Source organism: Gymnodraco acuticeps, unplaced genomic scaffold, assembly GCF_902827175.1.
Source record: "Gymnodraco acuticeps unplaced genomic scaffold, fGymAcu1.1, whole genome shotgun sequence".
NCBI classification, from domain to species: domain Eukaryota; kingdom Metazoa; phylum Chordata; class Actinopteri; order Perciformes; family Bathydraconidae; genus Gymnodraco; species Gymnodraco acuticeps.
This window is the reverse complement of record NW_022991443.1, coordinates 2285047-2340508: the sequence shown is the minus strand read 5'-3', so window position 1 is coordinate 2340508 and position 55462 is coordinate 2285047. Positions and strand designations below refer to the sequence as shown.

Genomic DNA, 55462 nt, shown 5'->3' with positions numbered 1-55462 from the left:
CGGAACCGCCTCCGGCCAACGGGTCGTTCTGTCCACCATGGTGAGGAGGTAGGAAAACCCCTGAGAGGAAGGCAACGGACCAACCAGGTCAATGTTGACGTGATCAAACCTCCACTCAGGCACCAGGAAACGCTCCAACGGGGCCTTCGTGTGGCGGTGCACCTTAGCGCGTTGACAAGCCACGCACTCCCTGGCCCAAGTCCTCACGTCCCTTTTCAGTCCTTGCCAAACGAACTTCGCCGCTACCAAACGCACCGAAGGTTTAACGCCGAGGTGTGACAGGCCGTGCACAGCCTCGAACACAGGACGCCTCCAGCTGGCAGGGACGACAGGCCGCGCCAGGCCCGTAGAGACGTCACACAGGAGAGTAATGCCCGCGTCGCCGAACACCACGTCCTCCAAGCGCAGCCCCGCGCTCTCCGCCTTCAGGGCCTGGACGCCGGGATCTGTGACCTGGTCTGCCGCCATGCGAGTATAGTCCAGGCCCAACTGGACGGCACCGATGACGACCCTGGAGAGGCAATCAGCAACCAGGTTCGACTTGCCAGCAACGTGCTTAATGTCCGTAGTGAACTCCGATATGTAGGACAGCTGCCGCTGCTGACGTGCCGACCAAGGCTCCGCCACTTTTGACAAGGTGAGCGGCTTGTGGTCGACAAACGCCGTAAATTCACGGCCTTCCAGCATGAAACGGAAGTGCCGCACGGTCAAATAAAGTCCGAGGAGCTCCCGGTCAAAGGCGCTGTATTTGCGTTCTCTAGGCGTCAGCTGGCGGCTGAAAAAGGCGAGCGGCTGCCAAGCGCCCTCCACCCACTGCTCGTGCACTGCGCCGACCGCGTAGTCTGACGCGTCCGTGGTGATGGAGATGGGAGCCGTAGATGATGGGTGTGCCAGCAAAGCCGCCTGAGCCAACGCGGTCTTGACCTCAGCAAAAGCGCCGTCCGCCTCTGCTGTCCAGTCGATCTCCTGGACGGGGGGTCTTGCCTTTCAACGCTTCATACAGCGGCCGCATGATGTGTGCGGCCCGGGCGATGAAACGGTGGTAGAAAGTCACCATCCCCAGAAACTCACGGAGCGACCGGGCTGTGAGCGGGCGAGGAAACGCCGCAACAGCCTCCACCTTCGCTGGCAGAGGTGTCGCACCGCCCTTGGTGACGCGGTGCCCCAGGAAATCGATGTCCGACACCCCGAACTGGCACTTTGCAGGATTGATGATTAATCCGTGTTCGTTGAGCCGTGTGAAAAGGGCTCGGAGGTGGGACAGGTGCTCCTGCACTGAAGCGCTGGCGACGAGTATGTCGTCGAGGTAAACAAACACAAACGGCAGGTCCCGCAGCAGCACCGAATCCATCTGGCGCTGGAACGTCTGAGCGGCATTCTTGAGTCCAAAAGGCATCCGCAGGAACTCAAAAGTCCAAAAGGCATTATCACTGCTGTCTTGGGAATGTCCAGGGGGTGCATGGGCACCTGGTGGTATCCACGCACCAGGTCCACCTTGGAAAACACCCCCGTACCGGCCAGATGCGCCGAAAAGTCCTGAATGTGCGGCACCGGATAGCGGTCAGGCGTAGTGGCGTCGTTGAGTCGGCGGTAATCCCCGCACGGGCGGAACCCGCCGTTCGATTTGGGAACGACGTGCAGGGGGGAAGCCCAAGGACTGTCGGAGCGGGGAACAATGCCCAGGCGCTCCATGGTTGCGAACTCCGCCCTCGCTACAGCCAGCTTAGAAGGGTTCAACTGCCGGGCCCTGGCGTAGACAGGAGGCCCCCCGGTAGTGACGTGGTGTTCCACGCCATGCTTAGTGGTAAGCGCAGAGAAGGTGGGTAGCGACAGGTCTGGAAACTCGGCCAACAGTCTGAGAAACGTGTCTGCACCTGACAGCGAGCCTGACAGCCCGTCGTACGCTGCGCTGCCAAGTGTGCACACGAGGGAAGAAAACCAAAGTTTTTAAGTCATCAACCAAACGCCTATTCTTAACGTCCACTAAGAGTTCATGAGCACACAAAAAATCCGCTCCGAGGAGGGGAAAAGAAATGTCCGCTGTCACAAAATCCCAGCTGAAACGCTGTCCTCCGATGCACAAACACATAGGCCTCACGCCGCACGTGCGAATGGGACTGCCGTTAGCCGTCGTCAATCGCGGTCTGTGCCCCCCACGGGCGACGTCTTCACTCGACGCTGGAACTACGCTCCGTTGAGCGCCCCTGTCACACAGAAACAAGCTCCCCGAAACGCTGTCGCTGACGAAGAGGAGCCTGCACGTTTCGCCGACGCTCAGAGCCACTACTGAGCGCCGGCCCCTCCGTTTCCCGGGGGTTTGTAGCTGCACGGAGCGATGCATCTCTTCGCCCTTGTCCCGAAACGTGCGTGGTAAACGCACTCTCCGGCGTCTCCACGCCGGCTAGCCACAGCCGTGTCCGGCCTCCACCACGCTTTCTTGACTGCCGGTGGGCCGCTGAGCGTCGCGGCTAACGTCTCTGCCCCGGGCTGTTGCGTAGCCAGGAAAAAACGATCCGCTTCCTCAGCCAAAGCACGGGGCTCCGTGACAGGCGTGTTGGCCAGCGCCGTCTGTACCCGGGGAGGCAAGTGACGCAGGAAAATCTCCGTGAATAAAATCCGGGGATCTTCCCCCCCCTAGCAGATTTAGCATTTTCTCCATTAGCTGGGATGGCTTGCTGTCTCCTAGGCCTTGAATGTCAAGTATCTGGCGGGCCCTCTCCTTAGCAGATAAGCTAAATGTCTTAAGGAGAAGGGCCTTAATCGCCTCATATTTGCCATGATGTGGGGGGGCTGCGATGAATCCCACCAACCTGGACGACGTGGAGCTCCCCAGCGCTGCTACCACATGGTATGTATTTTAGGTCCCCGTCACGGACCTGTCGGCAGGCGAAATGTGCCTCCACGTGTGCGAACCATGCCTCCGCGGCGTGCTCCCAGAATTCCGGCAGCTTTATGAAAACATCGCGCTCAACCATGTTCGTTAATTTTCCGGAAACTTTCTCGGAAAAGTCAGGGTCACCAGTGTAGTGCCGTGAAAAGAGAGTCGGAGGCGGTGTATTAAGAATGGAGTTCCAATCTTTATTATCCATTACTTTCAGAGAGGTTAACACATGCACTGCTCTGCCTGATGAGCTAGCAGGAATGGCAGCTAAAGCTACAGGTGTTCCCCACTAAAGGGTCCGTGTGGCAACACAATAAGCAAGGTGAATTATGTCCAATAACGTGTCACCACAATACTTTATAGAGATCTGCAGATACATGTTTAGTCTTCTGAAGCACCAACTATCAAATATCTCGCCTGATTGTTGGCATTTGACAATCACCTTCCCTGAATTTTACTCAGGTGTAACTAAAGCCTGATTTAAGGGTTGTTTATATTTCACATCATTAATCAGAATCTGCAAAGTAACTAAAATAAATGTAGTGGAGTAAAAATACCAGGTTAAGCTCTGAATTGTAGTGGAGTAGAATTGCTGTTTTGTTTAGTAATGGATATTGAATATGGAATAAAGGTTTTGACAAGACTTGGTGTAACAATAATCAAAAAGGACATTAAAAGGCTCCAGATGTTAATTATCTAAACAAATCAGCACACCTGAAATGTATATTTAAATACTTTATTAAGGGCAGTGAATTAATTTGTTCTGTATGTTTTTCAAATCAGTGTTATAAGTGTCAGACAGTGTTACATTACTATTATTATTAGGGCCGGGACTTTAACGCGTTAATTAAGATTAATTAATTACACAAAAATTAACGCATTTTAATCGCACTTATTTTTGCACCGCGGAACGTTTCTCACTGGATGAGTTTCAGGCGTACCGATTATACTGGAGCACCAACTAATGTTCATGACTTCAGACAACAACAAACCACAGTGAACAACAGTGGGAAATGTTGTTTTAAAAAACGGACGGATGGAACCGTCGATAAGAGCACGGTTGTGTGCAAATTATGCAAAAAGGAATTCGCATATCACTGCAGCACATCAAGCCTCAAGTATCACCTCAATGCAAAACATATAGCAGCTAGCGTGGAAGCTAGCGTGGACGTTAGCCTCTTTTATCGCGTTCACACCAAAAAGAGCCGGTACTAAAATTAGTTCATGAGAACCTTTTTACCCCCACGAAAGTCCCTGCTAGAGAGCAGGGACTTTCGTACGGCTCTCTTGTGAGAAAAGAGCTATATTTCTGATTGGCTGGGCGGATTGCAAACCACGCCCCGTAAAACTCCCAAAAAGTTTTGTGAAGCCGCCATTTTATTATCCTCGCATTAGCATTATTAGCATTAGCCCAGCGCAGAAACGCAGAGAGACTAACTTATGGCAACACAAAATAAAACATGGGAGCGGTGGAGATGAGGAGGTGTCGGCGTTCTGGCGATTTACTCGGAAGGCTGCTGGGACTCCCAGCAGCTTCTACTGAAGCCAGTCCCCAACTCCGGGGACTTCCGGCCGAGGACTTTGGGCGGCAGTATACGCCGTGAAGTGGTTTGCGGCCTGCCAGTAAACCCAAAGCAGAAGAAGAAGAAGTGACGTCAGCGGCTTCATTTGCCTAATCCACCCCCAGGTTCAAAGAGTTCTCATGAACTAAGTTCTCATGAACCTTTGTGGGAAAAGTACTGCGGTGTGAATGCGCCTAATGGTATACTAAAATCCATGTGCTTCTCACTGTTCTTAGGTCAAATATTTATATGTGATTAAAAATGCGATTAATTTTGATTAATTAATTACAAAGCCTCTAATTAGATTAATTTTTTTAATCGAGTCCCGGCCCTAATTATTATCCTTAAAATATATGTAAAACAAAACCACTATGATCTTTTTATTTGAGTGGTTTACTAATGACAGTTAATTCTGTTTTTTCTATTGATGGTTTCATTTTTGTGAAAAATAATAAAATAATAAAATGCAATAACGTGCTTTAACCACTATGTGTCCCTTTCTATCAGCTGTACACCGTTATAGTGTAAATACAGCCTATCTACCAATTGGATCAAATATAAAAGTCAGCCGAATTAGTGTTGATACTGCAAGGAGACGTATTGTGTGAAAAGAAATGTAAGATGTTGTTTAATTGCTGATATATTTATGATCCACGTCACGTTTTCAGTTTTGGCGGCAGTTCTTCCTGTTTGACTAGAAGTCTTCTCATCAGGGCTCTATAAATAGAGAACTACGGCAGATATGTAATATTTAATGCAGCCGAACCGAGTATTACAATGCCGTTATGTGATGACTTTCAAAGAGAAAAGCAAGCACACTCGGAATAAACTATTATTTTTTTTTTATAAATGTTTTCGGATTTCACATCGCATAAACACCATTTCCCAATGTGCATTGCGGCTAAACCATCGAATCACCGAGCTGAGGATCTTGCCTACGTCTGTTTCCGGTATTGTTAATGACGGATGTATTTTGTTATACACACATTCCTTCACATTTAAATTTAAATTTACATTAAAGTATTTCGTGAGGCCTTCTAAAATGTTTTTAAATATAACTACGGTTCTAGTTGAACAGTTTGTAAATTAACATGAACCGAAGCTGTTGCCTGGCAATGCAATCGCACAACGTCACATTTATTGAATTTAAATAAAAAGCAATGTTAATTTTGTTCACAATATGTTTAGTTCATTTACCTTCTTTTTTTCAAAAATAACCAATAAGAGTACCGTTAAAGGAGCGGCATCGATAAAAGTAGTAGTACCGTACATTTTTACACAATATTTGATACTCTGATCTTTTCATTTATTTTCAGTTTGCTTCAAGCGGTTGTGGCTGTACGAGAAAGACGTGGGGGACCAAGAAATGCTGGCCAGATTAGCAAAAACCGGAAGATAATGGCTATTAACAAGAAGAAAAAAGAAAAAACTACTTTACATTTTTTTTTACTATTTCTTTGTTGCTATTTACATTTTGAATTATATTTGTTATTTTTAAATCAAATGCATCTATTTTAGATTATATATGTATTTAGATTTAGGGTTTTTTCGTAATATTATTGTATTGTTAATGTATAATTTATTAAATAAAAATACTTTTATGAACACTATACAATGTCTTTATTTTGATAGTCACCAGAATACATTGTATATTTAATCCTAACATAAACTGGTGATAGATAGATCCATACGGTGTCAGAAAATAAAACCCTCTCTCTTTTCATCCGTGCGCAAATCTCTAAAAACGGGGGTACAACGGAGCTGATCCAGATTTGCCATGCGATATGACGTGGTCCCACGAAACGTCGCTGTATCAGAAACAATTCCCGACGTGTTTTGGACGTAATGGTCTTTGTTTACATTAGCAAGCATCGCTAACACAAGCATCGCTACAGCTAAACTGTACTGAAGAGAGCATGTGTAAGAAGCAGGATATAAAAAGGAACTCACCTTGTGGTAAACCGGCAAGAGAGAAAGCCTTTGAGCTCCATACTGTTTCAGAAATAATCCTTGATCTAATAATCCTTGTTTCTCATCACCACAGCATTTTAGACAGGAATAAGCTCCACCCCTCTTATTTTTTTCAGTACAAAAAAAGAAAGAAGCTTTATACCCAGAATCAGCACTTTTGTAACAGGATATGAGGCATGGCTAGAATGGGTGATCTGTTTGGTTTTTTGACCATAACACTTCATAGACATGTTTTTTAAAAAAAAATTTATATAAATATAAAGGTTTTGAATTGAATTGATATCTGAGACCTATGCTATTGCCTAAAAATAGCATTATAGGTGACATTTAAGCAGTGGCAGTTCTAGACTAATTTGAATGGGGGGGGGGGGGGATCATTTAATGCTGGAAGGAGATTTAAAAATGTTTAGTTTAGTATAAAGTAAAAAATAAATAAATAAAATACATTTATTGGTGTTTGATTTAGTAACAGAGTTTGTCTCTTTTTTTTGTATTACTTTGGCCCAAGATACAGAACATACAAATACATTTGGGGTAACAATACATTATTTAAGCAGCCACACTCTGTTTTTATCTTATTTCTTTAAATTAGTTTTAGTCACGACATTTGTTTCAGTAACTTACTTTCAACTTTTATTATTAAATAAATTAAATAACATTCATGAAATGTAATGTTATTTTAACTTTGGCCCAGGTTACAGCAGTTACTTAGTACTTTACATGAATTGCATTATCATAGATTTATTCTTTTGGAGGGGGGCCACAGGGGGGACCAAGCTCCGTGTTACAGGGGCACTGGCCCCTGTTGGCCCCACCTAGAACCGCCCATGACCTCAAGTGTTGTATTTTGTGTCTATTTTTACTTTGTCAGATTAATAGTTTTAATAGTTTTTCACCATGTTTTCATTTTTCTCACAACATGTGGGGAATTCCAGCAGCAGCACAGCCTGATAGTGTCTACATTACTAATTTAACCTTTCTAGGTTTGAGAATTATTGTTGTTTTTTTGTTTTGTTTTTTTTGTTTTTTATTATTTATTTATTTGTTGTACTTTGTTATAATTATTAATTTGAGTGAGAAAAAAAAAGGAAAAAAAGAAAATATATATATATTATTGTTGTATGTTTTTGTTTCTGACATGTTCAATTCATTTACTAAAAAAATAAAAAAATACTGCCCCTGATGGTCTCCCATCAGCTTTTTTCAGAAATCTAAAATATCCTCAACTAAAGTAGAACATCAAGAAAGACTGAAGGAAAGTGGATACACCCATAAGTTAAACAAACTGAACGTCAAACAGATCATGTTTAACGGTACGAGTACCAGGGAGTGTTTTTACTCAAAGTGCAAGAACATTGATACTGAGACAAATTCAAATAAGTTACTATTTGATGGATTAAAAAAAAAAAAGATCATGACATTTTAAATGAACAACTGTGGCTTAACTTGCACAAACTGCTATACACAGGTACAAAACAATGGTCCTCTGGTTATTTTTGGCAAATAAAGATCTACCAGGTTACATACTGTCCTTTCTTTACAGTTCAGTAAAAGCAGTTTGTATAGTATAAATAATGTTTTAATTTAAAACAAATAATGAAACAAATGTTCAGACTTGTTTAAAATCATGAATAGCTTGGTTTGGTCCATGTTCAAAAAATAATGTTTAAAACTACAAACATGGCCCCCGCAGACAGTTTTGGTCATTGCTCTGAATCTGCTCCAGTGCCTCGTGTTCCATCGCATCATCTTCCTCTTCTCTGTCCTCCTGCCCTTCCATGGTGGAGATAGTCATTGCAGCCTGACACCCCTCGTCAGTCCCCCCCTCCTCCTCTTCCTCCTCTTCCTCCTCCCCATGTGTTTCCACCTGCTCCTCCTCCGTGCTGTCATCCTTCTCCCCATCGTCTCCCCCGTTTGTGCTTCCTCCCCCGTCATCCTCCCCGTCGTTCTCCTCCGACATCTCCATCCCTATGCCCTCCTCCCCCTCTCCCGTCCCTCCCTCACTTCCTGCCACGTAACCCGCCACGGGACACTTGTGGTCTCTGTAGTAGCTGTGCCGGGTGAAGCCCTTGCTGCAGGTGGAGCATCTGAAGCGGTAGTTGTCAGTGTGGGACTGCTGGTGCTCCAGCATGTGGGCCCTGCGGCTGAACGCCTTCTGACAGAACAGACACTTGTAGGGTTTGATGCCTGGAGGAAGATAGGATTATGGGTATCAATGTGACAATGTATTTTGACTTGAGTTAACCTACTGTATGTAACTGCAAATGTGGGGTCCACATTCATATAGGAGTAATTTGAAACCTTTATTTACACTAGAGAAAAAAAGCTGGGAGAATTCTGCATAATACACATCCTTGAGAACAAACTGTTTATTGAGTCAAGGCTGTTAAAATTTAAAGATTAATTTAATTAAAGACTTCTTCAGTTATGCATAAAGCAAAAAGCTAAATATTACCAAAAAATATACAAAGATATTTTGTTTTAAATTCAGAACATGAGCAACAAAGAAGGAAATGTAACTTTAAGCCTTGGTTTGCACAGACTACTTTAACGCAGATGTGCATCTATGTAGTTGGCGTTAAACTGTGGAAATATTTATGAACATATTTAGGTTTAAGAAAATGTATACAGAAATAATTAGACAGTATGAAGATGTCAGGTAACATGTTCCGCTGATGGTAGATCAGCGGAACAGCAGCGCTGCAGTGATGTGCTTAAGTTTGTGTATAGTAAATGGATTTTTTTTTTTAAACTAATGCATGCCTGGAAGTCCTGTTTGTGTCCAAGTGTGGAACACAAACTGAGTAATGCAGACAATTATTTTCAAGCTTCTCTTGTAGGAAACTTGCTTCCATGTCTAAAGATAATATTATATCACTCAATTTAATTTCTTGGCTTTTCAAATATGGACTAAGGATTTGCAGTCAACCTGGTTACTAAAATTGAAACAAATAACATCGGAAAGGAAATGTTGTGTCCGCCGCTGGCTATCCAAACATCACTAGTATTATTCACTCACCAGAATGGGACAGGATGTGGGCTTTGAGTTTGTCCGGTCTGTTGAATTCTTTGGTGCAGCCCACATGTGTTCTGATTTTAAAAACAAAGCATTACATTTAATAACTTCAATAAGATTATTAGAAAGGAAATAATCTAATGACATAAAATGCCTGAGCAAGGATTAATAAGGCTTGAATGATAAAGGAATGAACTAAGGAGAGGAAAAAGGAGTTACCTGAAGGGACACCTGTATTTCTTGAAGGGTTCGTGGATGAGCATGTGCCGCTTCACCTTGTCCTTCCTGTTGAATGTCGCCTCACAGAGGGAGCATTTGTACGGCTTCTCCCCTGAAATATGGAATCAACATTTAAGCCTTTACTTTCATCAATGACTTGTACAGTTATCACTTTAATGAGGTGGCGTACAACTGGGGGGAAACGCATAGACTCTGTATAAAGGGTGAATGTAAGGGTTTGCTCTGGTCAAATTGAAATGCTTACATTTTAGCCAAAGCTACAAGAGATGTGAGTAAAAAAAAAATTCTCGCGCAACACTTCTTGATAGACTTTGAGTATGATCATATCAGAATTGGAATATTTAAATATGTTTGTTCTGATGAATAGCCTAGTTGTATAGTTTCAAATATAACTGTAACTGTACATCCTCTCTTTACAGCTTAGATGGCTTGTTGTGTTTTTGGAAATCATGTGATTATGAGCAGATGTGTTTCAAGTGCGTTTTATATGCTGCAAATAGCTTTTTATATTTGTTTATATTTAATTTAGACAACCAGATATAGTGCAGTTAGTCTGATTTAGTTGATCTAGAGCTTACGTGCTCATCATTTGGGAAAACGGTAGTTAGAATGTATGTCCTTTGGTTGACTTTAGTCTTAAATATCAGCGAACTAGACCTGACTTTGCTACAACTCGTCACAGTTCCAGACCTGAGTGAATGCGTGTGTGCAGTTTGAGGTAGTGCTCTGTCTTGAAGGCTTTCTTGCAGATCTGACACTTGAACCTCCCCCCGACGCCGTGAGTGGAGAGGTGGCGTCTGAAGTACCTTTCACACGGGAAAACCTGGAGGCCAATGAGAAAACAGATCAGACCACAGCACGTATATCTTAAAAAGCTAAATACTACATCTTTACAGAGTGTGTATTGTACCTTTTGACAGTGAGGGCAGGGAAAGTTGTGTGTGGCCGTGAGTAGATGTTGTTCCAGTGCATCCTGGGTAGAGTATCTGCTCTGACACTTCCCACACCTGAGGGGAAATGAAAACGTAATTTTTACTTCTGGATTTTGTCTTATTTTCTTGAGGAGCTTAACTAACGAGAGAAACTTTTCACCCCGAGTTGAGAGACGAGGCTGACCTGTAGATGGTGGGCTCTTTGCGGGTGCTCTGCTGGGGGCAGAAGCAGTGGGAGTACTGGTGGACCCCCAGCTCGAACAGGGAGGGGAACACCTTGCTGCAGAGGTGGCAGCGGTAGGTCAGCTGCTCCTGGTGCGTCCTGATGTGCTCCAGGAACTGATCCAGCTTCTGGAAGGTCTGGGAGCAGGACTTCATAACACACTTATAAACCTGCAGGGAAGGGTAGGTGGTCATTCATGTTGTAAAAATACAAACGTAGGATATTTTCTAAATATTCTATCCCATTTTGTCCGAATGAAGGATACTTTACTCATATCCTCTTCCTAATGCATACCCTCAACTTCATATTACAAACATGACTGAATAAAAAATATGCAAAGACAGACATTATGCTTGATAAATGCATGACAGTAGTGGTGCAGTGATGACTAGTTTTGTATGTGGACCAGGAAGTTGACCAAAAGCGTCATTTTTCCATAACATTTTAGAATATTGCAGGAAATAAAATCTGTGGCAAACACATGTTTAGGATCCTTACAAGTTTTGTCCAGGAAAATCTCCACATGTCAACACCACTTTTAACATTTTTCAAAGTAAATAGCTAAAGTTATGCTATAAAGAAACCATTTGACGGTAGCATGACTTCACGTCACTACTGCTAAGCTTAAGGCGGCTAATTATTGTCGCGTTGACATTTAGCAGTCCTATTTAGTCACTTGTTTCAAGACGTAAAAGACACAAATATGGTATTTTATGTGGTAGTACAACATTTGAGAATCTCTTTCAGGTCCCATGTCATGGCCATTTCTACTGATCATAATTCCATTGTTGAGGTCTACTAGAATAGATTTACATTGTTCAATGTTCCAAACTCACATTGGTTTCTCACTGCTAATGCCCATGACACTGTAAGATCAATCGAGATTGTGTATGAGGCATCAATGTCAGATCACATTCCTTTTATAATGTCACTAGATTGTGATAGTCTCCCTGAGATGTCTCAGGAGGTTAAAAATGCCTGTAACACTAAAGTGGATTGGTCCAAGCTCACAAATGAGGATAAGCTATTGTACTATGGGAGAACTGATGTCCTATTGAGTGATGTATATCTACCCAAAGTGGCAACTCTGTGTGTTGATGTGGATTGTAATGAAAACTCTCACCGTGAAGACCTCTGTAACATGTATGATTGTATTGTGGGAGCTGTATGGGAGGCCAGTAGACCGTGCTGTACCTACTCTAGGAAGAGACACAACGTCAAGCCAGGGTGGAATAAACATGTGGCTGATCAATATGCTGAAGCCAAGAATGCTTTTGGGGCCTGGGTCCAGGCAGGTAGGCCCAGAGAGGGGCCTGTCCTGGATCTCAAAAAGCGTACAAATGCTAGATATAAATATGCAGTTCGTTATGTCAACAAACACACAGAAACATTGAGAGCGGACTCTATGGCTGAAAAGCTGCTTCATAATGATGTGACTGGCTTCTGGAAGGAGGTGAGAGCTCTGAACAGGGCCAGTACGTCATTACCGTGTACCATAGAGGGAGTATCTGGAGCCGATAACATAGCTGAGTTGTGGAGGCAACATTACTCTACTATACTTAATTGTGTTAAAAGTGACCCCTACAAAGTTGGTAATGTTGTGAAGAGTGACACAGTGGGAATCACAGCTAAAGAGGTTTATCGAGCAATTGCACAGCTAGCTGATAATAAAGCATGCGGCTCTGACCGAATCACTGCAGAGCACCTTAAACTGGCAAGCCCGAAGGTTGCAGTTCTTCTTGCCATTTGTTTTACCGGCCTCATGACTCATGGTATGTTGCCAGACTCCATGTTGTCTGTTACCTTGGTGCCTGTCATTAAGGACAAAGCGGGCAAGGTAGGGAGCTTGGATAACTATAGACCAATTGCTCTAGCCAGTGTGTTATCCAAAGTCCTGGAAAGAATTTTGTTAGATAGACTATGTTCCTATTTATGTACCTCAGATAACCAGTTTGGCTTCAAGGCTAAGCATGGTACTGAGCTATGCATCTATGCTTTGAAGGAAATGGTAGAAACATATAGAAGACAGAATTCCACTGTTCTGATTGGTTTCATTGATGCCTCTAAGGCTTTTGACCGAGTTAACCACCATAAACTGTTTTTAAAATTGAGACAAAGGGGTGTGCCTAACAGTATAATTAGGATCCTGGCTTATTGGTATGCCAACCAGAGCATGCGGATCAAATGGGGGAATGCAGTCTCTGCGCCATTTGGTGTTGGTAATGGAGTCCGCCAGGGGGGGCTCCTCTCACCATGCCTTTTTAATATCTATATGAATGATCTATCAGATGATTTAAGTGTCTGTAAAACAGGGTGTGTGATTGGTAATGTGATTGTAAACCATCTTATGTATGCCGATGATCTGGCTATTGTTTCTCCTAGCAGTGCTGGTTTTCAACAGTTGCTAAATGTTTGTTCTGATTACGGAGTCAAATTTGACGTTAAATACAATGCTAAGAAGAGCGCTGTAATGATCTGCAGAGCAAAAGGGGATAAGAACCTTTGTTTTCCAACATTCTACCTGTCAGGACAGGTGCTGTCTGTTTGCTGTAACACTAAGTATCTGGGACACATCATCACAGATCAAATGGCTGATGATGATGACATGTATAGACAGCGGCGTGTCTTATATATGCAAGCCAACATGTTGGCTAGAAAATTCTCTTGGTGTTCAGATAAGGTTAAGGTGAACCTCTTTAGAGCTTATTGCACTCCTCTCTATACTGCCCCCTTGTGGGTCAAGTATAAGAAGGCGAGCCTCCGGAAGCTCCAGGTTGCATATAATGACTGTTTGCGTATACTGCTTAGAAAACCAAGGCGGTGCAGTGCAAGTGAAATGTTCTGTAACGCACGAGTCAACACGTTCCATGCTCTTTTGAGAAATCCGATGTACAAATTCATCTGTCGATTGAATGTTTCTCATAACTCTGTCATTATGCTGCTGTCAAATCCGTGTTTCAGTGCTGTACGATACCAGTCACCTCTGTGGAAACATTGGTATAACTGCCTTTTTTAATTTATATTTGAGTGTTGTATGTTTTTTGTAATAATGGACCAAGAGTCTCTTTAAATAAAGATGATGATACAGCATCTCTGTATAGTATGTGTATTCGCTCTCTGTCCTAAACGGCTTGTTGGAGCTCCTGCCCCCCCCTGTGAGCCCACTGAGCTCTGATTGGTCAGCTCACCCACTCTGTTCTGATGAGTCCACCACCGTTACAGCGGACATCAGTGATTATGTGTTACAATGGCGTTTGTTAGCAACCAGAAAATGACACCAGTAATGACAAACAGATGAGAATGCTGCGTGGGGTCTGGGTGCCGTGTTGGCGGGACGTTGTGGGGCTCGCTGCTGGAGCGGACAGTGTGAGCTGGCTTGCTGCGGGGGATCTGCGAGACAGCGAAACCCAGCCTGAACCCAGCCCGAGCACACACACACACACCTGCAGCCTGGCTGTGAGTCTGCGTGTGTGTTCAGAACGAGCCCAGACCGAGCCCTGCTGCGTCTCGCCGTCTCAGGCTGAGTTCAGGCTGATAAATCTGCGGAGCTGCAGCTGAGAAAAGATTTAGTGTGTGTATGTGAGGAGACGTTACGTCACTATACCCAATACGTCACTGTACTTACTACATTATAAGAAGAAAACAATGGAAAGAGAGAAATCTCCAACGAGGCGTTCTGGGGCAGCATAGACAGGTATTTTCTGTGTTAGAGTTTTACTCGCTACAGGGTGTACTTTGAGGGTTTGTGACTTTGCAGACCGTTTACATGCAGAAAAAGCTACATAACACACAAGGGGACGGGTAATAACCGGAAAAGCATGACATGGGACCTTTAAGCTTGTCTTAACCACATACCTTATTTCAGGCATCTAAAGAAATCATTAAAAACACAATGACTTCGAGGCGTGCTATATAAGTGCTAAATGCTAACTCATTCCTGCACAACTCTATGGACCTCATTGTTCATATTTCTTGTCAAAACCAATTGTGTGGTAATGTATTGATGCAAGACACTGTGCACTCTACTGTCAGATAATCCCATGAGATAAAAAGGGAGCAATCGCAGACTCACCTGCTCCCCTTTGTGCTGGGTCATGTGTGACTTCAGCTGGAAGTAGGTCTGGAACTTTTTGGCGCAGAACTGGCACTGGTAGGAGCTGTCTATCACCAGGACGGTCTGGGCTTGGCACTGTGGGTCCAGGTTGGTGGTCTGCATCTGGACCTGAAGGTGGCCGTTCTGCGCGGCGTGCCCTCGGCTGACCTCCGGATCCTCCTGAGCCTCAGCAGCACTCTCCTCCATCTCCCCTGATGGTTCTGTAATCAAGAGTGTGTTTATAGTGAGAGCTGGAGCTGCTGATCTGATGCTGGACCAGTAACTGTTTTATGATAAAGAGTGCAGCAGGGATGATGTATTTCTGTAGTCCAGTTTGGAAGTTAGCATTACGCTGGTTACCTTGACAGAAAGCTAATGGAATTTCTACACAAATGTTTGGTTTATTGCAACAAATATTTTCTGAAAAGGTACTTATTTTTGATACTTTCATCATATTTCAGCAAGTGAATCGCTTTTATGACTTTTGAAGCATAAATACAATCGTCAGAAGCTAAAAGCTAACATTAAAGAATGCTAACGGCTAGCAAATGGCTCTAAATGTCCCGACAACTATGGAGTCAAACCTCTCTCAATATTTATTCTTTCACACACACATACGGGTATTGGGCCGAGGGCGACACCGTACTTCCGGTATCCGCCGTTTTACGCGAGGTGCAAGCAGCCGTACACCGTCTAGGTGTTGCTAAGCTTCCTGTACTGAATATCATAGTCTATTGCCTTAATCAATATCTAGTCAACTCTAAAATACCACATATATGCAATGGCATGATAATATTATTGTGACAAGTGGGGTATTCACCTGGTGTTTCCAGAAATTAGACGTAGATGCAGCCAAAATCGACGAAGGCCACTGTCGTTTTTCCATACATCTGCAGGCAGTCTGTAACAACCCACACAGCTCTAGTTTACGCTGGTAACGACCTAGAGCACACCCCTCAAGTCCAGAGATGTAATCCGAAGACATGCAGCGATTTCTTCGGTCGTTAATTCAGAAAAAAAACCTAGTGCGCTCTGCCTGGCTACGTTAGCTAGCTGTTTATATTAGCACCTCCAGGATATTAGCACCTCCAGGAAAATGGCGTATTTATATATATATATATATGGTGCGTGTTGCATTGTGGGTAGCTCGTGACGTCACTGTGTGTGAAAGAATAAATCCACACAGAAGTATTCACCAATTTTCATGGTGAATATAATGCAAATGACACATATTTTTCAATGCACACAAAAATAGTTGCTGTACCAGTATTAATGTTATGTTTCTGTTATGCATTTAAGTGATGTTTTATTGAAATTCATATGACATTGCGCGAATAAAAAATGTGATTTTCTTTAACAACTCTGTAGCTAATAGGATGTATAGTCACTTTTCAGCCAATCACATTACTGCGCCCCATGGTACCTAACAACCAGGTAACTGGGTCTAATTTCCATACCATCATTGAATATTGGCAATTACCTGTTTGAACTTCCTCCTCTTCTGTTTGTGTTGGACAGTGCTGCTGCTGTGGCTCCTCCTCCTCTTCTTCACCTTGCTGCTGCTGCTCCCCGCCCACTTCCTCCTCATTGGCTGACACTGGTACCACCTTCAGTGCGATTGGTAATCTGGACACTGTGCTGGCCACACCCCCAGGCCACACCTTTAACATAGAGACAGATGTTGATTTGCTGGCACTATGCTGCATTTAGTACTCATGGGAAATGCTTTCTGATACTTTTTTATCAGTGTAGGATATCAAATTGTTTTGGTTTCAGTGGGCGACGGTGTTTAAGCTAACGTTATAAGCAATCTGAATACACCTCAAGTCTGGCGGTGACTGTCGTTAACAGCTAGAAGTGAGAGGCCTGCTTTTTGCCCATCTGAAATGCAAGACTCAATTAAAAAATGGCTATGAATCCTGCATCTGTCACTATTGGAAACTGCATATGTGATGTGGCAAGAACAAAAAGGCAATTAGCATATCTTTGAGCTAGCGTTACCTCAAATCTAAGGCAAACCGTAGATTTTTATAAGAATTAGTTTTCTTAACTTTATCCATCATTTTATAATTTCATCCAAATTGTGGCACTTTTGTAAAAGAAAACTAAAATGCGTGTTATCAAAAACGTTTTCCCACCTTGTGTGTCTGCATGTGTTTCTTCACGTTGGACTTCTGGGCAAAAGCTCGACCACAGACGATGCACTGAAACGGTTTCTCTCCTGTGTGACTGTGGACAGAAAAGGGTCATTACTGTGAGGCAATTGAGTGGCTTTCTTCTGGGTACAATGTTTATTTTTAGATGGATAGAGTCGACCATTACAAATTCTAACTCACCTTCTGATGTGCTGCTGAAGGTCAAAGTTTTTCGAAAAGATTTTGTCACAGAAATTGCACTTCAGCTTTGGAAGTTTTCCCTTCAGCTGCTCTGCTGAGGAGGGAAATCAAGTGGGTGAGTATTTATCCTATCATCATTTTTACAATTAAAACTGTGTGCTAAAAGTTTAACTAATCAATACTTGTTTTTTATGAAATGAATAGAATGTAGAGAGCTTGTGACACATCTCAAATATAATCTATGAAAGACTAAAAAAAAGCTGGTCTTGCAATGAGTGTTGATGTATTCCCTCTCCTACCTGTGGCTCCATCAGGGATCTTCTTGCTGCTCCTCGTCCTTTTGGGGATGATGACCTTTTCGAAGTGGCCCAGCTCTGTGAGGGTGGTGCTGATGCTGCAGGTCTTTGTTTTGGTGCACTGCTTCCCGGGGCTGTAGACCGGGGGGGTGTTGAAGGACTGGCTCTCCACACACTGACTGGGCACCTGAGGGAGAAACACACAGGCTCAGTGCTTTATGATTTCAGTCTTCCTCATACTCTGGACTTTGCACTTTCCTCTGTCTGATAATCCTACGCATTTCCGTACAATACTACCACTTTTAAAACTGAAGAAGAAGAAGATTAACCTTTATTGATCCCCCTAGGAGGACATTTAGTTGCTGATGAACTGCGCAGTTCATCCAGTTTCACAGTACTTTTTCTTATTGTATTTCCTTTAATGTATAATTCTATTTTTTTACACTTTTTGACATTTAATAATAGTTATTTTTCATTATATCTTTTAATCTTAAATAAAAATAATATCTGCTTCTTTTGAATCATTCCACTGAATGGGTTTATATACACCATCATTTGGAGTTTTCTTAAAGGGGCAGTTCACCTCAACTAAATAGAAAAGCAACATGTTTCCTTTTTCTACTTTATTAAAGCAGACATTTCTACGGTCGCTCCACGTACGCTCCAACCACCTAAAACTCCCATCAAAACAATATGGATAAAAAGCACTAAAACTATTAGCTATACAGGAGAAAACACATCATTTCTTACCCACAAATATGTAGTTTTGATTTAGGTTTTCCTTTAGTCACCACAAACAGAAATAGCTTACATGTTCTTCTTGTGCAACACCTAAAAGTCTGGAAATATGTGGTGCATAACATATGTAATACTAAGCTGTTGAGCTGTACTCACTTGTACAGGATGGAAAGGCTGCAGACCCAAGGTGTGGATCTCTGCCCCCCCACCCCCCACCATATGGGGCAGCGTGCTGTACACCTGCACCACCGAGTTGCTGTGGCTCGCCGGGACCTGTGAGGAGAGCGGCTGCTGGGGGGGCTGTCCGGACGGCAGGGGGTGTGCCGGGGTCTGTGTGTGGGGGTGTGAGGATTGTTGCTGTTGCTGTTGTTGTTGTTGTTGTTGCTGTTGCTGTTGTTGCTGTTGTTGTTGCTGCTGGGCGTGATGATGATGATGGTGATGATGGTGCTGCAGGTACGATACACCAGCTGCGTGCATGCTCAGGTTACTCTGCAACAGCAAAGAAAGCAGATTTGATTACAGAACAGCAACATTGATGAAGCATATAATGTATACGAGAATGATTCCTAAAGCACGTTTTTGTCCGAATATCACGTCACACTTTACAAATACTTCTAACTAGAAATGATCATTTCAAGTTTATTGTTGAAGAATTTGTGAAAAAAGGAAGCTCAGGTCTCACACAGGCGCACTGCTCATACATGCATGCACTGTTAATGGCAAACTGTTTTTACATTTCTGTGAATTAAAACATTAAATAACACTTTTGGATGTATGTCACAGTTGTGCCATTGTTGCTCGCAGTCACCATATACTTTTAGTTATCAAGAATATCTTTATTCGTCATTGTGTCATGCTTAAAAAACAACGTTTTCTTTAAGAATTGCGTGTTAACAAATAACACGCAAGTCATAAATACATATATACCCCCATTTTTCCCTTAAATAAAAAGCCTACTTGATCTGCTGTGCTACTGTATGTGAGCTGTATCACCTGTATTGGCGCCTGCATGGAGGCCATAGGCTGGTCGATGGAGGTGAAGGCGGAGATTGCCGACATGAGAACGTCGTCACTGACCAGAACGTTGCCCTGCACCAGGGTGTGTGTGAGGGGGGAGGGAGGCACTGTGATGTAGGTGGACACCTGAAGCAGAAGTTGTGGGAAATACACAAAAGATCAGAATTAACAAGTGAGAAAGCATGCACGATTGTAAAAATAATTCTAACCTACTTTGTTAAATACTTTTATAAAAGGAAAATACATATTTGTCTTTGTGTCATAAGACAAAGTAAATGTTACTGCACAGTTTTATCTTTACACATCTCTATAAATTCTCCTTTTCTTATAGTCCTGCTCTCACTGTCAGGATCTTGTGTTTCCTGCTTTATTTTGTAAGATCCCTTTTCTTGGCTTGATGTCTGGTTTCACTTCCCGTCTTTGTGTTTTCCCGCCTTTTTAGATAGTGTGCCCCACCCTGATTATATCCACCTGTGTTAAACAGCCCTGCTGCCCTTAGGTCTCTACCTAGTTCCAGCTTTGTCTTGGTTATGTCATTAGTCCTGTGTGTGTATATATGCCTGTCTTTCACAGTGTTGCAGTTTGTCGTCAATGTTCCTGTCGATGGTTTCCTGCTGAGGTTCTGTCGTCCATATTTCTGTATCTGGATTATTCCTTGTGTTGCTCTTGACACCCCCGGTTTGTTCCTTGTTTTATTTTGCTTTTTTTATTTTTCTATTACCTTGCCTAGTCCCTGTGTTTTTTTGTATACTAGTTTTTGTTATCAGCTTCTGTTCATTTAAAACTTAAAAAAGTAGATATTGATCAAATACTTTATCTCATTAAAAACCCTATAATTATCCTCACCTGTCTGTTGGCAGGAGTCTGTGGCCCCGAGCTGATGGAAGGGACCGGTGTGTAGGCGTTGGTGGAGGCCAGGGACACTGTGGACAGCGAGGGGACGCTGGACTGACACTGCTCCCTCTTGTGTAACATGAAGGCCGGCAGGGAATTAAACTGTTTCTTGCACTTCCCACACAGGAACACGTCCTCGTCGTCTGTAGGGGGGACACATGCAGGTTTGAGGTGCTGAATATGCAGTCATAAAATGGTAATTTATAATAAAAGATAGTACATTTCAATCTATAGTCCCTACTTATCTTATCTTGTGTATTTATTGCAAAGTAGGTAAACACATAAAAGGAATTTGCTTTAGTGTATAACTGTGCATACATAGACACTGTAAGGACAATTAAGTATATTCATAACTATTTAAAAATAAAGAGAAATCTTTACAAGAAATATAAACATACAGAAAATGAATGACAATTAAAATATAACTAATTACTCTGAAATATATAGTCAGAGGTGTAAAATGTGCAAATAATAGAGGAATGTGCAGGGTTCACAATTACAAATGAACAACATTTGATCTCATATAGGGCATAGAGTGAATGTAATGCATGTCACTGGCCAAATAAAGAAATTACCCGAACATAGAGTTTGTTCGGTTATCGCTCAGCTGTCATTCACTGTGATTTCTGTACATACCCATGGTCTGGATCGTGGACGTCCCAGAGACGTTCTGGTTGTTTGGGTCAGGAACTTCACCCTGGCCATCCAGCAGAGACTGGACCGCCAACACTGTCTGGTTATCCATGCCTGAGAAGGAAATGTGTAATACAATTCAAAAATTCAAAAGCTTTTATTGTCATTGTACAGAATACAACGAGATTTATAGTCACTGCTCCAGCGAGTGCTTTAAAAACAGACATATTAAAACACAGATTAAAAGGTCTGACAGTTACGACCAGCAAGTAGCGCACACAGCTTCGGATCGTCATGTAGATGACCAGGATTAATAAATAAATAATAAGTCACGGCAGTGGCTCAGTCAGTAGGGGCTTGTACTGTGAGCCGTAGGTTCAAGTCCCCGACCAGACCTAAATATGGAGTGTGGACTTCTACTCCCTAGGTCCCAGTTCACCTCCTGCCCTGCCGTGGTGCCCTTGAGCAAGGCACCGGAATAAACCCCACTCCCATCGCTCCCCGGGCGCTGTACAATAGCTGCCCACTGCTCCTTGTACTAGACTCCTGGTACTAGGATGGGTTAAAAGCAGAGAACAAATGTCACTGTGTGCTGTGTGCTCTGCATGTGTGACCATTAAAGAGGGTTTCATCCCTCCAATTATATTCTATTATGCCCAGCTATGTAGTTATTCCACTGTAAAGGGGTCAGGGTAATAAGCTAAGAGGAAGGAACAGCGTCTGGCACTGGTGATGGATTGTGTCTTGTTATAATTAATTTCACCAAGGATGTGATCATAGTCAGGTACACCTTCAGATGTAATATAGAAAAACGATGCATGCTCTAAATCGAGTTCAGCATTATATTGTGTATTCTCCAGCATCTCTTTTAACCTATATTGATCTGATAACACATTTTGGAAATGTTACACGCATCTAATGATTGACACCTCAATAAACTAATATACACAAAGCATCTGATCAACGCAAATTAGCTTCAACAGATACTCTATTTGCCCTTATACCATCAACACAGTGTGTTGTCATCAAAAGAGCCTGCTGCTAAAAATGTAAATGGAGTCTAGATAGCAAGAGAGGGATACATAATGGCTGCATTGCATGCCTGCAATGTGATAAAAAAGACTTCCAGATCCAAGCTGTCCATAAGATATGGACAATTCACAATATATTTGTTTGTTTACAGTCTATCACTCTTCATTACATGGGATGTTATGATTGTTATTACGAAGATAGACACATTTACATGGTTTTATAGGGAGTGTTCTGCACACCGAAAGGGTCCTGGTTTATTGAAAGTGTTGACAAAGTACATTCACGTTTAATTGTATTTGCAATTACGTAGTTATAAACAAATGTTCCTACCTTCAAGCACTTCAAATATTGCCTGCGCCATCTTGTAGCTCCTCTGCTGCGCGATAGGCGCTCGATTAGCAGGGGCTGCCTGTTTGAGGCGCTAACTGAATCATGGGGAATTACAACACTAAACAGTTAAAGTAAAACATATTCCTAGGAAGTCTTCATAATAGACTGGTGGGTGTTAAAAATATGAACTAAACGGATATACAGCCTTCTTTTTCCTGTAATCATTAGAAAATATGGTTGAGGTTCAACATCTCTCCAAATAACAGTTTTCCGAATGACACAACAGGAAAACATAGTGATAGACACAATTACGTTTGTTTATCGCCATGTTTTGAATGGGTAACCATTTTCTTGAAATGAAGTGATACAAATGTGAAGTTATTCAATGTAAGATGACAAAACGAACGTGATGCTAGAACGATCATTTTGAATCCTGGATACTGAATGCAACATCACATCACATCGATGAATCCGCGCTGAAATAACAGACAACTGTTTACACCAATCAGATGCAGCCGTTCCCTTACTCCGGAAAGGGCTGCTTGTCGACCAATCGCAAGCGTCGGATTGAGGCACATGTCACTTTCGCGGCAAAAAAGATTTCGCGCGAAAACCGTCCGATCCCTGTTTAGATGTAGATCAGCTGGGACAATAACAACAATAACAGCCGATATCTGGGTCGGAACGGCGCTTTTATAAATGGACCGCGCCCGGTGTGAACACCCCACGGAACCGCGAATGGTCTTTTAAACGATGAGGGTTTATTTCACCGGTTTATTTCCTTACATTTCTAGTTAAGTCAGACTGCTTCCTGCGTGCCCCAACAAAACGAGGGGGTTGGAGAATTGCAGCTAATAACCCAGCTAGCATGCTAATCTGCCCTATATTTTCATATTCAACCATACCGCTTTACACTCCGCTTAACTGCCTTTCGCGTCATTACATGTGCTTGCAAAATGCTTCTGGGTTACAGTGTCGGTTTGATATTTTTATTTCGATAGCCCACTGTTGTAATGCTGCTATAAAGTTTTACTATTAATTTGACTAAGCCCTTACTTATGTGTAAGGAGAAATACTAATGTTTTAAATACTTAAATAGCTATTTTCTCGGCTTGACCGTGTAGTTTGTTAACTTGTTTGTTGTTAAGCTAGCTTATTAGCAGAGGTTGTGTTAGGTGCAGTGTGGCCAGGCCTCACGGCTGTACTGTACTGACAGGACAGATGACAACAAAAGATTAGCTTGCTCCCATGCTAGCTCGCTAACCCCCTGCGTTTATTTCTGCCACGGCTAATTTTCGACTCTTTATTTTTTAATATGTGAGCTATATCAGTTGTTATGCATTTAGCTCAGTTTTATTTGCCAAATGTCCTGTTTGGCATAACATCCTGTGTTGCTGTGTCACCACCAGCCTTAAAGTGGTGGTGAGCAGTAGCTTATTATCTAGGTAATATTGCTAGTTATAATGCATTTGTAATTGCTTGTTTATAAGATGGACAACACAGAGAGGGGAACTTTTTTTAAGCAATTTTAAAGCTCCCCATAACCAAGCAAACTTTTAAGGGGTTTTATTATTGTTTACTATCAAACCCAAGAGTGTGCTGAAACTCAAGTTGCAGCATTTTAGTGTGCAACCCTTGACGTCCATTAAAGGGGTTTTAAGTGACACACTGCAATGTCAGAGACTCTGATCACGGGCCACACATCAGAGGATCTGTTGGCTGACTTTGAGACTCTGCTGAACTCTGGGAGCATTGACCTGGCTGAGGACCACCAGATAGTGATCATCACCAGCCCCAGCAATGAGGGACTCCACCCGATCGCAGCCCCCACCAGCACGGGGGAGATCCTGCTGTTTGCCACGCCACAGGGCCCCGTTGATGTCCAGGACAAGAGGCGACCGGCCCTGGGGAGACCTCCGGTGAGGAATACGGGGATATGTTGGAAGAATATAAGGGCATCTACCTGTTGTTTTAAGACGATTTGATTTTAATTCAACAGGGAGTTTCATTTTCAGTAATTTTCCTCATAACACATTGTTGTTCTCGACCATGTGTTTTCTGCAGGTAAAGAGGAAATTGGACCTGGATAGTGACCATCAGTATTTCAGCACCACTCGCCCGTCCATAGGCCATGCACCGCCCTCCACACCTGCCCCTCCGAGAGGTACACACACACACAACACACACACACACACACACACACACACACACACACACACACACACACACACACACACACACACACACACCACACACACACACACACACACACACACACACACACACACACACACACACACACACACACACACACACACACACACACACACACACTCACTGACAGCTTACCACTGCTTTTTTCCCCTCTTTGTTACCCAAAATTCACAGCAGAAGCAGCTACACGTGAGCAGCACGTCCATTCAAACCATACAAACTTTGACCTTTGTTTTAGAAGTCATTGTCCAAAAAACAGCTGTTCTTTTTATCAGCAGAGACAACAGCCATTCTGTGACAACAGCAGGCAAACTCATATCAGAAATGATTCAAATGATTGGAAAAAAAACAAATGGGAAGAAATATTTTATTTATTGATTTATGTTGCTGTCTCCCTCCTATTGACCTTAAATAATCAATGTGGTTAATAAGTTCAAAAAACAGGAAAGAAAGCTTTAGTTGCATAGACTTTGCCACAGCACACAAACAAAAACATGGAGTGTGAAAGACAGACAGGGTTTGGTAGTTTGTGTGACTAACACTTTTAGTGTACTTTCACAAATAAAAAAACTGCAAATTCATGTAATAAGATTAATACATAATGTAACTTGTTGACAGGGAGTGCAAACATTAACACATTAACTAGCCAGTTGAAAAGTAAGGTTTACTTAAATCAATTTATAATTATACTCCAATAATCCCAGTTGCATCCATCACATGAAACCAGAACAATCCAAAAGAAGAATGATAGTTTGTACTCTTGAGTTGTAATTTCCCACTTGTAATTGCCATGTTATGTTGTTGGGAAGACAAGATAAGCCTATAATCCATTAGTTCGGAGAGATGCTGCTCTTCTGTACTGCTTCAGTCTGCTGAAGGGCATTAAGGAGGTGTTTTACAGTAAAAACAAACTACCCAGTTTGTCTAAAAGCAGAATGTCAGAACCCATATGTTTCCTCTCTTCAGTCCCTCGAACAACGACGGAGAAGTCCCGCTATGACACTTCGTTGAACCTGACCACCAAGCGCTTCCTGAACCTTCTGTCCCAGTCTGCTGACGGCGTGGTGGACCTGAACTGGGCCTCGCAGGTCCTCGATGTCCAGAAGAGACGCATCTACGACATCACCAACGTGCTGGAGGGAATCCAGCTCATCTCCAAGAAGTCCAAGAACAACATCCAGTGGCTGTGAGTTAGCATGAGAACCAAACATGACTATATAAACACCAACTATTGCAATAAAAAAAACTTAAAGGGATAGTGGAAATCCACGAATTTTGGGTTTAACTTATGTATTTTTATTAAAAATAAGCATAATAAACCATTTTTTTTAATTTCATGCGCCTAGTTTCATTTTATTTTCAATTTTACTGCGCCCTCTCAATGAAACGAAATACTTCGGGAATCGTCGGGAATCTTCGGGTGATGACGAGAGCATAGGAAGACGGGCACAAACAATGGCGGACATTCAATAGCATTTGCATGTGAATAGCCGAGTATATTGCCATAAATATGATGATTGATTATCAGTAAAAAATTCTACGTGACACAACGACATTGGATTAACCTTGAGATGCGTTTTTATTCCGTTGAACACAACTTTTGATCACAAATCAAAAAAGGTAAAACGTAATTATTGTAATATTTTTGGAACCGGATGTTGTTTACTTTCTCTTTTCTGGCTGATAGCTCCAGGAATTCGAGGTCTTACAGTGATGACATTACATCTGTGGAGTCTCAGCTTTAAATCGTATATCTTGTTTGTGCAGTTAAGATAGTAATAAGGGCATTTCTACCGTGTGTTGTGTGTAAAAAAGCGTTAGCATTAGTTAGCATTGTTTCGCTCAATGCTAATTCAAAGGCTTGGTATTACGCTTGTGTTTTTTCTAGCTAACAATTGTTCTTATTGTCAGTTAGCGGAGTTTCTTACCTTTAAAAGGGTATGAAACATTAATAGTTTCATAAATGTTAAGAAGCCCTGAGACATGTGAGAGGAAAAAAACTGTGGGAGGGGTCCACTGGGGGGACCTTCGGGCTTAACTGGTTAACAATGATTAATATTTGTAAAGGCTACAGGTGATCTTAAGATGCGTGAGCTATGCTTAGGGACCTACCAGTCAAGATTATTTGTGCGTAGGGGTGCATCATCTGGCGCCTGGTCCTGGTCATCCTCGCCATTGCCCATGCCGTGAACCATCACCTCGGGCTCGGGCTCGAACAAATAAGGACGTAATGGTCCATCGTCTGGCTCAATATTGTCACCATCGTCGCTTACTGAACCGGATTCAGATTCAGTTCCTAAAACGACATTTTCGTAGGAAAGCCGAGAGGATGTTTCTGACTCGCTATCATCACTGGATACCTCGTACAATCCTTCTTCTTTGTCTGGTATATTTGCCCTTCCACGTTCATTCTGCATAGACGCCATGGTTTGTTATCGTATCGTCTTCCTAAGTTTTCGTCACTTCCGGTTTGGCTGAGTCGAACATTTCGTTTCTAAAAAACTTCGGGGAAGCTGCAATAAAGTGCTTCTAACATGCGTAAGGCAATTATTATATTTTTTTAATCAGGTGTGATTGTTTTGGTACGTAATTATGCTTGTATATAAGTTAAAACGAAACTATTTGAGGTTCCATTTCCACTATCCCTTTAAGAAGTTGCTGGTATGTTGTATTTGGATTCTATAAAGCTCAACTATTGTTTACTTTTTTCTGTAATTTCTCTTGTGTAGTGGTAATCGAGTTGATGCGGCAGTGGTTTCCCGCCATAAGGAGCTGCAGAGGGAGGTGTGTGACCTCACAGAGGCTGAGGAGCAGCTGGACGACCTCATTTCAAAATGCAACCTACAGCTGCGACTGCTCACAGAGGACCAGCAGAACAAGAAATATCCTTACACCAGTTTTAGTAACTTGTTTAATTTTTACAGCTAGCTAAGTGCCCTTCCAAGCCCTGTTTCTGGCAGAAATGCCCTGCTAGGGCCCTAGGAAGAGCCTCCTCCTAACACTTGTTTTAATTACATAAGTACCTTGATGTATCACCGCTTGATAAGACAAACCAGCTCTATCCCCTTGGATGAACTGTTTGTGCCACTATATCTTTTTTTAAATGATTCTTCTCAAACTTTTGGGAACTGAGCCTGTCCCCTCTCAGACTCCCACAAAGCCAGTAGAACGATCAAAGCATGACCATAAGTCCTCACCGATCTGCTCCAACAAAATAAGCGTATTGGTATTTGTTATGGTAGTTTCTATCTAAAATACACAGAAAAAAACCAGCTTCGCCTGATTTCTACATCGATGTCACCAGCGCTTTTTCCTGAAAAGGTACAAATATGTTCAACTTCAAGCCTCAAAGCGGTCGAACAAATACTATAGTGCACTAACAGAAAGGAAAAAACGTTTTCTTGAGGAGGCCGCATGGACTTGCAATCTCTCATTAGAAATATTTTTTTAAATCACAATGTCGCTCTGGAAAAAAGGGCACTTAAAGATAACAAGCCCCAAGATAGCAGAGCTTCTTTAAGACAGTGTTGCAGTTTTAGATTGTTGTTGTGTTCCTTAACGGTTCTTCACGTTGGGCTATGTGCGCTGCCAGGACCTGAAGAAGTCGTTTGACTCCCCGGACCAGCTGGTCATGGTGGTCCGAGCTCCACCAGAGACCCAGATGCAGGTTTCAGAACCCAGCCAGGTACGGGCCTTAATGTTATTCACTGTTTAAAACATGTTGATTCTGAGGTAGGCGAGGCAACAATTGTTCTACATTTCGAAAATATATATATCTGAAAGGAAGAAAAAAACAACAGACAATCAACTCTTCTCTCAAGCTGAAAAAGGAATAGGTCAAGAACAACCGTAATGATGCCGGCGAGAGTGACTTGATGTCCCAACACTGTATACATTTAACATACATTCTGTTAAACAATAAATGTACATATCACACGTGTGCTTTATACTAGACTGGGGAGGTGACCAATTCAACATCACCATTTGCACTTTTCCATCACAAAACACACATTTTATATTGTTATATTTACTGGAAATTGCGTACAATATACCCAACAGCAAGAAGGACACTCTCAGGCGTTCTCCCTCCAGCAAGCTGCAACTTTATTTATGTTTATAGTGAAATGAGTATTGAATAGATAATTCCTCAATCAAAGTATGCAATCAACACCTGCTCACGTTTTGTTAGGACTCAGTGTAAGAGCAGTTCACTCAATTAAGTTCAGATAGATGTCTACAGTCTTTATTTGTTTTTTTGGAAAAGTATTGGAATGTAATTCTTGAAAAGATAGAAGACACTGCAAATAAAACAGCAACAAAAGGAAAAAGATCCCATGAAAAAATTATAATATCGAACCAGATTGCTTTGACTTTTTAACTAAATAAATATAACTACACAAGTATCATAGGTCATGTTTCCCACAGGTCCTCCAAATTCATGAAAGTTTATGAATTTCAGGAAAAAATGTCAAGTCCTTGAAAACTTTTTCAAATATATGTATTCTTTCTGTAAACTTCCTTAAAGCTTGCTAGTTTCATTATACATATTTTCAATGTTTTAATAGTTCTAAAGAAACATTAAACCGTATTTCAACTGTGCCGTGTACACATCTGTCTCTCAGGGTTACCAGGTGTCCCTGAAGAGCACACGGGGGCAAATCGACGTCTTCCTCTGTCCAGAAGAAAGTTCCGGCGTCTGCAGCCCCGTGACAGGAAGTAGTCCCTCCAAACCCGATTCCGACCCCTCCCTGGTCCCGCCTCCCTCACAACCCATGGACCAATCGCAAGCCAGAACTTCCGCAGCCGCTCTTGAGGTGGGTTTATCATCTCCAGCGTCCACGTCGTCCACGGTGACAGCCACCTCCCAGCAGGACCCCTCCTCCATGGCGTTAGGGGAGGAAACAGGTGAGCGTTTACATTTGTCAGTAAATAAATGTAAAAACCATACTTAAATGATAAGGCAGGATTCCCTTCAAAATGTACAAATCTGTTATTTTAAGAGATCAGATTGATAAAGATATGTTCCCCTAAATTGTCTATAGAGTGGAGTTGGAGTATTCCTTATTTTGTAACAGTGTGACCTGTACCTTCACTGCAAAACATTTACTTAAAATGAAATACAATGAAATACATTTTAGGTCACATTTAGTATTACCCATCATGCTGGTAAGCTTGTACTCCACATAAAAAGAAGTAGCTACTAAGGCTACCTATGATTCCCATTTTTTCAAACTGTCATGCCAGTATTGTGTTTACATTGTAAAAAGTAAGGACTAGCTAATATGGTATGGCTGATGCATTTGCAGTCTTTCTTCAATGTGTTTAATCGAAAATGTGCCAACTGTGTCAAAATGCATTTCAGCAACCGGCTGTTCTGTGACCTCACAACTTCGTATTGTTGTATTGTGTGCTGATGAAACCACAGTTACCAGGAAAGGCAAAAGTGTTACCAATGTTGTTCGTTGCCAACTAGTCAGCAAGCACAACACAGTTCCTGGGAACTGACTCAGCACAAGGCGTGCAGCTATTGTAGACAAATTCCACCTGTGCTTATCCTGCTTTGACCTCTCCAAATGTGTATATACAGTGGGGTAAAAAAGTATTTAGTCAGCCACCAATTGTGCAAGTTCTCCCACTTAAAAAGATGAGAGAGGCCTGTAATGTTCATCCTAGGTACACTTCAACTATGAGAGACAGAATGGGGGGAAAGAATCCAGGAAATCACATTGTAGGATCTTTAATGAATTAATTGGTAAATTCCTCTGTAAAATAAGTATTTGGTCACCTACAAACAAACAAGATTTCTGGCTCTCACATACCTGTAACTTCTTCTTTAAGAGCCTCCTCTGTCCTCCACTCGTTAACTGTATGAATGGCACCTGTTTGAACTCGTTATCAGTATAAAAGACACCTGTCCACAACCTCAAACAGTCACACTCCAAACTCCACTATGGTCAAGACCAAAGAGCTGTCAAAGGACACCAGAAACACCTGCACCAGGCTGGGAAGACTGAATCTGCAATAGGTAAGCAGCTTGGTGTGAAGAAATCAACTGTGGGAGCAATTATTAGAAAATGGAAGACATACCAGACCACTGATAATCTCCCTCGATCTGGGGCTCCACGCAAGATCTCACCCCGTGGGGTCAAAATGATCACAAGAACGGTGAGCAAAAATCCCAGAACCACACGGGGGGACCTAGTCAATGACCTGCAGAGAGCTGGGACCAAAGTAACAAAGGCTACCATCTGTAACACACTACGCCGCCAGAGACTCAAATCCTGCAGTGCCAGACGTGTCCCCCTGCTTAAGCCAGTACATGTCCAGGCCCGTCTGAAGTTTGCTAGAGAGCATTTAGATCAGAGGTGCCCAGTACATCGACTGGTCGACCGTGGGGGCAATGCTGGTAGATCGCGAGTCATTCATAAAAAAAAAATCCAGCTCCGAAAATAGACAAAACAGGTTTTGATCCCTCCTCCCTTGGCCTCCCTGCCACTTAATTCAGGAGTTTACTTGATTGACAGAAAAAGCGACCTATCGCTTTCCAGTCTGTTAACCCAGAATGCAAAGCGATACAAAATCAGTCAAGTGCCGGGAAAACTCAAATTAAGTTAAAGAGACCAACAACAAAATGAGTGCGGGACCGAGCAAAAAGCTAAAGACAAACCACTTCCATCCAGAATGGGAGGAAGAATATTTTTTTGTGATGTCACATTCAAAGGTTATTTGCCTTATTTGTAAAGCAAGCGTCGCTCTGCCAAAGAAAGGTAACGTGGAGAGGCATTATCGGAGTGTTCACAATCATCACCAGCCAAAAAAGTGTGGGCACCCCTGATTTAGATGATCCAGAAGAGGATTGGGAGAATGTCATATGGTCAGATGAAACCAAAATAGAACTTTTTTGGTAAAAACTCAACTAGACGTGTTTGGAGGAGAAAGAATGCTGAGTTGCATCCAAAGAACACCATACCTACTGTGAAACATGGGGGTGGAAACATCATGCTTTGGGGCTGTTTTTCTGCAAAGGGACCAGGACGACTGATCCGTGTAAAGGAAAGAATGAATGGGGCCATGTATCGTGAGATTTTGAGTGACAACCTCCTTCCATCAGCAAGGGCATTGAAGATGAAACGTGGCTGGGTCTTTCAGCATGACAATGATCCCAAACACACCGCCCGGGCAACGAAGGATTGGCTTCGTAAGAAGCATTTCAAGGTCCTGGAGTGGCCTAGCCAGTCTCCAGATCTCAACCCCATAGAAAATCTTTGGAGGGAGTTGAAAGTCTGTGTTGCCCAGCGACAGCCCCAAAACATCACTGCTCTAGAGGAGATCTGCATGGAGGAATGGGCCAAAATACCAGCAACAGTGTGTGAAAACCTTGTGAAGACTTACAGAAAACGTTTGACCTCTGTCATTGCCAACAAAGGGTATATAACAAAGTATTGAGATTAACTTTTGTTATTGACCAAATACTTATTTTCCACCATAATTTGCAAATAAATTCTTTAAAAATCAGATAATGTGATTTTCAGGATTTTTTTTTCTTCTCATTTTGTCTCTCATAGTTGAGGTATACCTAGGATGAAAATTACAGGCCTCTCTCATCTTTTTAAGTGGGAGAACTTGCACAATTGGTGGCTGACTAAATACTTTTTTGCCCCACTGTAAATACACCTTCAGAAAATGGTTAATACACATGTTTGCCAAATAATGATAGATCTAAAATTATCTAGAACAATCTTACCGTGGTTGTGTATGTTCTTTGACATTTCACTTTCTACACCAGAATCTCTCCTGGGAGGCGACCCGTTCTCCAGCCTCGGAGACATGCCCGACTTCAACCTGTCCCCCCTCTCCTCCTCGGACTTCCTGAATGGAGACGGCCTCCCTCTCCCATTGGACGGTTTTATCAACCTGTCCCCGCCTCACAGTCACGACTACCACTTTGGATTGGAAGACAATGAGGGCATCAGTGAACTGTTCGATTGTGACTTTGGCGACCTATCGCAAGTGTTGGGGGACAGTTAGATGAAGGAGACGAGGAGGAGGAGGAGGAGGAGCAAGGAGACTTCTAGATTTCTTCCTTCCTTCCCTATAGGCTTCAAATTGAGGGCTGCAAATCTTTGTCAAAAACACAAACTTAATGTTTTAAGTGTGCTGGGAAAATGTTTTGTGTAAAAATCTCAGTCCCTAAAATAACATTATTAGCACTTCTCTGGCCATTACAATTTTAGACCAAGAATTTAGCTTTAGTATAGCTATTTAAATTATTTATATGAATGTTATTATTTTGATATTTCTTTTGTTATTGATAATGTTTAATCCAAGTGGATGAGCAGGTGTTGGTGTGTGGAATATGGACTCATAGGGCTGGTTTCCTTTACACCAACAAGATGCAGATACAAATCACAAGGTTTTTTTCCTTCTGGTTAGATGCCTAAAATAAGGTCTGTTGTTAACATAAGCTTACAAGATTTTTACATTTTGTTCTACCACATAAAATATGTCAGTTAATACTTCACTGGTGAATGTCTGGTGCTAACAAGGGGCAAAATGAACTTTACGGTCATCACTACGAACACGGTGGATGTAGTTCCTTTATAGCCTAACGCTAGCTTTTTACCTGCGCTTCAGCTACTCTAAAAGTGATGTTATCATGCTGTATAATATGGTAACATAAACGGATACCATAACATTTTAAATATTAATAATTTGGAAATTCAAAAAAACAACAACTTAAAGGCCATTTTATCTTTATCTTTATCTTAGTGTCTAAATGACAAAAGGAGACACTTCAGTGATGATGTGGAAAAACAAGCAATTATCCGGGATGTGTTTTGTTGGTGTGCGGGAAACCAGGTTATGATGGTGTGCTGCAGTTAGTGATTTTAAAACTAATACTGAATTTGTGTTCCTCTATTAGTTAGCTTGGCGTTTAGCCTTTATAGTCTCAGGTGTTCGGGGAGCGGAGCAAAGTCTTAAAATGATTTTGATGCAAACATGTATGGGGTGTAATGTAGGGCGATAATAAGAAACAAGGAAAATTGTTGTTTCATTTTTTTCAGTCAAGGGTTCAAGTGAGATCACCAGATGCCTGTAGACCGATGCTCCACAAAGCACATGACTGTTATTGTCATGCGGGGGGAGCTCCTCACAAACCATCGTTTCATATTATAATTCATATATTATATTTCATATAAAAGCATCTTCTTCATTATGGGTGGATCAAAGAACAGCTGTTTTTTGCTGTGCCCATTCTAACCGGTGTAGAGCAGCAAGGCCTTCAGGGAAAGTTCTGTGGAAGTGAAAGGAGGAAGTGAAACCAGGGATGTGTTGGGGTTGTTCAGTAACTCAGCGTCCACACAGCGGCATTCTTTGAAGCTTGGGCGTGTCTGAAACTCGACCAACAACCAATCACATGAATCTCCCGCCCCAGACACCCAAGCAGCGGTTTGATTGGCTTTTGCAGCGAGCCACGCCAGCAAAGCTCCGCTTTGATTTGATTGGCTGACGCTTCCGTCGAAGCTTCAAAAGTTGAACATTGCTCAACTTTGGAAGCGAGCCACGCTAGCAAAGCGAAGCGACGGAACCACAATGCAGTTCGGCAAAGCGTGATGTCACCCCATTCAGAGTGAATGGGCAGAAGCGTTGAAAGCTTCACCATTCACTTTGAATGGGGTGACGTCACTTTTCACCGAACTGCATTGTGGGAAGCGAAGCGGAGCTTTGCTGGCGTGGCTCGCTGCAAAAGCCAATCAAACCGATGCTTGTGTGTCAGGGGCGGGAGATTCATGTGATTGGTTGTTGGTCGAGTTTCAGACACGCCTGCCGGCAAGCTTCAACGCACGCCGCTGTGTGGACGGGCCGGAAAAGTTTGGAAAGTGAGCGTTCATGCCTTAAATCTAATATGTTAGCCTCAAAAGGATAAATTCCTTCTTGTTGTTCACATTTGGTCCCCACATGCTTCTTCATGAATTGGATCTTAACCACATTGGTATTCAGTTGAAGAAAAGCAGCAAACATTCTCATTATGCACTCAGATGAAAATCTTGTTTTGTTTTAGTTAGAAATGTCTTCGTCAAACTATTTTTCCTGTTTTAAGTTATGTAAGCTATCATGTTTTTTTGTTGCATTCCCTGGTGTGTGTGTGTGTGTGTGTGTGTGTGTGTGTGTGTGTGTGTGTGTGTGTGTGTGTGTGTGTGTGTGTGTGTGTGTGTGTGTGTGTGTGTGTGTGTGTGTGTGTGTGTGTGTGTGTGTGTGTGTGTGTGTGTGTGTGTGTGTGTGTGTGTGTGTGTGTGTGTGTGTGTGTGTGAAAAAAAAAAAATGATGAATATACAAATTGCTTGGTTGAATTTCATATTTATTTAAAGTGGTACAAATGTTTTCATTTATTTTCTGGCAGGACGCTTGGTTCAGCCAAGCAGATCATCCGATGATAAATGTGTCCTTTAGTTGTAAAAAAAAAAGTTTGTTTGTAAATTAGCTTCTGTAGCACATTTTATATTTTGCCTTTTTTTTTCTTCCTGTCTTGCCTGTTGTAGTGCATGTGCAACCTTTGCATTGGCTCATGATGCAAACATAATTTTGACTGAGTGATTAATGACTTAATAGTTATTTAGTCACATGAGTTTACAGAATGAGCCGTGTTGCAGGCAACATAGCTAATTTAAGGTTGTACATGTGTTGTAGGGAAGCCTACAGTCATCTCTTTTTTCCTTTGTAAAAAATCCAGAATATAATTTCAATTGACAGCCGTGTTACACGCCACTCAAATGAAAGTCTTCTTTTGTAACTCTTAGATTGTATCCTACTTTTGTCTTTTTTATTTAACTTCCTTCTGCATCTGAACTGATCGGTGTTTTTGAATTTCTGCAGTTCTTGTTTTCAACCAGTCATGTTTTGGTTCCCTGCAGGTCAAAATGCAGTGCCTTGTCGAGGTAAAATCTTTCTTTAATTATTAATGAATATTCAAATCAGGTTTTGTTTTGTGTGTGCGGCCGTGGTGAAAGAATGCAATGTTTTTGTGTGGTTTTTGTTTGGAAAAAAAGGTTTAGGTTCAAATTCGCGTAAGGGTTGAAATCATATCTACTTTGGTTAGAACTGAAAAAATATATATTATTGGCATTTGAAGGAATTAAACCATGTTTAAGTCAAATTCAACTTTACATATGTAATTTGATTAAAGTTTTATGCAAAGTTTTCATGTGTGAATTCACTGTTGGATGCTAAAAGGTTTACAAATTCTGACACATTTTATGGAGTGGAAAAAATAATAACGAAAGTGAATGGACTCCAACCCTGATTCAGTCGCTGTCCAAAGTGCTTTTAAGGGACTCTTCAGCTTATCCAGCAACTTAACAATCAATCATTTTTTTACAAAATGTATTTTTGTGGCTACATACTGGGTAAAAGAAAAAAAGCATATTTGTACTTGTGAATTATTAATGGGCCCCAATATGTTCTTTTGTATCAAATGTTCTTTTACAAAAATAAAAAAATAACAATTTTGATTCGACCCATGTGCTCAACATCTTGTTTTTCTGTTATAGAACTTTGAATCTAACTCCAAACACAGCACCCCGGTTAAATAGTTGTACGTATTAACTATTTATTTTTGTGGGAGGTAATAGATTATAATTAAATACAATAAGAGTCGAACCTCCTGGTGGACACCGGTGGTCAGGGAAGCCGTCCGAATGAAGAAGGAGGCCTTCAGGGATTTGTTATCCCGGGGGACTCCCGAGGCAGTTGCAAGGTACCGACAGGCCCGAAGGGCAGCAGCCTCATCCGTGGCCGAGGCAAAGCAGCGGGTGTGGGAGAAGTTCGGAGAAGACATGGAGAAGGACTTTCGGGCGGCACCAAAGTTGTTCTGGAAAACTGTCCGACACCTCAGGAGGGGGAAGCAGGGAACCATCCAAGCTGTGTACAGTAAGGATGGGACGTTGTTGACCTCAACTGATGGAGTGTTAGGGCGTTGGAAGGAACACTTTGAGGAACTCCTGAACCCGACAACTCCGCCCTCTATGTTAGAGGCAGAGCTGGAGTATGACGGGGGATCAACACCAATCTCCCGGGGGGAGGTCACTGAGGTCGTCAAACAACTCCACAGTGGCAAAGCCCCGGGGGTGGATGAGATCCGCCCGGAAATGCTGAAGGCTCTGGGTGTTGAGGGACTGTCATGGTTGACACGTCTCATCAACGTTGCGTGGAAGTCGGAAACAGTGCCGAAGGAGTGGCAGACCGGGGTGGTGGTCCCCCTTTTTAAAAAGGGGGATCAGAGGGTGTGTGCCAATTACAGAGGCATCACACTACTCAGCCTCCCCGGGAAAGTTTACTCTAAGGTACTCGAAAGGAGGGTCAGGCCGATTGTCGAACCTCAGATTGAGGAGGAACAATGCGGATTCCGTCCTGGTCGTGGAACGACGGATCAGCTTTTTACTCTCGCAAGGATCCTGGAGGGGGCCTGGGAATACGCTTATCCGGTCTACATGTGTTTTGTAGACTTGGAGAAGGCGTATGACCGAGTTCCCAGGGAGTTACTGTGGGAGGTGCTGCGGGAGTATGGGGTGAGGGGGTCTCTACTCAGGGCCATCCAATCTCTGTACTCCCAAAGCGAGAGCTGTGTCCGGGTCCTCGGCAGTAAGTCGGACCCTTTTCCGGTGAGGGTTGGCCTCCGCCAGGGCTGCGCTTTGTCACCAATCCTGTTTGTAATATACATGGATCGGATTTCGAGGCGTAGTCATGGGGGAGGGGGTCTGCAATTCGGTGGACTAAGGATTGCACCACTGCTTTTTGCAGATGATGTGGTTCTAATGGCTTCATCGGTCTGCGACCTTCAGCACTCACTGGATCGGTTCGCAACCGAGTGTGAAGCGGCTGGGATGAGGATCAGCACCTCCAAATCTGAGGCCATGGTTCTCAGCAGGAAACCGATGGACTGTCCACTTCAAGTAGGGAATGAGTCCTTACCCCAAGTGAAGGAGTTCAAGTATCTCGGGGTCTTGTTCTCGAGTGAGGGAACAATGGAGCGTGAGATGGGCCGGAGAATCGGAGCAGCGGGGAGCGGTACTGCAGTCGCTTTACCGCACCGTTGTGACGAAAAGGGAGCTGAGCCAGAAGGCAAAGCTCTCTGTCTACCGGGCCATTTTCGTTCCTACCCTCACCTATGGTCATGAAGGATGGGTCATGACCGAAAGAACGAGATCGCGGATACAAGCGGCCGAGATGGGTTTTCTCCGCAGGGTGGCTGGTGTCTCCCTTAGGGATAAGGTGAGAAGTTCGGTCATCAGGGAGGGACTCGGAGTTGAGCCGCTCCTCCTTCGCGTCGAAAGGAGCCAGTTGAGGTGGTTCGGGCACCTAGTTAGGATGCCACCTGGGCGCCTCCCTAGGGAGGTGTTCCAGGCACGTCCAGCTGGTAAGAGACCAAGGGGTAGACCTAGGACCAGGTGGAGGGATTATATCTCTTCGCTGGCCTGGGAGCGCCTTGGGATCCCCCAGTCAGAGCTGGTTGATGTCGCCAGGGAAAAGAAAGTTTGGGGCTCTCTGCTGGAACTGCTACCCCCGCGACCCGACCACGGATAAGCGGAAGAAGATGGATGGATGGAGGGACAATAAGAGTAATAAACAAATAAGAGTAGTCAAAAAATACTAATGTAAACATTGAGGTAAAGTTGCAGACATTCTACTTTGTCCAATATCTATATAGACATAACTAACATTGTCTTACAGTTATGATTCTTAGATAAATAAAGTGTTGAGATTTTCACTTGCAGGTATAACCAGAGGAACAACATTTAACTAATTTAACTAATCACCTATTGCGCAAAATCCACTTTTTCAGGTCTTTAAAAAATAAACATGTGTCCCCTCGGTGTTAAGAGATTCTCTCTTTTTGTCCCGATCCATTTATATAAAAACCTGTCTGAAAATGAGCTGATCAGATATTGGCCACTTTGTGATGTCACAATGTTTAATGGATTGGTTGAGTTAATTTTCACCATATACAAACAAATGCAATCTCAGCTCTGTAGGTAGAGGGAGGCATTCACAAAGAGAGGAAATGAAACAAGGAGATAAAGCCTTCAGGCAGGAGTGTACTTTAGGGCAGATGATGAATATGGTTTTGGCTTTTAAATCACAATCAATTGAAGTCATTCTTAAATTTCAGTTGAGTTTTGGTTGGCGGAGGCGCTTCTCCAGTAGAGCGTTGTATTATGTCACCTAGAAGTCCTTAAAACGTCTCGCTTTATTAATATTAAGTATATATTTGTTTATTCGGTATGATCAACAACATTTTAAAAGATAAGTTGCAGTTTAAGAGTGATATTGATTTTCTCATCTTACTTTGAAAGAAAGCCAATGTGTGTATTTTCCCGATATACCAAGCTATTACTTTAAATAGAATTGAAAACATTTCACATTTACTCTATATTTTTCCATATCAGATCTGTTAGTGGGAAACCAACTCACATTTACTCACATGCTTTGAATGATTCATTTGTGGCAGAAATGTATCTAAAAGGAAATGTTACCCACCTAAGAAATGCAGTTTCTATTCCACTATGTGTATTTCATCATTTCTGGACCTCTCAAGAAAAAGACCGGATACAGGAGCGTATGATTTTAGGCATTTACATGCAAGGAAGGCATCATATAATGATATATAATACAATCCAAAATATCAAAATCCAAATACAGTCACAAATATTACAGGAGACCTTATCTCCTTCACGTTCTGACTGTGTGTCTGTTCTTTGGACAGTTGGGGCATTATGGTCTGGGGTCACCATGTTCTTTGAAATCCAGCAGTGGTGTACATGCTCAGAGTGAAGCACGTTAACCCAATTAGTTTTATATTCTTACATTTTTTTGTTTGTCGATAAGCAGTTACAGCTGGTCTTTTTTGTTCACTTCCTAGTGTGTGCAAATGTAATGGAAATCGTTCACATGGTGAACATGGTACACTTTAGGTTTGGTCCTCTGTATTGCATAATTGGAGAAGCGATTGTGTTAGTTGGAAATTCTTGTGCAAGATAAATCCCAACTAAGGTATAAAGGAAAGTAGAGGTTTCATCAGCACATAGCTCTCAGTTGCTACATAGTAACAGATAAAGGTGTGTACAGGGTGTGTGTACAGGGTGTGTGTGCAGGGTGTTCACTGTCATGCCTCAGTTCCAGTGAATTGATTTGATGAGAACGTTGAATCATTGTTTGCAGCTTCCATGGAAGATATTGAATGTGTTTTAAATGTGTTTAGTTTTTCAGGGTTTTTACCATGTTATTTGTTTTCCCTATATTTCAAGATCTCGTTATGTGTAGGTAACAAGTATCTTGAGTGTCAGGGGAGGTTTTACCATAAGCTCCTGGGGGCTTTCCAACTTTCCTGCACAATCTTTGTTGGGTTTGTTACTTTTATATACTTTTATTTGTATCACTTCCTTTTTTTGCTAATAGAGTAAACATCACAAACTGTATATGGTGGGCTGCAGGATATATGTGAAAACGTAAATCCCATGGGGAAGGTTTAATCCCATGGCGAAGGGTTAATCATCTTCAACACCTCACTGGAGACAGCATGCCTCAAAACCTCAACAATCATCCCGGTTCCCAAGAAACAAGGATCACAGGATTAAATGACTACAGACCCGTCGCCCTGACCTCTGTGGTTATGAAGTCCTTTGAGTGCCTTGTCCTGTCCCACCTAAAATCCATCACAGACCCCCTCCTGGACCACTTGCAGTTCGCCTACAGAGCCAACAGGTCTGTGGACGACGCTGCCAACATGGCCCTTCACTTCCTCCTCCAGCACCTGGACACAGCAGGAACCTACGCCAGGATCCTGTTTGTGGACTTCAGCTCCGCCTTCAACACCATCATCCGGCTCTGCTGCAGGACAAGCTCTCCCAGCTGCACGTGCCCGACTCCACCTGCAGGTGTATCACAGACTTCCTGTCTGACAGGAAGCAGCACGTGAGGCTGGGGTAACACGTCTCTGACCCCCGGACCATCGGCACCGGTTCCCCTCAAGGCTGCGTTCTTTCCCCTCTGCTCTTCTCCCTGTACACCAGGGGTGCCCAACCTTTATTGAACCGAGAGCTACTTTTAAAGTTGCCAGTCTGCCGAGATCTACCAGTCCAAATAGAGAGGCGTAGCCATTACTGACAGCCTACTACCAGGTGAATACACACTTCTACTTGTATAAAACTGACCTTTGTACGATTAATACTTCATAAAATAATGCAGATCCTTTATCTTACCTATTTCTAATCTACACACATACAAGTATTTAAATGAAGTTACACAATTGTTGTTGATACAGAGTTGGAGTTTATTCACACGTCACATACTACAGTGGGTAATGTTTTCAAGAAACATTGAACAGTGCTGCCACATATGACACAGGAAAAAAAGAAAAGACTCTGAACCCTTTCTTTGCCATTATAAAAATAGTGTTGCTACAAAAGTATAAATGAGGCTTACTAATAAGACAACTCAGATCTGAAGCTGCACAGGAATCTGCTGCCAAAGTGCAATAAAAAAGACAAAATTAATAGAATCAAACCCTTTTTTTGTTGCATTTTAGTAGAGTATAAAAATAAATGCCTTTAAAAATAGGATGCAAGCAACACTAGTTTCTTAACCTGAATTGATAATAGACTATAATCAATTTAAACAGAACATATCTGATGTTTGCATTCTTATACCATTTTGTACAATAATTATAATGAATAAGTTCAAACAAACTAAAACTCACAGCTGATTAATAACGGTATCTAACTTGAGTTTTTATTATGTCAAAAACTTGTTGAAATGCTAGTTATTTTTACTGTCCCCCAAAAGCGCATCGGCAGCCTCCAGGAATGCTTCTTTCACAACTTCGCCGTCTTTGAAAGACTTCATGTGTTTCGCAAGAACGTGACTGACACGATAAGATGCTCTGGCAGCAGCCTTGCTCTTGTTGTTGGGCCTGGTGAAAATGGACTGCTGTGCATTTAGCTGTGCTCTCAGGCCCCTCCCCTTTTGGGAGTGTAGGGCAGATTTAGGAGAGAATTCCGTCTCGTAGCGTTTGTGCACTGTTTTGAAATGCCGCTCCTAAATCACCCTTCTTCGATAAAGCCACGCTCGCATTGCAGATGAGACAGATGGACTTTGAATTGGAATAGATACAAAAATCATCCTCCCACTCGGAGTGAAAATGATATACTTTTGGCTTTTTTGCTTCTGCCATAATTGCGGTCTTGTGTGTGTGCGGACTGTCACTCCTGTTGACACGGACAACATCAGCGAACTAGTGCACTGCCCACCAGCCTCGCTCCAACACATGGGGTCACGCCGGCCAATCATAAAGCTTTGATGCGTTCAAGTGCATTTTTCTGGCACAGGAAGATTATGTTATAGGACATTAACGATAAAACCGAATATTGTTGTTCTATTTTTAGACACATCTCGCGATCGACTGGGAATCTCCCCGCGATCGACCGGTCGATCGCGATCGACTGGTTGGGCACCCCTGCTGTACACCAACAGCTGCACCTCCAGTCACCAGTCTGTCAAGCTACTGAAGTTCGCAGACGACACCACCCTCATCGGACTCATCTCTGGTGGGGACTAGTCTGCCTACAGGTGGGAGATGGACCATCTGGTGACCTGGTGTAGGGACAACCACCTGGAGCTCAACGCTCTCAAGACAGTGGAGATGGTTGTGGACGTTAGGAAGAACGCAGCCTCACCTGTGGGGGAGACTTCTGTGTAGCAATGCAGTGGGAGTCACCAACTCAGGAAGGAGACACGGGAAGAGCAGGAGCTCTGATGTCAAACACTGATGGTTTATTTGGAGCTTCGGCCGGAGAATTCACAAAACAAGTCCAAGAGCCAGAGGTTCTGACTTCACGGTAGAGTTGCCACGTCAATTCTGAAGAACTCTACCCCAGACCCATGTATTTAGCTAGTTCAGAGAGAATAATCAACATTGTGCATAACAAGATAGAACCATAACACCTCTATCAGCTGACGCCAACAGGCAGGAACAGGGAGACAAAACACTGAGAGCACAACAGCCAAGGTTACAGGTACGTGTGCTGAGTCAGGACAGTATGAACTGATAAACTGGGTCAAAGTTATGCGCCTTGGAAAATATTTCCCCAACATCACCCGCCCCCATCACTCTGTGTGACTCCCCAGTAACTGCTCTGGAGTCTTTCCACTTCCTGGGCACCATCATCGCCCAGGACCTCAAATGGGAGCAGAACATCTGCTCCCTCATCAAAAAAGCACAGCAGAGGATGTTCTTCCTGAAGCAGCTGAAGAAATTCAACCTGCCAAAGACGATGATGGTGAACTTCTACACCTCCATCATCGAGTCCATCCTCACCTCCTCCATCACCATCTGGTACACTGCAGCCACAGCCAAGGATAAGGGCAGGCTGCAGCGTGTCATCTGCTCCACAGAGAAGGTGATCGGCTGCAATCTGCCATCCCTCCACGACCTCCTACCAGAGGAAGATTTCTTCAGAATTGATTTGGCATCTCTACCTGTGTCAACTCGTGGCTCATGACATGTCTTGTAAATTCTCCAGCCGAAGCTCCAAATAAACCGTCAGTGTTTGCCATCAAAGCTCCAGCTCTCCTCTGAGTCCTGTCTCCAATTGCTTCAGGAGTTTCCCCCCAAAATTGGCGTTGTCAGCAGGATACCAATACATCTTCAGAACTGGTAAGTGTAATTTCAAATCCACATTTGGACATTGCCTTACCAGAATCAGTGATTGACCTAAAAAAAAAATTACCTGTGAAACTGGGCGGCTGTTTTTCGTTTTCGGTTAATGAACATCTGAGGCTTTGTAACGCCCAGGGAATCAGTGTCTGGGGACTCTGTCCTGGCTGATTTTCGCTGTGCATGCTGCTCGGGACGTATGTGCCGTACAAGCATGCACAGCTCATGTTCAGAGAAACCTTATAGAAAGGCATCAGTTAAGTGAAACTTCTCTGTGAAAGCAATTTAAAGATTTGTATTGGGCAAATCTCCGAATTTTAGAGGTTTCAGCGGCCAACACAAGCAGTTAGAAAGAAGCAGTCAGAGATATCACCATTATCGCCTCTTTAGGCACAGCTCCAGCTGCTGAACACGGGGGTGTGGGTGCAGACACCTCTCCCGTTTCTGTTTAGCTGGTGAGGTGCTATCTGAGAGGGAGAAACTCACAGCCTGGGCTGCAGCCACACGGAGACGATACAGGTCGTATCCGCTACAGTTCTCTATTATATAGACGGTTCGGCCACATGAGGCCGACAGGGAAACGCAGTAACGATAACGGGTCCCAAGGTGGGTAGATCTGCAGACGCAGCGCTCTGGAGGGCCAAACGGCTCCGTGATTACATTACATGTTAGACGCTTTTATCCAAAGCGACTTACATACTCAATACTGTGGACAATCCCCACAGGAGCAATTTGGGGTGAAGTGTCTTGCCCAGGGACACAACGACATGCTGACTGCAGTGGGGTTTGAACCTGTGACCCCCCTGATCCCAACACCAAGGCTTTATCCACTGCGCCACACGCCTGATTACGACCTATACGATAATTTCCTGATAACGAAAATACTGACGGGCTGTCAGGAGAGGGGGAGGAAAAGAGAGACTCTCGTTATTCATTTGTTTTATAGCTCAATAAATAAATGAGCCCTGGCCCCTGCCTCTCCCCACCTCTGCTGCTAAATCCACCGCGGAGAATAAACAGAAGGGCAACCATGGCAACCATGCATGCTTGTGAAGTCTTCTTCGCTGCTTTTGGTGTATTTTGTGGCGGCACTTACAGGCCCGGCATATGTACTACAGCGGGTAGAGCGGTCTCGTGTGGACGGACACGTTTCTGGTGCCGATTGCGTGTGGACGGTATACTTTTTTTTATATCGAATTCGGTTCGTTTTCGTTACCGTCTCCGTGTGGCTAGGGTCTGGGCCTATAGCTTTTACTCACACCACCGCCATCTCTGTTAAAAAGAGATCGTCTAAAAGCACATTCGCTGTCTGCATCCGTTTCCTACTTGCTGGAGAAGTGGGGCAGCGTGGGTTGCGTGTATTTCCTGATGCGCCACAGTTCACTACTTTCTGGCGGGACTGGTGTTGACAGGGGTGCACACATAAAATGATAGGTTAATTGATCACGGGTGGGCAGTGGCATGCGAGTGTAGAGCAAGCCTGTGTTTCATCGTTGTAATGAACTCGATAGCGAGTGGATAGGCTGGTCCATGGGAACTACAACTAACTGCGTTGTCGAGGGGAGAAAGGGTAGAGGACAAAAGTCTATGCGCTCCTGATCGGGGGGGGAATAGCGCCACTAGGATAGAGTAGTGGTTGTCGCAAGGGGATAAGATAGTTATCGCTCTTGGACGGTCATCAGGCACCAATCTAAACTTGTATAGAAGGATGTTAAGCACGAGTGAAGGTGCATCCACTGGAAGTGTTTCCCTACCCCAGGTAACCCCCCTCTGAAACCACTTAATTCAAACTAAATTGAGCTGGATGAGTTTCGCTGACGCGCTGGTGTTTATTATGAGTTCATGATTGTTTGTCTGATTGTTTGTATCGGGGGTCTATATTGGTTCGTCAAACTGCCGTCTTGTGCATGTTTTGTAACAACTAATAATGAATTAGTCCACAGCCAGCGTTAAATAAACTAAGCTTTGGTTAACTCACCAAAAGTAAACGACTTAAGACAAATAAATAATATAAAGATGTAAAGCAAAATTCTGGTAGTATAAATGTGCTGCAAAATGAAAATGAAATAGCAAAAGAGTGTTTTTTTGTCCTGCAACTGAGTGTGCAGAGAAAAATGTAAACAAGAAGCACACTGTTCAGGGTGTGCGCTGTAGGTGTAAGAAGAAAAAAAGATGATATTGCTTTAAGAATCCGCTTTAAGAATCCATTTTAAAATTCTATTGCTGTTATGTTAAGATACCTTTGTGACCTTTTATAAACCCTATACCCCGTCCTGCACCCTGAGACCCTCAGAGGCATCACTGCTAGTCGTAAAGACCTGCCTGAGGAGATCAGGGTTGCTGCTCTTTTAGGCCAATGTTGTATTATTTGTTTCATTTATTCTTAACCTGTTAAGCCCTGAGCCTGTTTTTCAGGTCTCAGGTTCGAAAATGACATTCCCAGAACAAATGACCATACAGTATCTTCCCTTCTAAAAGGGTTAAATTAATAATCTTTTTTCTCAAAGTAATGATAAACCTGTGAGTTGGATGTAGAAAAGTCAGAATCAATATAGATGTTTTTTATTTTAAAGAAAATTCAGATTGAACATGGTAAAAAACTGTAAATTATAGTGTCCGTCCAAAAAATATGTTGTACTTATAGTGAAAACTAACCTTGGATGATGGGTTAGTAGACTAAAAGCTTTAGGAATCCAAAGTACAACATATAATAAGTACCCTGTATCAAGATTGATGCAAAACAAGTGATATTTTTAGACAGATTTAGCAAAAAAACCCTCTTCTGGGGCCATTTGGGTGGATTTTCCTTATCTCTGGCCCCCCTTCTTCGATTTTGACATGTGACATCTCTTTCTGACTGTTAGATATGGAGATGAGCTGAGGGAGGAGGACCAGACCTGATGGAGGAGGACTTGCACCAGCTGCACCTACAGAACTTAGCCCATGCTGGGCATAGCTGTTACCACCTGCACAGGCCTAGCCTGTCAATTAACAGATTAACATTTAGTGTAACTTATGTATATTATTTCGTTTTTATTTAAAAAAAAATGGTGATGGTTCATGCTTGATAACTTTTAGTTCACATTTCAATAAATTGTATTTGCACTCCTTTTGTCAGTTATTCTTACTGAAAATGTTAAATTGCACATTCACATCTGACTGAAGATTGGCACCATTTATTTATGACGTTGCAAACTCTGCGGTACAAGGCACAAGTATTGTGAAGCTCATAAAGTGAGGCAAATGCATTTGATCAACTGACTTTTTTTTTTTGCCAAACTTTATAGGCCTGACAATAATCACACTGTCACTGAGGTGCAACGTAAAACACAAAACAACACACAAATGAAGTTCCTGTTAGACTACAAAACTAGTCAGTGTGCAGGTATTTGTGTTACAATATAAGTGTCTCTTAGTGAATGTCCTGTACTGCTCTTAAATCTCATCACATCAGCTTCTCCTTTCCCTCTTGATGTTCTTCTGGACCCTCAGAGAAAGAGAACATGGTGAAGCAGTCCTGTCTCTCAGGCGTGTCCTTTCCTAACAGAAATATCAAGAAACATATTATTGCAGAGCAAGTGTGTTATTTAAGAAAGAGGTGTGTTTGTTTGTTCATAAATATAATGATTTTCTTATTTGAATGTGTTTTTTAAATCCAACAGTGTACTACAAAGATAATCAGGTTATGAATAAACCGTTCTAAATTCATCAACATTTAAATAAATGTATTATTAAAATAATATTTAACTGTTTAAACTTAGTGCAACTATAGAAGCTTGCTCTGTCCGGTTGTCTCACTGAAAGACAAAGGGTCGCAGCTCTCACTATGTTCAATAATATTTGCCTTAAATACATTGAAATGTGAAAGTTGAACAAAAAAGTGATGTTGCTTGGTAAAATGTAAATGTAACCTTTTGCTAAGAAAGTACACTCAACATCACTGATGTGTAGGTGATCTAGTATTCAGTCATGTTTAATGGCATGTATATCAGTGTATTAGAGTCATTACTTTATGCGTTCTTTGTAAAGTATGAAAAAGGTGTACCTTGGAATCCGTGCTGAAGTTCTCTGCTGCTAGGACTCCAGATCTGTCTCTCCTCCTCTGGTCCAGCCTGTCTGGATCACCTTATGGACACTTTGAACAAACTAGAGGTGCACCTCTATTATATATATATATATATATATATATATATATATATATAATGTATACATTTTTTACCAATGTTGTTCAGCTACCTGATTATGGAAATAGACATGATTATGGCAAAACTTAACTTAAATAATAATCACTATTATGGGTCCATAAAACATTTATTCAGCACTTTTGAATGCATACAGTACATTTATATATGTCATGTATTATTGCTAAAAAACATTATATCGCAGTCTTAGTGTCGCCAACTCGTTTCTAATATGCAAAGACAACAAATGCGTCTATGATGTATTTTCGATCAGACGAGATCTCTCTCCCCCCGTCTGTGTGCGAGGGGGCGGGGCAGTTTACACACACGCAGCTGCTACATGCAGCGGAGCACACTGCGGAGATGGCGGAGAGAACGCGCTCCGAGGTGTGGTTAAACTTTACCTGTCTCGATGTGGAGAATACTTGTTACCATAAGTGCAATAAGAGTTTAGCATGTAAGCACGAGCAATTTGTCTAAACATTTAGCAAAAGTGCACCGCATGCAGACGGAGGAATGTACCGGGTTCGACCGTCTTTCTAGCAGCTCTGTAGCCCCAGGGGCGGACTGGCCATCTGTAGAATCTGGAAAACCACAGAACGGCCGTTGACGGCCGGCCCTTTAATTTTTTTTGTTTAACGTCATAATTTAAGTTGCGCTTCCGGCCGACAGAGGGCGACAGCGGCCGCTAATGCAGTTGTGTGTTTCTTATCTGTCAAAAAATCACACACGAAGAAGAAAAAAGACCGGCCACACAGACGCCGCGGCAGACAGGGAGAATGACAAAAAATGGATACAAATAAAAGAAAAAGAAAAGAAAAAGGTGGGGCCGAGAAGGCAAGAGAAAAAAAGGTGAAGTCACTCGCAGGTAATGCTAATAAATGTCGAAAATTGACAGACCTTTTTGGCAGCAGCGCCGCTGCTACAACTACAAGCACTATCATCACCAGCAGCAGCTTAGAACAAGTGCATGATTAAGAGAATGATGAGGGCGCGATTTCATATATACAGCCAGCCTCCTGCGTTCATGAGGGACAGAGAGTTGAGCTGGTGGAAGAACCAGCTCAACTGGCATATGCAAGTGCAGGGCAAGAGCAAGAGGTGGTAAGTACTATAGAGAAGACAAGTATATTCAACCTAGTGTTTCCAGTTAGTGTGTGGTGTGTTGCTCATGCAAGCAATACAATAAATACAACTGAGAGTAGGTGTAATAGACTATATTAAAAAAAAGTATAGATTAAACAAAAGTGTATTACTTGTCAAGATTTAAGTATTAATTCAAGTAGTAGCCTATAGTATTATAAAAATAATTAACATTATTTTTATCATTAATTTATAATTGTCTATAGGTTGAGGATGGAACAAGGACTGAGGATGACAGCCACTCACACGGCAGCTCAAGCCTGAGGTATTTCCAACGCCCAAATTCCGACAATCACAGTCTCAATAGTTTTTTTTCCTATCACCCTCAGACCAAAACAAAATATTTGACAGTACAAAGACTGTTTAAACGCATGAACGGCACAGATAGAAAATGGCTCACATACTGTGAAGAGAACCACACATTGTATTGTGGAGTATGTTTAGCATTTGCCAAGCCATCTGAAAACAATCCCTTTGTAAGTGGCATGCAGGACTGGAACCATATCAGTCAGAGAGTAGAGGAACACGAAAGGACCATCATGCATAGAATGTGTGCGGAGGCCTACTTTTTGAGGGCATCCAAATCAGACATAGCCAGCCTACTACATGGATCACAAGTAGTGGCCCACAGAGATCAAGTGAAGAAGAAACGGCAGGTGTTGGAACGTGTGGTAGATGTAGTAAAGTTCATAGGAAAGAGAGGACTTGGCTACAGAGGGAAGGAATATGAGGCAGCATACACTCTAGATCAGTGCTTCTCAAAGTGTGGTCCGCGGACCACTGGTGGTCCGTGAGCGCCCCCTAGTGGTCCGTGAGTATATTGGTAAAATTTCACATTTGAAATAAATACATTTATTTAAGTTTTTCGCACTCTCGCGGGAATATCTCCGCAATGGAACGAGCTTAAGTTTCACTTTCGATTGCATGATATAGCCCAGATAAGCACCTTCATCACACATGTTGCCACTTGTTTGTACAATTTTCAGGCGATTTGTAAAAAACGATGTGTTTTTGGATATTTGTGGAGTTAGGTGGTCCGCGAGTGTTTTTTTATTGGTTAAGTGGTCCTTGGTATGAAAAAGTTTGAGAAACACTGCTCTAGATGATGACAACATTGACCATGGGAATTTTCTAGAGCTCATCATTCTTCTTGGAAAATATGATGTGTGTCTGAAAGAACATATCACTGAGTGCACAGAAAAAAGTAAGAAGATGCACCAGTCACACTCACAGGCTAAAGGTCGGGGTTCTGCTGTAACATTCCTATCCAAAACAACTGTAAACAACGTAATTTCCACAGTGCAGAGGCTAATTCAGGAGACCATTGCAAAAGAGGTTGCTGAAAGCGGTATGTTTTCTGTACAAATAGATACAACCCAGGACATTACGTCCCATGAGCAGTGTTCTGTGATTCTGAGATACGTCACAGACACTGTCCAGGAAAGGCTTCTTGCAGTGGTCAAATGTGAAGCATCCACTGGCCAATATTTTGTCCAGATGCTGACAGATGTAATGGATCGTTTTGATTTGGATATCAGCAACTGCATCAGTAATGCTACAGATGGTGCATCCAACATGCAGGGTCAATATCGAGGCTTCTCCGCACTCCTGTCATCCAAAGTCCCAAACCATGTACATGTTTGGTGCTATGCACATGTGCTAAACCTCGTTCTGTCTGATACAACTGAAGTGTTCATAGCTAGTGGGTCCCTTTTCTCCCTCATGAATGACATTGCTGTGTTCATTCGCGAGTCATACAAAAGAATGAATGTGTGGGAGCATAAAAGCCAGGACACTCGACACAGACGCCTCTCCCCAATTGGAGAGACACGGTGGTGGGCTAAATATGTAGCCTTGAAGAAGATCTTTGGCTCATTTGGAAAGCCAGACCAGTCTCTGTACATTGATGTCTTCATGACACCAAGTGAATTTCAAAGTCAGGCCAATTTGAAAACTGCAGTGCGTGTCAGAGCAAGAGGATTCCTAGAGGCGCTCCTGAGGTACGAGACAGTGTTGACTGCCCAGCTTTTCCTTCGGATTTTTGAAGTGACAACACCTCTTTCAAAATACTTGCAGACATGTGGACTAGATATCCTCTCTGCTCACAGGATGGTTCAGGACACTCAACATGCACTGATGAACATGACAAGAGATTTCATGACAGTGAAGACAGCTGCTGATACTTTTGTTGAGTGGGCAAATGCAAAACTGGAGGCAGAAGAGGACTGTGAGCTTGAGTTGGAAACAACACTTCCACTGAAGAGGAACAGGAAAAGGAAGATGATGGCTGGCGAAATGGCAAGTGATGAGAGATTGACAGATGCAAACAGGGCTTATGAAGTAGAGGTCCATAACCAGGTCCTGGATACTGTCACAGACAGTATCAAACGACGCTTCATGACCCACGGCACTCTGTATGCTGACTTGGCTGTCCTTGATCCAAGAAACTTTCCCCAAGTGTGTTCAGCAGAAGCTCTGCCTGACTCTACATTTCAAGATCTAAGCAAATGCTTGCTTAGGTTTGACAGCAGGGCAACTGCTGCAAATTTGCAGTCTGAGTTGAAGTGTCTGGCAGCCCAGTGGCCACGGCTTAAAATGTCTGCACTTGAAGAGTACAGAGTACGAATTTGCTCTGGTTGTGAGGAAGAAGAGACAGAGGTTTTAAACAAACAGTGCAACTCTTGTAAAGAATGCTCAATATGTTGCTACCAACTTCTGAAACGCTACAACCTCTTCACAGATGCCTATCAGCTCCTTGGTTTAGGATACAAGTTTCTTCTCACTCTGCCTGTGACACAGGTAGCTTGTGAGAGAAGTTTCTCTGTACTCAAGCACATCAAAAGCCGAATAAGAAGCACACAGTCACAAGAACACCTGGAAGCATTCATGCTTATGTCAACAGAAAAAGACATCCTCATGTCCCTCGACAATGACTTGGTCATCGACAGAGTTGCAGAAAAAAGCAACTTACTAAAGAAACTGCTGATTCCCCAACATTAGGTTTACAAACCGCCTCAGACAATCTTGTTTATTTCTTTTAGGTGAGAATTATCTCTTAAACTGCAGCCTAATAAACAGCTGATTTGTGTGTGTGTACTGTTATATGATGTCCCATGTGTTAAGACATCTGAGGAGTGTCCTCCCTATTCTCTTTAGGGGAGAATTATCCGTTGAACCGCATAATAAACAGCTGATTTATAATAACTAATAGTACTGTATTATTTTATCTGATCTCTGATCTCCACCACCACCCCCCCCCCCCCCGTTGACATGACATGTGGCCGGACTGGGTCATATTCCAGGGCTGAATTTTAGTCCCAGTCTGCCCCTGTGTAGCCCCATCCACGAGTAACGTTTCCACGTCAGGTGTTATGTATGCTAGCAGCAACACACGGAGTTAACTACATTATATAAACATGGGTTAATGATTAGAGGAAACTGAGTTATTTAGTTTGTTAAAATTTCAGCTATTCTGTTTACAGTCTGTCATCAGATTATTTAATACGATTTGTTAAAGGCTCAGGGCAATCTCGATGACAAAGGTCAATGTTCCCCCCCCTGTGAGCCAGCCGCGAGCATGGTCGCCGCGTCTTTATTACGTCATCACAACAACACGTTAGGTTACCAACTTAAGCCTGTTCTGACATTCGGTGATATTTTTTCGGTGCTAAAACCCTTTCGGCCGAAAGCCGAAAGGGCCTTTTTAACCATTTTCGGCGGATAATTTTCGGTGGCCGAATATTCGGTGCATCCCTGGAACAAACAGATGTAAAGTTACATGCATGGCTTACAGACTTCTTTACATGCAAACTACTTTTTATCTTCTTTTAAAAACAGGTCATAATCTTATTGTTATACTTAAGAAATTGCTGGATATCACAGTCCTTATACTGTATCAGTTTGATTGAGTATTATTGTGTAGGTCCTTTTTATTTTACTGTTACTTTGGATGAGGTTTTCATGAGTCAGTCAAATTAATTTGTTTTCATATGCCATATCACACACGTAAGGGTAAGACACAAACCTATTGAACAAATGCAATGCAATGGATAAGCTTAATTTCCACTGAAGTCACAGATAACGTCATATTTAATATTTAAACAAATCATTTCCTTGTCACTAAAGCATTGACTACGCTATTCATCGTCCTTAAATGCAGGCATTAAGTTACATGTTCCGTTCTACAGCCACGATAAGGCTGTTTCTCAAGTGTGAGGATAATACAATTAAAAGAGGCATTGGTAATAATATTAAAAACAACAATGTTTGGGTCGGATAGGCGGTTAGCTGCAATAAATAACTCGAGTTCAACAAACCATATTACAATATCTAAGGGAGCGTTATTTCTGGACCATCTTGAAATGTGACGTTCATATTTTAAAGATACACACATTTCATTGTGAGGTTGATTTAATATACACTAAGCCTCTCTTCAACAATACGTTGACGTTAGCTAGTCTATTTTATGCTATAGTAGAGCATAGCGAATATAAATGAACCTTAACAATGCATACAGTAACCTAACTAGCAAACTAACTATCCAACGTACAAGGATGACCTTATTTTAGCAACCTCGCACAGAAGCCTTTTGGTATACAGTAGCATCCCACTTAATGTTTTATACTTCTCTATTACGTTTAACTTGGATGCTACGCATAGCATCGTTAGCACAGATGGAGCTACTGATTGCTCAAATGCTAACCCAACTCTAAACATTCATTAACGTTAGCTTAATAAAAACACCAGTAACATAACATAAAGTACGCAGGGTTGACTTACCGAAGAAACTGCATTCATGGACGGTCTGTTTCAACCGCAGATAAATCCTATATTTGCATGACGAATAGTCCACCAGGAACCAACACAACAAACACGGCCGAGTTCAAGTAGTGTTCTCCTCATGAGCTGAGCCGCTGTAGCATCACGGAGCTAACGGAGCTAGCAGAGAGGAGCTAGGAGCAGCAATCCCGTTGTCATGAAGGGGGAATCTAACTATATACAGAATATGTTTTTGTGGATCCAGGCTAGAAACATGTTACTTTTCTGATGTTAAATTGGACATTTTAACATAGGGTCTACGGGAATTGCTCCCATCTGCATCCATCGCCTACAGTTTGCAGCATTGGGCTTCACCGCACTGTCCCGGGGTTTGCCGCTTGGCTCTGATAGGCCAGAAGTCGGTTTGATTGCATTCGGACTCGATTGCTTATCTTGTCTGAGTAGCCCGGATGATGCTGCATCGCAATTTTTGACCTCGAATTTTATTCACCGAATTTTTTGACATCGAATTTTAAACACCGAAATATTTGACGTCGAATTTTTTTCACTTGAATTTTTGGGATCTGAATTTGAACATTCGAATTTTTTTAACTTGAATTTTTACATTTTTATTTCACTTAGGTAAATTCGGAGCAAAAAAAAATCAGATACATGATTTTCAAAGTAATTATTTTCAATGCTATAAATTCGGTGTCTGATCAAATTCAAATACTTCTGTCTCTTGTTTGCTGCCACAGTTAGAGCCAATATAATCCAAGGAAAATCCTCCCGCACACACTCATGTTAAAAAAAAAAAGATGGCGTATTGGTGCAAGCAGTTTTGCTCCAGAGTGAAGCTGTCTCTAGGTCTGACATCTTAAAACCGAAAAGCAGATTTATTTCTCATGGATTATCAGAAATCATTCAAAGTGACACAGACACATTGGATTAACCTATGGATTAACTTCAGCATCGTTTGTATCGTTGTAATGCCATTGAAGACCACTTTTGACCAGACTACCACACAGGTGAGCCATTTTGCCGTTTTTGGCTAACTAGCTCCATATGTTTAGATGTGTGTTCTTGTTATTATCTCCGAGAGTTCGTATGATTGAGTGATAATGAGGATAACCATCGATTCTGTGTCCCCTCACGATGTGAAACGATGGGTTGAGATGTGCAGCAAAGATAAATAATAAGGTTTTGTGAGTGAATTTCGGTGCAGTCATCTGTTAGCATGTTTCGCTCGTTGCTAATTCAGAGGCTCAGCATTAGCAAACCACCGGTTTTTAAAAAAAAATAAAAATTTTAAATGATCAGTTAGATGAGTTTCTTTCCGTTACATGGATATAAAACATTCATAGTTTATTAAATGAACATGCCCTCAGACACTGTTTTCTGCAAGATATTGCAGGAGGCCCCCGGAACCGGGGTCTCTCGGGTTTAACAGGTTTTCATCTATGTGTTATATGGTAATAAATACAATTAAGAAAACGTTATTTATTGAACACATTGCGAAACAAAGCTGATAAGACAGAACTAGACTCAGACATAATACTAATTATTGTAGAAACATTTGCACTGCTGCTGCAAAATGGAAACTTTGTTGATTACCTGGCCACTGGATTCAGATAATTAATAAGTTGAAGTTCAATTACAGTTTAAATATAGTTTAACATTCTTTATTAAAATGCATCAAATTGTTGCTCTGCAAAGCATGGTGGGGTTAGTGCCCTGCTGAACTTGATTTTGGGCGTATTGCTCGAAAAGCTTAATTGCATCCTCCCTGAGCCCATCTGAGAGTGCCATGCCCCATGTGTCCTTTACTGCTTCCATCATGAACCTCAAGACATCTCCTGCATGCTCCCAGCTTCCTCACTGCACTCTTTTTCTCCGTTAGCTCCAGCGCTCTAAACTTTCTGCAGAAGTAGAGCTTTCTCCTGTGTTTCTCGTCTCCACAGATTACACACCCTGCCTGGTCGTCTGTCATTTTGGTAGACTTGGTCCTGGCATGCCTTGGATCAGCCTTAGCCTCCTTTCGGTGTGGTTTCTCGTCCCTCACTTGCTCGAGCTGCTCATATATGCTCTCTTGCTCTTTAAGGAAAGTTAGGAGACAGTCAAACCGATTTTGCGTCGAACCAGAACGTTTTCTTTCAGTGGCATAGACAAGCCACTCCTTCTTGAGGGTATCTGGGAGTTTACTCTCAATGGATTTGGTTACTAGTGGATTTTTTATAGCACCTGTGTCCCCAAGGTCACTCAA

General features: G+C 42.5%; 2 protein-coding genes across 4 annotated transcripts; one reads left to right on the top strand and one right to left on the bottom strand.

Moving 5' to 3' along the window:
• Positions 1 to 7543: 7543 nt before the first annotated feature.
• On the bottom strand, positions 7544 to 22676 carry znf341 (zinc finger protein 341). 3 transcript variants are annotated; one of them, XM_034196404.1, is made up of 16 exons: positions 22195 to 22676; positions 20836 to 20946; positions 20152 to 20342; positions 19282 to 19431; positions 18445 to 18777; positions 17554 to 17737; positions 17255 to 17348; positions 17057 to 17147; positions 16399 to 16579; positions 14898 to 15139; positions 10763 to 10995; positions 10581 to 10677; positions 10361 to 10493; positions 9650 to 9761; positions 9434 to 9504; positions 7544 to 8601 (listed from the first exon to the last, which is right to left on the bottom strand). In XM_034196404.1, exons 1-16 carry the CDS (start codon positions 22223 to 22225, stop codon positions 8087 to 8089), a joined length of 2769 nt encoding a protein of 922 aa, XP_034052295.1. In that variant the 5' UTR covers positions 22226 to 22676; the 3' UTR covers positions 7544 to 8086. The 3 variants fall into 3 exon arrangements, with proteins under 3 accessions (XP_034052295.1, XP_034052297.1, XP_034052296.1); XM_034196406.1 differs by having other exon boundaries at positions 10787 to 10995; XM_034196405.1 differs by having other exon boundaries at positions 17255 to 17345.
• A 104-nt stretch (positions 22677 to 22780) lies between these two features.
• On the top strand, positions 22781 to 33810 carry e2f1 (E2F transcription factor 1). Its single transcript, XM_034196407.1, has 7 exons — positions 22781 to 24113; positions 24259 to 24358; positions 25375 to 25594; positions 27138 to 27290; positions 27979 to 28093; positions 29031 to 29313; positions 32195 to 33810. Exons 1-7 carry the CDS (start codon positions 23868 to 23870, stop codon positions 32434 to 32436), a joined length of 1359 nt encoding a protein of 452 aa, XP_034052298.1. The 5' UTR covers positions 22781 to 23867; the 3' UTR covers positions 32437 to 33810.
• The last annotated feature ends 21652 nt before the right edge of the window (positions 33811 to 55462 follow it).

Coding starts and splice junctions, on each gene's coding strand:
- e2f1 (XM_034196407.1), top strand. CDS start 23,868: ATGTCAGAGACTCTGATCACGGGCCACACATCAGAGGATCTGTTGGCT. Junction 27,291..27,978: donor GAGGACCAGCAGAACAAGAA/ATATCCTTACAC, acceptor ACGGTTCTTCAC/GTTGGGCTATGTGCGCTGCC. Junction 28,094..29,030: donor AGGTTTCAGAACCCAGCCAG/GTACGGGCCTTA, acceptor TCTGTCTCTCAG/GGTTACCAGGTGTCCCTGAA.
- znf341 (XM_034196404.1), bottom strand. CDS start 22,225: ATGGCGCAGGCAATATTTGAAGTGCTTGAAG. Junction 17,738..18,444: donor AGCCTTTCCATCCTGTACAA/GTGAGTACAGCT, acceptor TTTCTCCCTCAG/GTGCCCAGTCAGTGTGTGGA. Junction 17,349..17,553: donor GATCCCTGATGGAGCCACAG/GTAGGAGAGGGA, acceptor TTCCCTCCTCAG/CAGAGCAGCTGAAGGGAAAA.